Consider the following 72,089-nt stretch of genomic DNA (forward strand, 5'->3'; position numbering starts at 1 on the left):
TTCACGAACTCGCGTTCGTGTTCTGGTATTCTCATCTCTTGGAGATCTGCATGCGAGTACCATCTGTCTTCGTATCGAACTCATTTGTCGGACACGTAGGTGTGCCATCCCAGGGATTTCTTTACTCTGACGATCTCGTTGCCTTGGTGTTTTTTTACATTCAACCACATGATTGTGTGTGTGCAGGAGATCTTTTGGACTCAACCATCTATCGAAGTACCATACTTAGCCATGTCCGTTGACCCATTGTGTCTGCAATGCGAGATCTGAGTTGGTAACTAAATGAACTCGGTGTTCCTCTTGAAGAAAACAGGTTCTAAATATGGTCATACACATACTGGCAATCGTCACAGAGTCGAAGGCATCCATCTCATAGTTTGTCTGTGTCAATATTAACTCACGGAACTTTAAACAGGCCTTCCTCAGGATGGTAACGTCGACACGACAGCACGCCTCGATCTCTTTTGCAAAGTCAGATATGGCTCCTTTTGATTTCTTTTCCTTGTACCATTTCAAGAAGTCGTGTCTATCTTCAACGTTCATACTGTTCATGTCGTAGTCCTGCGGAGCTGGATATTCACCAATGTAGTTTTGGTTTTCAATTTTGTTGAAAAAATGAGGGAAGTAACCTTTCCTTCTGCTATCAGGGAGAACGTTTTCGGCAGTTTTTTCATCGACATTGGTTAAAAGTTCAGAGATTCTCCTTTGTTTCAGCATACTTAATTCTTTTCTGCTCTCACATATTTTAAAGGGGGATCTTTGTCAAATTCATCAAGATCATGCTTTACTTCATAACCTATAAAAAATCTATGAATCTAAATGAATAATAAATTGTGGTATATTTTTCCTTGAATGTTAAAACTATAATGATACTAGTAAAGAGTAACTAACTTTAATTAATAAGATTTATTGTATCCTTTCAAAGTAGTACCCCTGTCTAAATTACTGACGGGAGTATTTGTGAGTTTATAACATGTCATGTTTTATTTGTACTTGGATTTGTGTCCTCAATCCTGGTTTTAGATTACATGACTGTATGCCAATATCATCTGCTCTGGTCCTTGTAAAATTAAATTGACTAGATTCGTGAATTTAAATAGGCGTGACCCGACCTTAATAACTTTGACCCCGACTCAATGTGACTTAATATTTGACCCTAACTGTTTAACTGAGCAACTACTGTTCCTTTCGTTGGTTGTCTCTCAAATATCACTCCACACCCCAAGGGTGACTGGGGTATAGAATGATTGAACGTAAATTGACAAAGTATGTCTTACCAAAAGTGAGGAGGTATTAGTTGCCACATTGGGATTGATTGGAGCTGAGCAAAGCTTTCTTCATTGTCTGCCATTCTGTAAAATGAGGAAAAAATGCTAGTTTTAATACATATTTTATAAGTTTTAGAAATTCTTAAATGATTTCCATCCTACCTCCTACCAACATACAACCTACCTACTACCTATAAAGCCAATTAATACCTATATAATACACATTAAAGCCCTTACTAAATTTTGTAAATGTTCCTTAATAACTTATTTTGTTTCGTTAGCCTCAATATCAGTAGGTTTCTGAAACATAAACCTCAGTTGTAAAACAAATTTAAAATTGTATAAAATATTTCATTCCAAAATCATCTCCTGCATTGATAGGAATGTTTCATCTTAGTTTTTTATTTCCTCAATATGCATTATTAATTACATTTCTATTCGTTATGCATATTTGAACTCTTCTTAAATTACAAAAGAAAGAAAAGTAATAACTATAACAATGTTTATCAGATTATTAAAGGATGTTTTTTTTTTGTACTCTTTGAGTATTTTTGCAATGTTTTGTGTATCTTCTGGTTTCCGTCTTGTTGGGTTTATGAATTCTACGTCTACGTACTAATACATATCATCTTCGAACTCATTCGCCTCCTGTCATTTGCTACATTAACTATAACCTCCATTATCTGATGGCTAATACTGGTATTCATCCTTTTACATATGGTAAAAAGACTTTCCAAAAACTGGGGGCCTCTCTTAAACAGAATAAGAACCGCATGTGCCCCGGTGAATGAAGTATGCAGTGAAAAGTTTCCTCTAATGAGTCTACGAAAAGTCTTTGAATGACTAGTGGAACAAAGTCTATAAATTTATCCATTCTAAAAAAAATGAAATTATTTCAAAAGTAATGAAGTAAAAGTGAGTTGATATATATAGCTCGATAATTTCTGCTGAAGCATATTGTGTCAATCACTGTAATTTAAGGTAAACACCATGTTATGTAATGTAAATATTAGTAGTTGTCTTTTCATCTGAATTACTAAGTGGTCTATTGTGTGGGAATGTTGTAAAAGTCTAATTTTTTCACTTCTAGTCTCCTTCTAGTAGGAGCTTTTTTAATAGTGCTTTGAACACTTTCACTATAGGTTTTTAGACCAGGTGAGATATTAATCTTCCTTTTCTTATGACGCTGGGTTTGCCTATCATGGGCTGCTTCGTATTCAGACGAACTGACTTCACTGTCAGTACCTGACCGAACACTAATAGAATCAATATGAGTATCATGTAAATTATCCATGTACTCTTCAAGGGGATCTACCTCATATCCAGTCCCTGAAAATGTTGACTGTCCTCCATTGCAAAAGCAATGGTGACTTTCAAAATAACTTCTTTAATTAAACTAAACTAAATGTACTAGACTCGTGTAAAAGTAAATCCTAAGTAAATGTATATTAAGGTAGCACAATACAAAGATTTTTTTACTTCCAATCATTAACCTTTGAAATGCTGCAACTTTCTTATGAATGCATAGAAAATAATAAAAGAGGTATACATAGATAGATAAAAGATTAATCTTTTAAATAAATGCAATATTTTTATTATGCAATCATTATGTAATTAGTGGCAAAATCTGGGTAAGTTCACTTGAATGAATTTAGCTCTATCGTCTCTTTAACTATACAGAAAATTTTAACGAAATCTTAATCAACACATTTTGGGCTTCAAAAGGATGTCTCAGATTGTCTCTATGGTATTCCATTCTCACACAAATCTCTAATTAGTGTAAACATCCTAACCACATAAAAGAAGATAATGATTAATTAGGTGTAAAATTTGTTCTATACATTCTATCTAAAATCTGAGACACCCTTTTGTAGATAGTGGCCATAGGAACAACATATAATAAAATCAACCCTCTAGGGATACCTATGCAGAAGCTAATTTCATTTGAAAGTGGAAATTTGGTGAAAAATATTTTAGACACAGTTAACATTATAATTGGTTACATAATTAAAGCATAATACTAACATTGCATTTATTTGAAAGAGTAATCTGTTAGCTATCCAAAACTACCACTTTTATAAATTTTCAAGCTTTATTAAGAAAGTTACAGCATTTCAAAACTTACCACTTTTATAAATTTTCAAGCTTTATTAAGAAAGTTACAGCATTTCAAAACTTGGGAGTTGGAGTTATAAAATCTTTGTATTGTGCTACCTTAAAATACGAATATCAAATACAGTATAAACAATATAGACAAAGTGCGACGTGTGTGACACAATTGGACTCACTACCAATGACAAAGGCACAACTAGCAGTGCTTTTTGGATCTTTTTACCCGTAAGTGAATACTTTTAAAGGGTGTTTATATTGAGTTGCTATTATAATATTGGCTTCACTTTTAATTAGATGTGGAAAAGCCTTTTTAGAAATGTAATCTTTTAAATACATGTTTACTAAAGGTACTGTAAAATGCCATTGGGGAATTTGACTTTCTCTATATATAACTACGTTGTTTATTTTTCTGAGAAATTATTTCCTTTTATAGTCTCTTTTGCAATTATGATACCATTGATATCTGTTGTGCTAGACCCCCACATCGATGATCTTCTATTAAAATCTCCAAGTAGCACTATATTATCTGATAAGTTATGCAAAACTTGATATTCCTTAAATATAATATCTTGATTAGGAGGTCTATACGCATTAACTATATTTATCTTATTATTTTGACAGTTTACAGATACGCCTACTACTTCTATGTTATCAGTATTAAAATTAAGTTGTGAAAAATTAACTTGAATCGAAACATAAATTGCTACTCCTCCTATTTGAGGTTTATTTTTATTTTTACCTTTAGGTTGAATCGGTATCTTTCTATTTCGAATGATTGGTGTGTTGGTAATTTCTGTGTTATTGTGTGTCTAAGTAATGTTTGAGGTAATTTGCGTTCGCATACAGTACTCGTGCATTCCACTGTAAAATGTGTAACCCCATTACAGTTAATTAATTGTTTAAATTAATTGTTGCTTATAATATCTTTAAATGACCTGAACCGTTAATTCTTTTCTAAATTGCTCTCTGATAAAGTTTTGAAAGAGGCTCATGATGGGAACAGATATATCCCCTTGTTTATCCGCTATATTCCATATCTCTGTGATTAGGATTTCCCAGTTTTCTAGATCAGTTACGTCTTTACTTGGTGGTTCAATTATAGTTTTGCGTATCTCTGATATATTTTTTCTATCTTTATTAAGAATAATGGGCGTTTGATCTTTTATGTGAGTATTATTTGTTTCAATATTTAAATTTTTATCTACGCTTATTTCCGGATTATCTACCGGTGACATAGTGGCTTCATTATCGCTAATTATCCGTGTCATTGTTAATTACTTTTGATTTAACACTGTCAGCGTATGATTTACCAGGTGTGACATTTGATGTACTGATTATTTTAGGTATGGTTTCATCCTCTGACACTGGGGAGTTAATAATTTTAGGTATGGTTTCACATTTTTGTTGTGCATTTTGTTTAGCTTGGTCAAATGACATTTTATAACTATACATATTTTCCAACACCTGTTTTTTGAATATATATTTGGGGCATGATTTATCTATTGCCTGATGTTTACCACCACAGTTGTTACATTCTAGATTTTTCCTTTACAGTTTTTTGTTGCATTTGATGCACGTATTAATAGATTTTCTGCATTTTTTGGCATAATGCCCTAGACTTGCGCATTTAGTACAAAATTTAGGGTTAGGCTTATATGGCAGTAAATCATACTCTATGTTTTGTCCCTGACTGATTAAGGGAATAGATTTAAGAATTGAGTCTCTTTCAGATAGAGTTACTAAAAGATAACCAGCTTTACCCATTTGTTTTACAATTTTTATATTTGCCCCTGTTTGCCTTAGCATATTTTCCTGCTTTTTAACATTTAAGATTTCAGTATCAACAGGTTTAGATATAACTTTATAGACTCTATTTTTTTTGCCCTTATCATTGAGTGACACAGGGCTTTTAGTTTTAGTTTAGCTTAATCCTTGCCTTTTTGCATATTGGATTGCCGAATTGCATTCATTTTGTTTGTAAATTTTGGAATCGGGTGATTCCCTTTGTTGTGGACCTCTTGTGTCAATTTTCCTTTTATTGTTTGACATATTGCTCATATTTCAATTTATCTTAACTTTTAATTAAATTTATTAAAGCAAGAATAGATTAAATTTAGCTTATTTAAATATTTAATACTTATTTAGCACAAATATTTAATTATTTAAACTTATTTAGAAAAAAATAAAGTTTAAAACCTATAGATTAAAAATAAGATTTATAAATTTACAAAAAGAAATGAAAGTGAACTTAAGTCAAAAATAGAAATTATCTTTAAATGCTAACTAAACAAACACAACATACCGAAATCTTCTTCTGTGATTGCTTTGAAATCGACGCGTATGCGTTGACTCGACGATGGCAAGCTAAGGAGTGAAAAATGAGGATATCTTTTGCTCTGGTCCTTGTAAAATTAAATACACTAGATTTGTGAAGTCAAATATGCGTGACCCGACCTAAATATCTTGGAACCCGACTTAATGTGACTTAATACTTGACTGAAAGTTTGACCCTAACTGTTTAACTGATCAACCGGTTTACCGGTGCAACCCTGTTTCTTTCATAAAAAAAAGTTTGTGGAATATTATCTCCTCGACCAATATGAAGTCCTTTATAAAAAAATCTCATTCACAATTAGCCCATTTAAAAGAGGACCATTTAAAACGTATAAAAGTGTGAAAGCCTAAAAAATGTCTATTAAAAATACGTCAAGAGTGAAATATTACATGCATGTTCAGGACGATTTAACGCTTAAAAGAAGTACTTATGAAAAGTTCTGCATTAAAGTAAATTTGATATTCGGCGTTCAGTTTGCAAATGGATTAAAAACAATGTTTTTTACTAAAACTATTCAAAATATGATATTCAGGATTCCTTCGTTTTCTGAATTTAAAACTGACTTCGTGCAGGTATGTGATCAATCAAATTCCTTTGATTGATCACATACCTGCACGAAGTCATGAATTTGGAAATAGTTTCTCCAGTTGTTATGTTGTATAATATATTTGACCATTCTAAAAACTTTTTAACTAACAAAGCAATTTACACATATCGAATCTCTTTTTTCTTGATCAAGAGTACTGCGGTTTTTTTCATTCACCTTCTCCATGGATTCTCGGACAATACGCCATTGCTCAGTTGTTAACGCTATATATTTTCTTGTTGTTCGTGCATCTGTTTCTCCTTCAGGTCTCCAAAACTATCTACAGTGCTGAATCTGTGGTCTACGATAAGGTATATATGTTCCCTCCTAAATGAATCTTGACGTCAACTTCTTCCTTTTCGGACATTTTTTCCATGGTCTGGTCAATGTCCTCTGCAAAGTCATGTAGTCCTTTCCAACGCATAGCTGACAAACTTACCCCTCTTGTGGTGGCCTTGTGGTCGGATTCCCATTCTCGTATGTCGACTCGAATTTCTGTATTGAAGACATATTAGAATAAAAGTAACATTTTACAATGTTTTCTATGTATAGGAAAATGTAAGTTAATAAAAGCCTTTATCAAAGAATGAAAAGTTTTGCACATGTATTAAAATGTCCTGGTTTTCTCTCATTGCTCATATTTGTCTGCCCATCGTGTATTTACAAAAAACATCTCTTTCATCTGTCATGTAGTACATTTTCATATATTTATTTCAGTTTTGTTGGGTTTGTTGATGTGTTTGTGAAAAAAGACCAGATGTTTTTGCAAGAGGGGTGGTAGGGTCATAAAGTGGAAAGTGGCATCTTTCTTCCTATGAAGGAAGTCCCCAGTCATTTTAAAAATTGTTTAAAAAATGTAAATCTTCCTTTTTCTTTCTTACAGTTATAACAATCGTATTGTTGATATCTATATAGATTTGGAGAAAAAAAAGGAATGTTACAATTATAGATACAGATTATGATGTGGTATATATTCACACTTGGTAAAAATAAAAAAACTCCATTGAAATAACTGAATATTAAGAATTTAAATTTCAGACTATTTAGAAGTCGTCCTTTTAGTGCTGATTACAATTATATACAGTGGGCGACAACTTGTAGAAATTATTCAGAGAAACCCTTTAATGCCACTCCCTCCTGCACATCCTGTCTAACAACCGAACCCTCCTGCACAACATGTTCAACAACCGATCCATCCTGTATGACAACAAATACAAAGGAGAGCACTACAACCTTTACCTCAGATAAGAAAGAGGCAGCGTTTAAGAAGGCGTCCAGACAGATTTCAGATTTATGAATTGTAATTACAAAGGAAATTTTGAAAATTGTTCTTTTTTTATATATATATTTAATTGCTTACCTGTCATTTGCTACATTAACTATAACCTCCATTATCTGATGGCTAATACTGGTATCCATCCTTTTGCGTATGGTAAAGACTTTCCAAAAACTGGGGGCCTATCTTAAACAAGTGGAGGAACCACATGTGCCCCGGTGAATGAAGTATGCAGTGAAAAGTCTCAACTAATTGGTCAATGAAAAGTCTTTGAACGACTAGTGGAACACAGTCTATAAATTTCTGCATTTCCTCCTTAAAGATATTGTTTCAATGCATCCAAGGTACAGACATTCTCAAAAAAAAAAATTAGGATTAAGAAAAACCATCTGATTAGATAAATTTTAGATTTTTTTTTGTATTATCATGTAACAGAAAAAACAATAAAAAAAACCAGTTTGGAATGTCCTGAAACAAATATTATGTTACCTAGAAAAAAATACTGAGAAGAATCAAGATGTTATTATTTATTTAGATTTTCATTCATATTATGACGAGTCTACAAATTTTATACAATTCTTCTTTAATTTATTTGTCAAATTGTTCACCCCCCTCGAGGTTACTGGTCCTGTTACTTCTGCTGGTCAGTCTCTGAATATGGGGGGACAGTCTCATAGTATGGAGAAACAGTCTCAGAGTATGGAGGAGGTTGGATAATTCATCAATTCCGGAGACACATCCTGATTCAGTGGATCATTCACATGTTCCAGCTCAGGCATTTGATCCTGATCAGGTAATCCTTCTGCCATTAAATTTGTCACCCATGTCTGAGCAAGCATCGTATGTTGAGCTGTGTTTCTTCTGAAAGAAAGTAATAAAACATTAACATCATATTTGAAAAAATACTGAACAATATTTAATGTTTTGTAATTGTTATTGAGATTTATTTCTTTTCTCTGATTATTAATAATCATAATTGAATTAAACTATTGATTAATCCTTGTAAATAATTAACTTTCTTTACTTGTGTGGTTTACATTTAGTGTGTATATTATGAGTTTAAAAATGTTTAAACTATTTAGATTTATCTATTTAAGGTAACTGGTCTTTGGATCTTGACATCATTAGTAACCTTTATTGGTAAGAATAATTATCATTCATGAATTTAATATACAAGTAGAATATATAATAGAAAAATTAACTCTCACTCATTTAATAGAAAATAATATACAGAGTATGAATCCATGAGACAAAATGCAATGAAAGAAAAAAGTCACAAGTAAAGGAGTCGTATTGTTATAGTATTAAACAATGAAATATTGTTGTGTAGATGGTTTGTATGTTTTCAACCACTGTACTGGTACCTTTTTAAAAGTATTTAATGGTTAAATCTCTCTTTTCAGTTTTTGTGATGATAACAGTAGCCATTCATAAACAAGTTCTAAAGTATAGAGACAACAAAAGGCAACCAAATAATGTTGATAGTTGCGAAAGCTCTTTAACAGTTTATAATATGAGCGACTTTGTTAACCAAACAACACATGCCACCGCAATAGATGAACACGAACATGTTTTATTTGAAACGTTCAATGGCTCACATCAATCCTGCATTATCGACGGGAAACAATACCTCAACCCTGTGATTGTACGGCCTGAACCTTTTTTTTCTCATATGAAAAAAGTAGAGACGAGATGTATTTATTGTGTACCATACATGTTTAGTTTTTTTAGATGTACCATGATTAAAGAATTGAAAAACGAGGTGTTCATTTTGTATCATCGCACAAATAAATAAATAAATACACAGAGTTTATTCATAATCCGTACGGAAACATCGTCATGTCATCCTTGACGACTCTCTTCGTATATACCACTTGGTATTTCTTTGATTGTTCTCTGTTGTAGATAAGGTACATTGGCCGATTTCTGACAATCTTTGTCTTGTCCACGAGCTCGATCTTCCTTTCCTTTTTGGATGGTTCTTCGTCCTCGTTCGGAGAGAATAACAGTCCCTTGATGGCGTCGAAATAAGCGAGTCTTGATTCTCGTAATTCAACAAGAATCCACGGACCTTGCATACTTCCTGACCATCGGATCTTCTGTAGGCGTAATGTTTGGGGCCACCGCTAACGAATGCCTCGATGTAGTGTCCCTCCAATTCGTCGGTGAAATCTCCGAGGTAATCTCTCAGTGATAATGTCTGTGCATTCCACCTTTCGATAAAGATGACGGAATCCATGTCGTGGTACAACACTTTTTCTTTGAGCTGGTCGAGAACATCGTACATTTTCAGACGGGCCCAGGATGTCGTGAAAGTGTCCAAGAAGATATTCATCTTCGTCAACGAAGTCGTTATCGTGAATCCAAGATACCTGGACGATGTGGTCGTTGACGATTTCAAAATTTAAAACTTGTTTCGTTGGATCGGTAAGCATCTGACAAAAATCATCCATCTGGTTATCGTAAAAAAACATCATTTGTGTCAAGTTCAGTTTTGGCCGAATTTGCCCCAGAACGAATTGAGACAAAGCTTAGCCACAGTCCTGGTTTTTTTTCTCTATGGCATCCTAGTCCAGACGAACCCCCTCTTTCTCAAACAGTCCTCCGTCATTGGTCTCGTGGTCGTACATTGTAGTTTCCGGCGATTGATATATTTCATACATCTTCACCACTCTGTATGCCTTTTCCATCGCTTTCATGATTTTTGGTGAGGTCCATGTTCCAAGCAAACACCTCTGTTCGACTGTGTTTACAAGGTGATTTAAACTCCTGGTCGGCACACGTTTTACATAAAACTGATGTTCAAACTCATTAAAAAAACAATATTCTTTGATTTGTTTCATTGATTGTTGATTTGATATATTTACATAAAGTAAGTAAATAAAAAGTAACAATATATTTTATATTTGACAGATGTCTAGTGACTTTGCTAACTTCCAGAATCTGTACACACTACCATGATCATTGAGTTGTTCATTGTGCATCATTTTCTAGCCTCCAATGTTTAAGATATATATTCACATATCTGCATAGTTTAAAAAGTAGCTCAAGTTAAGAGTTTAAGATATTCATATCTGCATAGTTATGAAAAAAGAGTTTCAATTTAAGATAAAATAATTAGAACATGTATTATTACCACTAAAAATGTAGAACTTGTATCATGTGAGTCTGTTAAGAGATTATGAGTTAAAAAACAAGAATTTTAATGAAGTAAATATTGTTTCAGAATAAGAATGCAAAGATCACTATAGCATGGATTGCAACTACAGTTACCACTGTTACAGGTACAAAGCCTTTAAAATATAAAAAAATTTTCTTTCTCTGTTCATATAGGAAAATGTAAGTTAATAAAAGCCTTCATCAAAGAATAAAAAGTTTTACACATGTATTAAAATGTCCTGGTTTTCTCTCATTGCTCATATTTGTCTGCCCCTACATATATTTAAAAAAACGATCTCTTTCATCTTTCATGTAGTACATTTTCATATATTAACTGATGTTTAAACTCACTAAAAAAACAATATACTGTGATTTGCTTCATTGATTGTTGATTTGATATATTTACATAAAGTAAGTAAACAAAAAGTAACAATATATTTTATATTTGACAGATGTCTAATGACTTTGCTAACTTCCAGAATCTGTACACACGACCATGATCATTGTGTTGTTCATTGTGCATCATTTTCTAGCCTCCATTTTTTAAGAAATATATTCACATATCTGCATAGTTTAAAAAATAGCTCAAGTTAAAAGTTTAAGATATATGTACTCATATCTGCATAGTTATAAAAAAAGAGTTCAAGTTAAGATAAAATAATTAGAACATGTATATTACAACCAAAAATGTAGAACTTGTATCATGTGAGTCTGTAAAGAGCTTTGAGTTAAAAAAAAATAAGAATTCTAATGAAGTAAATATTGTTTCAGAATAAGAATACAAAGATCCCTATCGCATGGATTGCAACTACAGTTACCACTGTTACAGGTTCAATGACTTTAAAATACATAAATATTTTTCTCTGTTCATATTTATACTGATAATAGTGCTAAGTTTTATTTTACTAAGTTTGTCAATACATTACATATTTGGAGAAGATACTATGTATTCTAAGTCATCAGTCCGTGAAATTGAAGTCAAATCATAATCAAAGTAACATTTTACAATGTTTTCTATTTATAGGAAAATGTAAGTTAATAAAAGCCTTCATCAAAGAATGAAAAGTTTTATACATGTATTAAAATGTCCTAGTTTTCTCTCATTGCTCATATTTGTCTGCCCCTACATGTATTTAAAAATTCTCTTTCATCTTTTATGTAGTACATTTTCATATATTTATTTCAGTTTTGTTGGAATTTTTGGTGTGTTTGTGTAAAAAGACTAGATGTTTTTTTGCAAGAGGGGTGGTAGGGGTCATAATGTGAAAAGTGGCATCTTTCTTCCTATGCAGGAAGTCCCCAGTCATTTTAAAAAATATTAATTTTTTTTTTCAACTGATTTAGGTCTTCCTTTTTTCTTTCTTACAGTTAAAACAATCATATTGTTGATATCTATATGGATTTGGAGAAGAAAACAAAAAGAATGTTACAACTATAGATACATATTCTGATGTGGTATATATTCAGACTTGGCAAAAATTAAAAAACTCCATTGAAATAACTGAATTTTAAGAATTTAAATTTCAGACTATATAGAAGTCGTCCTTATAGTGCTGATTACAATTATATACAGTGGGCAACAACTGTTAGAAATTATTTAGAGAAACCCTATAATTCCACCCCTGCCACTCCCTCCTGCACAGCCAGTTCTACAACCAAAACCCTCTTGTACAACCTGTTCAACAACCGAACCCTCCTGCACAACCTGTTCAACAACCTAACCCTCCTGCACAACAACCAAACCATCTGGCACAACCCGTTTAACAACCGAACCCATCTGCACAACCCGTTTAACAACCGAACCCTCCTGCACAACCCGTTTAACAACCGAACCCTCCTACACAACCCGTTCAACAACCGAACCATCCTGTACAACCCGTTCAACAACCGAACCCTCCTGCACAACCCGTTCAACAACCGAACACTCCTACACAACCCGTTCAACAACCGAACCCTCCTCCACAACCCGTTCAACAACCGAAAACTCCTACACAACCCGTTCAACAACCGAACCATCCTGTACGACCCGTTCAACAACCGAACCATCCTGTACGATCCGTTCAACAACCGAACCATCCTGTACGACCCGTTCAACAACCGAACCCTCCTGCACAACCTGTCCAACAACCGAACCCTCCTGCACAACCCGTTCAAAAACCGAACCCTCCTGCACAACCTGTTCAACAACCGAACACTCCTACACAACCCGTTCAACAACCAAACCCTCCTGTACAACCCGTTCAACAACCGAACCCTCCTGTACGACAACATAGACAGAGGAGAGTACTACAACCTATACATCAGATAAGAAGGGGGCAGCGTGTAAGAAGGCGTCCAGACAGATTTCAAAATTATGAATTGTAATTACAAAAGGAAATTTGGAAAATTGTTGTTTTTTTCATATATTTTTAATTGCTTACCTGTCATTTGCTACATTAACTATAATCTCCATGATTTGATGGCTAATACTGGTATCCATCCTTTTGCATATGGTATAAAGACTTTCCAAAAACTGGGGGCCTCTCTTAAATAGGTGGAAGAACCACATGTGCCCCGGTGAATGAATTATGCAGTGAAAAGTCTCATCTAATGAGTCTATGAAAAGTCTTTAAATGACTAGTGGAACACAGTCTATAAATTTCTGCATTTCCTCCTTAAAGATATTGTTTCAATGCATCCAAGGTACAGACATTCTCAAAAAAAAAAATTAGGATTAAGAAAAACCATCTGATTAGATAAATTTTAGATTTTTTTTTGTATTATCATGTAACAGAAAAAACAATAAAAAAAACCAGTTTGGAATGTCCTGAAACAAATATTATGTTACCTATATATATTTCTCCAATTCCTCCTCAAAGATATTACAGGAATTACATAGTTTTCTTTTGGTGACATGTCTGCTTTTGGCAGCACTTTGAGACCTCCACTTAAAGTTTGGATTCAGAAAAAAATATTTCCAATTTGCAGTAAAATAAAAATAAAAGATGACTTCCTAAAAACAAAAACAAAACAAAAATACTCATGTATGTTTGAAGGAAAAGATAATTCTGTAGCTGTTAAAAAAATAATAGTTTTGTGATGATTAGAAAAAAAAGTTAAATAGTAGGTGTCTAAAACATTAAAGGATTGTTAATATTTGTTTTCTGTTGTTTTAAAAGCGTAGAAAGCAGGTTTTTAAACTGGTTTGTTTCTTTATCCTTAAAAGAAGTTTTTTTAAACTGTTTCTCTTGTATTGCTATTTGTTTTGTATGTTGTAGATTTAAAATGGTTATTTATGTTTGTTTCAAAGTAAAATTAAAATTTGTCAAGTTATGACATCTTGTTTCCCATGGAACATTTTTCTATATTAAATAAGATTTGTAAAGTAACAATCACCAAGGTTAACATCACTGTTATCTTAGAGTTAGATAAACAGAAAGGATTCTACAAATATTCCAGTCTCAAAAATGAAATAAACAATTTGAATTGGTTTTATTAACTAAAGATTTTAATCTTTGTTTTTCTTTCTAATACTACCAATATCTCATAGAAAACTTGTCATTTTAGAAGTGTGTAAGTGTGAAATTGGTGATTATCTATCTAAAAATAACAGACCTGGAAGTAAGATTGTTTCTGAAATAACATTGCTGGCAGGTATATTGTCATGATTAAGTAATATGTACTGTTTAAACCATACATGGAAAATGTTGTTTTCGTGGCAGTTTTAATGTGAAATATAACATATTGGTTTTTTTTTTTAAGGTTTATGTTAAAATCTTTTAGTGTAATGAATATATATTTTGATAAAATATCAATTGTGGTTTTTTTTAACTTACTTTCAGGTGAAAATCTGTTAGTGCTATTTTTATATGTTATGATAGTATTAAACTGTGGTTTCTTTTTTCAATTTACATTCAAGTGGTATATCATAAATGCATTTACAAATAAGAATGATTTAATACTCAGGTTTAGACACTTTGTCGAAGTATGAACATTTTTAGTGCCATGTATATATCTTATAAAACCTGTGATATTTATAGTTTTATACAAACCCTTTTTGTGAATGGTGTTAGAATTTTTAACTTTCACTCAGGGTTTTAATATATAAGGTTTTATTATTGCTTTCCCAATGTTTGGATTTGCAAAACATCTCGAAAAGATCGAAACAGGATGAAATAGTGACAATTAAGTGAAGCTGTTCTCGTAGACTTTCCTTTCTGGAAAACATTCTGCAATATGTGAACAACTGTCATATTATAGTGATGACTCCCAACACACATAATGTGAGACATCTTGACACTATCTGCCGCATCCATCATTATATCATCGAAAACTATAATTTTATGACCCTCCTGTTCACCCCAATTGATTAGCAGATCCATTGAAGGGAGACCTTTATGAAATTGAATTTGGAGATTTCATTTAACATTTTATCATACAAGTCCTGCCAAACTCTAAAACAAAAATATATGTTAGATGATGGAATTTTGAACATTTCCGGAGCCATCATCAATAACTGTTTAGTGAAATAACTCTTTCCAGAATTACTTGGACCGACAATGAAAAACGATGTAGGAGATTCAAACTTTATTAGATTTTCTTTTTGCCACCAACGGCTTTCCATATCAACGTTTTAAAATAAAATGAGAGATCTACACCATACATTCAACATATATAAAAGAAGAAAAAGATATAAGATGTGTAATACGCTAATTTATTTATAATAAAGTAAATGAGAATATTAAATGTCCATCCATGAATAGAGAAATGATTGTTCACATGAGGTATTCATTCAACAGTTCCGGTGGAATGTTTCCAAAATCCCTCTATATCATCACTATAACGCACTTTTTTAAAAGGTATTTCTGAATCGTCAACATTTGTGGTTTTTTTTGCCCCACTATGACAGGAATTGATGCTCCTACGGGTTGTTCGGTACTCTGTTTAGCCATCATCTGCTGCATATTGCTATAATTGAGCATCTGTGATGGATACTATTTATCACAATCTGGAAATTGGTAGGTTGCTGGTTTTGACGAATGTTGATAATATTTTGCAGGACTTATAGGTTCTGTCATCGTCATATATACTGGCTGAAACGATCAATGTATAAAAATATTAATTTTACATAGGTATCGAGTAATATCAATCACGAATAATTGTGAAATATTTGTCACTGTACGTAAAACAATCCGACGTATATGCATTGCGGTCCTATGTGTATATAAATGAATTATTATCTTAACTAGTTATGAAATATTTGTAACTATGTCAAAAACAAACGAAGTTAAAAAGATATATGACTGAACTCTGAAATAATGTTAGGACATATTTTAATACTTTTGTAAAATTGAAAATGAAGATGCATATATGTTGAACATCATCTTACCTTCTTGAATTCTCCTCTCATAGTCTCCATCGCCTTCTTAATCTGACAAAGTTCATTTAACTCATCAAAACCAAGAAACATTTTGTTTTCCTTATATCTCTGTCTGTTGTCGTATAGATTCATTTAGAAGTACTCGCCTCCCTTCGTCATTACAGCAGTTTTTTTTCCTCCCGAAATTTGTTCTCAGCTCAAGAGCGCCATTCTTCTTGTGAATTTTCAACAAATTTATCTGATCCATGTTTTTTTTTTCTATACGCTTCTGTCTAGTGGAACTTTCTGGTAAGATGTAAGTGTGAAGTTGATTAGTTTGGGCTCTCATTTTTATATTAGCATGGTAGAAAATACAATCAAAACCATTAATACTCATTGGGTAGAAAAGAATAAAAGAGGGTGACGCTTTTTCCCTAATGATACTCCTTTCATTGTAAAGTATTCATTATGATTGTTTGTCGCGTCCCTTTCTTTTATTCAAATTTTACTCTACTCCCCCTCAATTCTGTTTGAAAATAAAACCACTTATTTTCATTGGATAGTTAAGAATAACAGAGGGTGACGCCTTTTCTCTGATTCGATTCAAGAGAGTGACGCCTTTTCTCTGATTCGGTTTAATAACACTCCCTTTTATTATAAGGGATTCATTATGATTGTTTGTCGCGTCCCTATTTTTTTATTTGTTTTGTTTTCCTGTTCAAACATTATACCCTCCAATTTCTATGTTTTAGTAAACTTTGATATTTGACTTAGACTATGTAGGTTCCTCCCACATATTCATTATATAATGTTTAAAAGATTCGAGTTGATAAACCTAATTCATTTGAACATGATCAATGTTACGTATTTCTGACATACATATTACAACCACATAAATGTCCTGACGGAAAAATCGATGAAGGTTTTGTGTGTGATTTGAGTATAGTTGTCAAAGAATCAGTAACTCCAGACATTGGAGAGATTAAACATGATAGTAGTTTTTTCCCCGACTGATTGACTTTGAATAGTAGCTAAGAGATCTATATACTCGTGAAATTACTTCATGTTGAAAGACTTTACCCTTGTAGAAATGGTTTCCATTTATATTTAATGCATCTCATACAGGTAGTTCTGAAAGTGTTAGTTCAGATGACTTGTTTTCTTCTTTGTAGATTGGATTATATATATAATTGTCACATTTATAGCTGTTTCGGAAGTGTTTTTAAGAGAAAATAAAAATTTAAGAAGAAGATTGGAAACTATTCTACAAGTTATTAATTATCTGAAAAATTTACAAAACAACAATTTACCTCAACGACATCTGGAAATTCGTCAATTACCCCAACAGCAAATAGAACCTGTACAACAACCCAACTTAAGAAGATCACAACGCGACGTTTTCCGGTTGCAAGACTTAATTTGTAAAAACTTACCTTTCAAATAATAGATCTGAAATAGTATCATGTACTTTTTCTCCCAATCCAAACTGGAACTCATCTTTTTCAATAATCCTTTTGGCTAAATATTGAACACTGCACAGTATGCCAGTTTCTACATGCTAAAACATTGTTTTGAATTCACTAATTGTTAAATGTAGCATTTGATGGTACATTTCTTTCAAACTGCCATTAACCCAATTATCCTCCATTGGCAGTTTGATTAACATATCTCTTTCCAACCTCATTTCATGAGATGCATTGCTAATGCTACAAGGAAAAGTTTCCTGGTTAGTTATTAACGAATAAGGATAATACTCCCAATTCTTCAAAAACAAATTATATCATTGCCTCTGTAAATTCCATATTAATAATTGTTTTGAAGTGAATGAGGATTGTACTTAAAAGTTATCCCTTTATACATGATATACTCCGTCCCCTGTACATCTGTTCAATAATATTCAAATTTATTTATACATTACCTATAAATTTTGTGTAGCAAATGAAACAATCCTAATGAATCGACTTTTATTACATTATTGAGCCGATTGTATTCTTTATCGTGAATTATATTCAAAGTGAACAATTGGAATTGACGTTGACATGCAGACTGATGAATTCAACCATGCTGTATGTTAACTGCTAGGCCAACATGCATTTTATCTTCAAATTATTTATACTTCCGGGTTAAAATACTATTTAGTCAGCTGATTGATTACAGGTGATTAATTTCATGTTGATATACTGGTGAGATAAGGTTAGTTTTAGTAACTAGATGAAGAAATGTGCTACGAAACAAGATAATTGTAACAAGAAAATATTTAAGCCGGTCTGGTATGATATAAGTTGTTCAGTAGATAGGGGTTGAATTCAACTCCCGATGACGACACATGCGGACCTTATACGATCTAAAGCCCAGATTAACTCTTTCAAGTAAAAACGGAGTATTAAAATACAATTTTAAAGTGGCAGAACGTACCTTCTGTTACTTTACTTTATCGTAGTAGAACATTTCTTCTACCTTGATAACATTATATGCCTCTATGGCTTCTTTAGCCTGATAAATACTTATATCTGATGAGGTTCTATAAATACACCCCACAGAAGTGGACATCATTTTGGGAATGTTAACTCTGAATTCCATTCACCTAATATGTTGAGCTTTTTTAACTCATTAAATTGGTTTACATCAAAACACTCTACAAATAGATTGCCTGTTCTAGTTTTATTTAAATTTGTAATTATACCAACTGTTTTATTAAACAGTTTTTGTATTAAAATAGGATTCTTAAGACCAAGTCTGGTTTCTGTATCAACACGTGTAACAACAGCAAAAACCTCTTCGCCTTGCTAACATTTTTTTTCTTCACTTCTAGTCTCCTTTTAGTAGGAGCTTTCTTAATAGTGCTTTGAACACTTTCACTATAGGTTTTTAGACCAGGTGATATATTAATCTTTCTTTTCTTATGACGCTGGGTTTGCCTATCATGGGCTGCTTCGTATTCAGACGAACTGACTTCACTTTCAGTACCTGACCGAACACTAATAGACAAAGGCACAACTAGCAGTGCTATTTGGATCTTTTGATCCGTAAGTGAATACTTTTAAAGGGTGTTTATATTGAGTTTCTATTATAATATTGGCTTCACTTTTAATTAGATGTGGAAAATCCTTTTTAGAAATGTAATCTTTTAAATACATGTTTACTATAGGTACTGTAAAATGCCATGGGTGAATTTGACTTTCTCTATATATAACTACGTTGTTTATTTTATGAGAAAATATTTTCTCTTAGAGTCTCTTTTGCAATTAATGTAAATGTTTTACGTTTAATAGTTGTACCATATAATTCAAAAGTAGCTGCATCTTGAATTGATTTTTTAGCTGGATAGTTTTTTTTTCGAATGTAGAAATATTGAAATATGATTTTGCGACTTACGCTGTTCTTCTGATTTCGTAAGGAGGGTTTCCATAATGATACTAGTAAAGAGTAACTGACTTCGATTAATAAGATGTATTTTTATCCTTTCAATGTAGTACCCCTGTCATATAAGTTACTGATATATTCAGGAGTATTTGTGATTATATAACATGTAGAAGGACTTTTTGTCTAATTTTTAAAATATGCTTTATATTGTGAAAATATTCGAAATAGCTATCGCCGCGATATAGCCTTTTCGTGCTAATGCGGCGTAAAGCAACCATCAACCAATCAATCAATGAATCTGACTCTTTTCTGTTGGGAATATGCTCATGACAAAAAACGATTTGAATTTGCAGATTATCCAAATTAGATTTACCGGCCTAGTTTCTCTAAACCATCTATCAGTAAAATCACTAATAAACCCTACAGACGTTTGATAACATGCCATTTTAGAAATATTAGATTTAAATCAGTAATCATTGCGTATTTTACTATAGATCGACAATGGAAATGACACCATTTGCAGCTATTTGTTAGATAGACCTTCAAGTGTTTGTGATAATTAATTTCATATAAACATATGACATTCAGGATTTTTTTTTTATTTGAAATTAAAAACAGCCTCAAGAAGATTGATTTTATATATAAATCTTCGACGTCATGATTTTGTTTATATTATTCATATCGTCGTTATTGTCGGTTTACCCATTCGAGCATCCGAAATATGATATTCAGGATTCCTCTGTTTTCTGAAATAAAAACTGCCGGAAGGAAGTTGATTGTTCACATACCTGTCATAAATTTATAAATTGTTTCCCCAGTCGTTCATGTTGGATGATATATTTGACCGTTCTAAGAAACTTTTCATTTACGGATCTAATTACTAGGGATATCAAAATGTCTGAAATCTAATACTCGGATACTCGGTCAAGATACTCGAGTACTCGGATGAATCTTAAACGTCTACTGAAAAGTATAAATTTTCGGTGTGATGCAGTATTTTTTTTTTTGTCATTACCTTCCATAGACGTATTAACGAAAGACAAACGTACTACTAAAATAGCTTGATCCTCTGTTTTTTTGTCAATTAAACAATGAATTACCGACCGTCGTTTCTACAAATACTAGTAACCTATCAAAATAGCTAATTTTTTTTATGTACGTGTTCATGAACCAAATTCCAATAAAATCATAAATATTTGCATATCAAGTACGAGAAAGTAGACAATATATTAAATATAGATTAAAGATTATCAAGTTTTAAATAAACATGTACTACATCGAGTCTCTGTCTTGGCGCATTTAAAACCTCACCAGTTGAGAGTCTGTATGTAGAGGCTGATGAGCACTCACTCACTGACAGACGTTTGAAGCTTGGACTTCAATATGCTGTCAAACTAAAAGCCCATTCAGATAATCCTGCCTACAGCTGTGTTTTTAATCCGATTTATGAAGATATTTTTGCAAAACATGAAAATAAAATTCCTCCGTTAGGTTTACGTTTAAAACCACATTTAGCTTCTTTTGATTTAAAATCTGTTGCTCAAGTTCAAACTTGCAAATGTCCTCCATGGGAACTTCCCAAACCAAAAATGATATTTGATCTCCGTGAACACAATAAAAATAAAACAAATCCTCTTTTAATTCAGCAACACTATGCTGAAATTAAAGCCGATTATCTAGATTTTTCAACTGTCTATACTGATGGATCAAAAGATGGTGATAGAGTTGCATCTGCTGCTGTCTTCAGGGACAGAGCTGCAACCCTCCGTTTGCCATCTGATGCATCCATCTTAAATGATGAAGCAGAAGCAATAATTTTGGCTTTGAAATTTATTGCTGCTTCAGATAAATCCAAATTTATTATATGTTCAGATTCACTTTCATGTTTACAAGCTATACGAAATACTAAAATAAAAAACCCAACAATCCTGAAAATTTTATATGTAATGAGGAATTTAAAAATTCTTCTGAAAGAAATAATATTTCTATGGGTTCCAAGTCATGTTGGAATCCTTGGAAACACAGCTGTAGACCTTGAGGCAAAGAATGCCCTGGGTGACCCTCTATCGACCTGTGATATACCATATACTGATTTTAAATCTAATATTAGGGAGTATGTTTTTAATATATTGAAAAATAAATGGAGTAAAAAAGATGATAATAAATTGCATGAAATTAAACCTAATTTAGGCAAACCTTTTAATAATATTATGTGCAGAAAAGATCAGTGTGTTATTACTAGATGCCGTATTGGTCATACTAGAATAACACACGAGTATCTTTTAAAAAATGAAGATGAACCACAATGTGTTCCTTGCAACTGCAAGTATACTATTAAACATGTTTTAATTAATTGTATTGACTTTGCTGATATTCGTAAGAAGCATTTCAATGTCAATAATATGTATGATTTATTTAATAATGTTCCATTTACAAATATTGTTGCTTTTTTAAAAGAAATTGGAATTTATTATAGAATATAAAATTGTTATTATATTTAAATCGATTTTAATTTTTATCACGTTATTTTACTGTTGATTTTCATTTGTATATACTCAATTTGCTTTAGTCAAGAATTTTAGTATATTGAAGGACCTTTTGTCTTATTTTAAAAATATGCTTTAAATTGTAAAAATAGTCGAATTAGCTCTCGCCGCGATATAGCCTTTTTGTGCTAATGCGGCGTAAAGCAACCAACAATCAATCAATGTACTACATCGAATGTACATATAATACCAATCATGTTTACAAATAACTATTGATTAACAATTAAAGGTGAGAAAATTCGAGGATCAAAGGTAAGTTTACGGCTTGTTATTACAAGTTATTGAACCGTGTTTTTACACCGTTAAATGTCACTAATCAGATGTTTGGGGTTCAATGCAGGTGACTTTAATCTTGTTATTGTTTAAAAAAAATTATCTGATCGACAACTTCAGCTGAAAGTCTGTTTCTGAGTTAAGTAACCACAAGTCCGGCACATGAAAATATCCTCTCAGAAGGAACGGACGTTGCTGGTACTGCTAACACACGTTTTGCAATTATAGATAAACGTGGGTATTTCGTCTTGTTTTCTGACCACCAGTCAATTGGAGATTTATTGAAATCAGATTTATCTAGTGAATAACTTGGTAGTTCTAACTCGTCTTAAGACTCCGGTTTGACAGGCGATTTACTAAGCAAAAAGTCAATTCCACTTGGTCGTCGTTGTCTCTTTGGTGGCGGATTATCGTGGCCGCTTGTGTCTGTCAACCGTTTTAGATTCATTTCATCGATAAGACCCTCTAAAAATTCCTCTGCCGTTTTTCTTTGTTCAGAAGATAAGAAAGTTAAGTGTTTGTATCGGGTGTCCATGAGTGATGCAATTACAGGTGTGGAACAGGCAGTCTTCATGTCATTTGGTTGATAACGTCGATTCAACTCTTCACTGATGACATGTTTGGTCTTAAGAATTATAACTCCATCAGAATCTTGTACCTTTAAACTTCTTCTCATTAATCCACATACAATCGGATAGACCTCATACAAAGATACGCTGTTTTCTGAACACATGTATGTCGTTACATTAGATAAGTCCATAAGAACTGTGGACAGATCGTTCATCAATTCCCACTCATAGTTTTAGGAAGAAATACAGCGGAATCTGTTTTTTTCCACGTTCTCGTCTTACAATATATCCATGAGAGTACGATGTTGTTCCACCAGACGTGAAAGCATTGCCTGTGTTGAATTCCACCTTGTTACAACATCCTGAGCTAACTCATGTTCAGGAACCCCAAGAAGTGTTTGTCCATTGCGCATTTCTGCTGTAATAGTTGTTGAATATTTGAAATGACCAACAAGTTTTTCTACATTTTTGAATCAGTTTTGCCACAGACCCTAATTCAAACACGGGTTTGATACACAACTGCAACGTATGACCGAAACATCCGAAATCGACCAACTCTAAGCATTTGTTACCATCACACTCCATGTTTCGGGCATTTTATTAAGAAACATTTCAAAAGGATCCAAATCTACGACAAAAGTGATAAGCCAATTGGGCCTTGTGGTTGATATTTCCTTAATTTTCTGGAACATGACAATGAATTGGCTGGTTAAGCCAAAAAGAACAAGTGAGAACCACCACCACTTCATCACCGATTCTTTCTAAAAATAAGGATACAGATATAGATTATCATAATATATTTTATTTATATTGTCTTTATTAATTTTGAAATTCATATGCTAGTCCTGAATAAAGTACAGGTTGGTTTTTCTTTACAGTCTCAAATTTAATGATCAGATCGAAAATGCGTATCCGGTGCATTTTCCTTGCTTTGTTCAGAATCACTTCTTGATGGTAAACCCCAAAGCGATTCGATCAATGGCTTTGAAGTTTTCCACCGATAGGATAAATTATGTATTTCGGCGAATTGTTTTCGGCGTCCAATTATTTCTGCGAATTGTGTGGGTAAACCACAATAATTGTCGATTATAATTGGATCTGACAGGTTAATAAGTTTCTGTATAGCGTGGAATGCCTTAATTAGAGGTTCCCTTCTCTTTTGATCTAGTATTTTCAGGACAAAATTGATCTTAAATTTTACAAATATGTCCCACCATAAATTATCAGGTAATGGTTTCCACAAATAGAGTGATTCTAGCTGGGCAAAGCTTTCTTCATTGTCTGCCATTATGTAAAATGAGAATAAATACTAGTTTTATTACATATTTTATAAGTTTTAGAAATTCTTAAATGATTTGCATCCTTCCTACTACCTATAAAGCCAATGGATACCTATATAATACCTATTAAAGCCCTCACTAAATTTTGTACATGTTCCTTAGATACTAATTTTGTTTCGTTAGCACCAATATCAGTAGGTTTCTGAACATTTATTTTAACCCTATCCACAGACATGTTATCTTCAATGTCGTACATTTCAGATGTTACAAAGAATGAGTGCTAGACATGTTATCATCAATGTCAGAAACGTCATAATCGGAAAGCGAATTTTCTACTTCTTCTTTTATGACTTGATCATCATTTTCTGTTCTCCCCAAGGGTGACTGGGGAATAGAAATATGGTCACTTGGTCTTCTTCCGACCGGCAGTAAAACGCTTGCCGAAGTGGGGGCGTCCGTTTGGCTGTGCGGGATGTATCAAGTTCGCAGTCACGTCCGGTCAGATTGGGGACGTTAAATCCGTTAAATTTTCTTCCCCCATTATTTTTTTTATATAATTCTATTAATGGTATATCATCTTCTTCATCAGAATTGTTCCTCGTCACGGCACCAAATTAACGACTTGTAACGAAGTCAGTATTGAATAAATATATTTTATTATGTAATTACAAAGTCAAGAAAGATTCTAAAGTTCAAATGTTCGAATGTTCACAAACTGTCTTTAAGTTGAATTGTTCGACTGTTCAATATCTCACACGTACACGTGATCGTATAGTGGCATAACTGTGCAGTCCTGATGGAGTACGTTCGGACAATTAGCGCATGAGTACCAGCCTATCCAAAAGGGGATAACAAAAATATGACTGACTACATTAAAATTGACCAAAACTTCAACCAGTCATTGTGCTCTTTTATTAAACATTAAAGTCTACCTAGTAAATTTGTGTTACTACTATAGGGGGTTCTATGCCCCCCATGATAAATAAGTATAACCCCCACTATATACATTCTTATCGCAACACCATCTATCATTACATAATATATATCACCACTTTTTGAACTTTAATAAAATCCTATTACATAAGATATTAAAACAAACTTTTCAACATTAATTGGAGAGAGAGAGAGAGAGAGAGAGAGAGAGCAAGCAACCATAACTGACAAATAAGAGTAGTTGTTATTTATTTACAAGTTTATTTACATTGATGACTTGAAAGAGAAAGGTTGTCATAATATTTTAACCATGTCACATACAAGGATTAATTCTACATCTTCATCATCAAGAAAAAGCATTGCATCTAGTTTGTCAGATATGTACTATCATTATGAAATGCATATAAATATGTTGAAATGGACAGGAGTAATTGTGATATTAATATTATCAGCAACAACTTTGTGGATAACTTGTGGTGTATATGAATCTTCAAAACAAAACACAAACATGACTGACTACATTAAAATTGACCAAAACTTCAACCAGTCATTGTGCTCTTTTATTAAACATTTTAGTCTACCTAGTGAATTTGTGTTAACTATATGTGAATACAACAAGAGAACAGTTATAGACATCAGACAATTTTTAAACCATAAACCTACCATTAAAGGCATTTCATTAACATTGATACAGTGGAACTACTTAACAGGCATCACACAGTATATTAATAAAGCTTTGAATCAGAAACATTTAGGATGATATGGTTTAATACATGTAGAAAAACTGTAAAAGTATAAATGATATTTTCTCTCAGATATTGTACAGTGTAATTTATTTGTGAATATTTGTGAAATAAATTAGGTATGCATATATTATTAGTGTTGTTTTTTTTAAACTATATCTAGTTTTTTACTAATAAACCCCTTTACATGTTATAAAGTTAAATGAAATCAGATATTATATACAGGTATAACATTTAATAAAAACTCTCTACAAGATAACTTTATTTATATAAAGACATCAAATAAAAGAATCTATAAATTTCATTACACAAATGTATAATACAAAATTAATTCAACAACAAATGTCTTTAGATATTTAAAAAACTATATATATGGTTTGTCCTTCTTCTAAGGTTAACTGTTTAATTCTTCAGACATTAAATCCCTTTTGCTGGATTTTAATTGTTTTTTAAATACAATGTCACTATTCAGTTTCATTTTATTCCGTTCCATCAATTCAGCCTGATACATAATTTTAACAGCCATATCGTCGATTTTCTTTTTTAGGAGGTCTTCCAAATGAGTAATCACAGCTATTTCTGAATACCTAAAAAAATACATTTAAATTATAAATATTCAGTGAATTATTATTATCATTATCAAATATTGAACTGAATTCAAAATAAGAATAGTTAGTTGTTATATTGTAAAAATATCATATAGTATGCTAATCAATTTTCTTGTTTGAATTGTTTTACATTGTCATGGTGGGACCTTTTATAGCTGACCATGTGATAGGGGCTTTGCTCATTCTTGAAGATCATATGGCTACCTATAATTGTTAATTTCTGTGTTATTTGGTCTTTTGTGGAGAGTTGTCTCATGGGCAATCATACTGCATCTTCTTTTTTATAATCAAAAATGTAAGAGATTCAGTCTATTCAGTTTCATTATTTATATTGTAATGATTAAGAACAATTATAATAACAGTAATGAAAAATTATTAAATACCTTGTCTGAACATCATTTGCTTGAGGCTCTTGTTTCATCATTGCTGCTCCTTCCATAATAAATTTAATCTGATTATACCTGAAAAAAAAAACCTCCAGTAATTACTATAATTAAAAATACAATAATGTCAACAGGAAAAAAAAATACACACACACTATAATTTAAATTAAGAAACCAATCTCTTAAATAATAAGATAAACAGGAGCAAATGTTGCAAAATTCAAATGAAACAAGTATAACATGTACAAGGATGACATAAAGCTCAAGGATGTTCAAAATGAAAATGGAGGTACACAGTACTAACACTGTTACAATCAATGCTTTTACTACAATCATTGAAGACTTTTTAGATAAAATATTTTATATTTATAAAAGTAACATTTTTGAAAAATCTAAGTGTAAAAAGAATAGTTTTAGTACTTACAATATCTTCTATCTGTTGACCTGTGCTGTTAAAAAGAAAGTAATGTATATTTTATACAAAAATGTTGCATAATTAATAAGTAACTGTAAAATCTAAGATTTACAGATCTTCTAATTGACCCTTTTAAACAATAGATATGAATCTTTACATAACAAATAATTATGTAAACTACATAATAGTTTGAAACTTCCCATTAAATTATTGTTTTATCATTTTTACATCTTTTGAGGTTTATCAATTTACACATATTTTACATAGACTGTTATGAAAAACAAAGACCATATATTAAAATAGTGTTACTATTACAAATTGTTATGTTAAATGATAAAAAAAAAAGAATGAAGAATTGTATGAAATGAGCAATCCAAAATATGAAGTGATGGTAGGTTTTATAAAATGTATATGGGGGAAAAAACACTGTATTAATACTCTAGTACATAGGACTTAGGATTCAACTAAATGTACACAGGAGAAATTATGTGGATAAAACAAAGGCTTAAAATGATATATCTGGAACATTTATTTTTTTTTATTATATAAAATTTACTCCTCTCAATGTGGAGTACTGCAATTGTTAACAGTATTACAATAATGGATGACATTTAAAAAAAAAATATTCAATGTTATATCAGGTTATTGATATATTTTCATTTACAGATTTTAATCAAAATTGTATGAATAACCTTAGTATTTACCTATATGTATACGAATGAAAATCATGTCCTTAACCGTAACCTTTTGGTACTTAGTGTTTTTAGAGAACAGTAAGTTTTTCTATATCGAATCTTCTAACGTAAGAAGGTAGCTCGAGTGTCATGGAGTTGAATTTATTTTCTTTTATAATATATATATAATCCGAAATTGAATTAATATTTTATTTACAACAAATAAGAATAATTACAACGGGTTTTTTCTTCTTGTTAACTGAAACAATTAGCGACATTCGATATTATCCCAACAGGTTCTCCATTCATCCCCGACCTCTTTTCCGTTCTCTTCAAAACAAAAATGGCGTGGTTTCAAATTGTATCAGTTCTATTCATCTTTATTACAACTATAAATGGTCAATGTCAGTATGACACAGCTTCGGCCGTTTGCTTTTGCAACAAGGAAGTTTATGTCAGGGAAGTGAGGATTGTAGAAGTGATGTCAGAAAGTTGTGACTGTATTATACATCTGGTAGACTTCAATGAGCCCCCTACTGTAACAAACATGTTTGACAGAGAGTGTAGCTGGACATGCACAAATGAGACATGTGGTAGGTTTTTACATTAACACAGTTTCTTATATGAAGTAAAAAAAATAATACTGTCTGTGATTAAACTTTGTCCAAGAAAATATTACACATCAACCTACCAAAAGATATGTAAATGTTCAATTTCAAAGTTTTAAAGAAAATCCACCTAAGACCATTCCTTATGGATTAAGCACAGCATAAGTTAAATACAGATCTTAATCAAACCTATTGTAGCTTATTTACACCTCAAAAACCCCTTGATTGATTATAACATGTATTTCATAAATTTAGCAGCTGTACTTTTGGTGGGAAAATGGACATTATGTTGTGGTTAACAAAATAATGAAAACTGTGTTTATTTTCAAAAGTCTCATGGGAGAATATATTATTTATTTTTGAACCACAAGTTTAAAGACAGACAATGCATTATACGATTACGTCCAATATGTGCCACCAAAGAAAATAACAAAATATAAAGTTCACATGAAAATATCTGCTTTGACAGTACTATGTAATAACAAATTTATTGCACTGGCCAGTAGTAAGTCACTTGATCAAATAATGAATTACCTGCAAGACTGTCTCCTTACTCAAGGGATAATAACTTTTGTAATGTAACACAGAAGATGTGGTATGATTGTCAAGGAGACAACTTTCCATAAATGACCAAAATGACACAGAAACTAACAATTACAGGTCACCATACAACCTTCAACCATGAGCAAAGCTCATACAACATAGTCAGCTATAAAAGACCCTGAAATGACAATGTAAAACAAATCAAATGAGAAAATTAACCACCTTATATATTATATACATAAATTATATATTAAAAAGTTTATAAAATTTATATATATATTCCCAAAGTGTCAAATCTTTTATAATACTTTAAATGAATTAAAATCCAAAAATGGCCCCCCATACAATGTTTTTTCTAACAGACAATTGGTAAGACAACCTTTTGTATATTTTTATAAAGATATATTTGTGTTAAAATGTTTGTTTTTTTTCAGTACCTGACAACATATTAGAAGTGACAAGGAAGGAAAAAACACCCACCAAGCCTAGAAGTGTAACAACAACAACAGACCACACAGAAGCATGGCCCACCACTAGGGATTCAACAACCAGTGATCTCAAAGAAGCATGGCCTACCACAACAGTTAGGGTGACCACAGACAGCAAAGAACCACATTCAGGTAATGATACAAAAAAGGTGATATGTAAAAATAGAAAATGATTGTTTATCTAAAATATAAAATTATAAGATCTTTCAAAAATAAAGCATATGGATTGAACCTTATCCAGTTACGAATAATTAAATAATACATCAAACAAAATATGTGATGTCCATGTATCTTAAATAGCGGTCAGTTGGATGTTTCCAACAACAAAAATGTGAGGAGAAAAGAAGAAAATTTATCAAGAAATTATTATAAGCTTTTAGCAAAAGTATTAAACAAATACCTTAAATGGGCCTCAGTTCATTGCTAACGAAAGTACTATATAAACCTGTTACGCCCAACGCTAGGCACTTCGGTGTTGCGGCATATTAAAATATTAAAAACTTCCTTTATATTATTCACAGGTTAGTTGGACTATTTTATTTAAGTTTTAAGTAGTAAACTGAGTACTCGATAAAGATGAAGTATTTTTATATTATTATTTATTCAAAAGCAAAGTTAAATTACCTGGTTTAAATGTTTATGCAAAGTTGTGTCAGTATCAGATAAATAATTAATGCAATATTTAATTAAATAAACTAGAACATAATTTCTCTTTCTATTATCAAGTTTAAATGGACAAATTATTTTGATAATTTAAGATGAAACCTCATATGGTCAACCGCTTATTTATATACATATTATGGAAACTTCTTCGATTATTCTTTATCTATATTTGTTATGTTTATATAAATATATTATTATGTATTGTTAATTGTAATACAAGACTTCGGTGTTGCGGCATATCAAAATATTAGAAACTTCCTTTCTATTATTCACAGCCAAAACGTCCCCCCCAAAGCCAAACTACGGCAGAGTTACAGGTCCGTCGTAACCAATACGAGACGGTTAAAATAGTCCTGATAGTTTTGGTGGAGGCCCGAAAGTCCCGAAATTTAAAAAAAAAAACAGATAAAGATGTCAACTCCTATTAATTACAAAACAAAGATACAATGAATGACTATCTTCTCAGGAGTAAGAGAACTGAAAAAGATTTGTCAAAAATCCCAGTAACACCGGTGAAAGGTTATAACAGCCGTTGGCACAGCCACCAAGCCAGTCTACGCCTGAACAAGTGCCTATGCGGCAGCAACAAGAGGACCCGGAAAAGCAGCAGTTAAAGTTGCATGTTCAAAACTTGCAATTTCAGCTAAACCATTTGCAGCCGTAAGTACCACAGGCGTCCCAACCTGAATCTCGGGGACCGAAACATATGGGAAACGTGACCCTGCAGAGGTTCGAGGGAAGAGGCGAGAATCCCATCAAGTTTTGGAGTCTATTCATACAATATTGCACTTTGTTAAAATTCACGGAGAGCGACACAGTTGGCGTGTTCCCACTGTATGTATCCAGCACTATGCAAGACTGGTTCTATTCGCTGGAGGAAGGCGTTCGTAGGAACCTGCAGCGTCGGAAGGATGCGTTTTTGGAGCGATTCCAGAGACGAAACCTCGAATACAGCCTCCAGCACATAAAACAAAACCAGTCTGAATCGGTCGATGACTACATAAACAGAATTCTGGCACAGACTTCCGACAGCAACGTTCCAGAAGCCATCCTGGTGAGCATGCTAGTTGGAGGACTGAGGCCAGATCTCGCAGCAATAGTAATGCCTCGGGTACCAAAGACCCATCAACAGTTTTTGGCTGCAGCCTCGATTACAGAGAAAACAGTCCAGATGACGACGGCAAAACCTATCGAAAATCTGACTTTACAGGTAGCCAACATAGCCAGTATGGAGGACAGATTGTCGGACATGTTGACGGACAAACTTAGCACTTATTATGTATTGTTAATTGTAATACAAGACTTCGGTGTTGCGGCATATTAAAATATTAGAAACTTCCTTTCTATTATTCACAGCCAAAACGTCCCCCCCCCAAAGCCAAACTACGGCAGAGTTACAGGTCCGTCTAAACAACTACGAGACAATTAAAATAGTCTTGATAGATGTATGTTGTTGGCCTGCGTGATGAATGTATCTAAATACTCGTCAATTATATACCATTTTATATCCACATCGTCTAAATCAGGAAAGCGGTTCGGAGGAAGATTCAAGAAGTTGTTTTTCTTATTTGCCCATAAATATGTTGGCACATGATGGAGCCATTTTGTTGCTCATAGCAGTTCCATTAACTTGCAGATACTGATCTCTATGAAAATATAAGATGTTGTTCTTGAGTATCAGCGTGCACATTTTGATCAGGTGTGTGGATCAGAATGTGGATATTTTACTGGTCCAGATATTCAAACTTCGCTTCATGCATCATTGCCATCTGCATGTGGAATATTCGTGTAGAGGGAAGTGACGTCCATTGAGACTAGTGTTGTGTGGACTGCATTTTTTTAAGATAATCGGTTGTATGTATAATGTTAGATGATAAGTCTTCAACATGTAAACAAAGATGGATTCCAACGAATTCCGATATATTTCCTTCGGATGACCGTTTGCTGAATTATAGGTGTTACTTGGTTATTGGCCTTATGCATTTTAGGTAAAAAATCAAATCTGCCCGGATTTGGATTTTCTGGTTTCAAATATTCGAGATGTTTTCATCGATGAAACCATCGTTTTGAATTTCTACCAAACTAGCAGTTATTTCTCTGCTACAATAACTATCAATACCAAGGAGTAAACAAAGACTCACAAAACCAAAGGACATTTACATCAACAGTTATAAATAATAATTAAGAACCTTTCATCGCCAGGTGTCGTTCAGACTCTAGAATATAGGCAAATTTATCCATTACAACCACTGCACTGCCATTGTCTGCAGGTTTAATAACAATATTGTTGTTAGATCGTAAGATTTTCAGTGCAGTTCTTTCTACTTTGGTAAGATTGTAAAACAGTTTATTGTATTCTCCAAAATATTTAATAATAGCCGACTAATAATTGGCAATAAATGATTCCAAGGTGGCATGTTTTTGCTCGGTGAAGGTATCCAAGTATATTTTTTTTATAAATTTGTAGTTGTTCTCGTCTTCTGGAATTTCTGAGATTCGAGCTGTCCGTATCCAATATACCCTCATTTTCCAGTGGCAGTCGAAATTTCCCCGACCATCATCCCTTATGGCCTTTATTATGACAAGACCTACCTATTTTATTTATTGTGAACTTGTTCTCGTCCTGAATATGCATGAAATATTTGCCACTGGACGTTAAGCAACCAACAATCAATCAATTTTCACAATTACTCTGGTTTTCTTCTCTATGTTTCATGATAATTGTCTTTTTAAAAGGATGATGTTGACTTGAATATTTCAGGAATTTTTTTCAATGATAATTTGTGAAATTATTTCTCATTATAATACATTTTTTTTTTAACAATTTCGCTTTATTTCAAATACACTATTATTATTTCATAGTATTTTTAAAGGATAAGTTTTTTTCTAATAACTTTTCAAAAAGTTAACTACCCAGATAGAATTTCACGGCAAAGGAAAAAATATCCCAGGGAAATCTTTTCCTCCGGATAAAAACATAACAACTACTGTGACATTTTTTCCTCCGGATCAAATTTCACCCGGATATAATTTTGCTTTACACTATCAGCTTTCAAAAACTGTTTAATGTATCACTTAGCATTAAACCTAATATTAGAGAAATATGACTTGGAAACGTTTCAATTTGACACTTCCGGGTTTTTAGAATCAAGCTTGAATTGAAAACCTTTAATGTTGACAAATTTTGATTTATTTTAAATCATTATCATTTATATAATTCATCTGTGAATTAGACAGACAGATTTAGACACATTGCAAGTGACCACTACTTGATAAATATTTGTCCAAATTGTTCCTCTCACCATTAACAATCGATTAATAATCGAAATTTAAGTGTAAATACTAACAACGGCAAAGCTTTCTTCTACCTGTATAATTTTGCTTAGCGTGTTCTATTGTAGATATTAACTTGATGATTGGTTGAAAAACATACTGTACTTAAAACGACAAAGTTGTGTTTTTAGTTACCTGTCTGACGTAACACATCATATTTAAATTGAGAACAATACTAAATATTTAATTTCCGACCGTGCAAGGGCTGTATAGCCGGTCAATGTCGTTAAAAACTTCTATTTGATTGAATATATAATTTGTAGTTCCAATGATATAGCCAGTCAAGGTCGTTTAAAACTTCCATTTGTTGTAATGTTTATTTGAGCTAATCAAACATTTCCTACTTAATTAAAGTATGTGCTTTAATAAAAAAAATCAATAATACCTGTATATGAAAACTTATCGTACTAATCACAACAAAGTTATTTTCCTGAAACCTGTGTGACGTGATCTATGAAACTTTATTTCAGACCTCGTTCAAATGTAAATACCCTAGAATGAAAGTATTATGTCAAAATTATTTGAGCTTTTCAACTCTTATAATAATCATTGTATGATATTTAAAATCCTCAAGGGTCCATAATGGGATTAATAAAGTATTCATATTCTTGTAATACCTAGATGCAAATACTGCTGAATCAGGTGTACATAGACAATAACTGTTAAGCGTCTTTAAATATCAGCTGTATTTGTACGAGGCTAGGAAACAAGGTGTATGCGAGCTTGTAGCGAGCTACTACACACGTTTCGAGCCGAGTACAAATACAGCTGATATTTAAAGACACTAAACAGTTATTGTCTTTTTCCTGCAATTATTTCTGTATTCTAACATGACGTCCTTCAAACGCTTTGAGAACACACCCGTGGTAAAATGAGAATATATTGTGTCACCTGATTTGCAACGTCACACGGTTTGTTTACGCTATTCTAATTTACTCCCCATGTCGTATGTAGTTAAAAATAAACACGGAAGCATAAACAAACGATGATACAAATTTGTTGAGAGCACGATTTAATAAATAAAAATAAAATAAAAAAAATCTATTCAGTAAAAGGTAAGTATTAAAACAGATAAAAAAAGATATAGATCTAAATAATCAATTTGTCGTCTGCATGTAAACAAACACTCGTTGGAAAATGACGGCAGTACACGCTCAATTCCAAATTGGAACAGTAGTAGACCTAGAAGGAGAGAGTTACAAGATTATTAATTATGAAAAACCTTACAAACATTTTGCCGGACACTATACTATACAATCTGTCCAAACTAGCCGTGTTGTCAAAGTTTTCAAGCATCAGTTATGTCAGTCTGAGCCTGTAAATGTAGAGCAGTTTCAAGAAGAATCCCAATCAGATGAGGAACTTTTTAATTTAAATGATGATGACTTGAATATAGAGAGTACTGATCCACCACAAAATGCTGTTGATGAACAAGATGAAGAAAATATTGTGACTGTCCCTGCATAGAAGAGATTCAAATCGTGTTCAGAGATTGAACTTGACAAGATTTACCAAGCAAGAAATGAGAAAAACACAGACAAACAGACACAATGGGGTGTAAAATTATTTAGAGGTATTCGTCATTTAAAAAAAATCATATTGGGTTGAATTTTGAATAATAAAAAACTTTAAGGTCATTTATTTTGTCCTAATTATGGTTAAAAACAAATTTATAGCGATTTTGGTTTTATCATTTTTATAATTACAGTTTGTATTGTTACAAAGTTACCCAATTCTTAATGCACAAATGAAATGCACAAAATGTGTCCTAGTGAGGAGTCGAACCTCAATCTTCCATTGTTAATGGGTGTATTTGCCATGATTATACTACCAGAACTTTATAAGCATTCATTTGTACAAGATATTACCTGGTTGTCCATTACAATTAACAAATGATTTACTGCATGCTTATAAATGTAAACAATACAGTTGAATCATGCAAAAATACCTTTCACAGGGGCATGAATTATATAATTAAACCATGGCATTAAACGGGTGACGTGCATTGTATATATATTTATAAATTCATTCAATAGTTGAATCATGCAAAAAATATCATTCACAGGGGCATGAAATATATGAATTTTACAACAGCATTACACGGGAAACATGGATTGTATATACATGTATATTTATAAATTCATACATACCGGTAGTTGAATCATGCAAAAAATACCATTCACATGGGCATGATATTTATGAATTTTACCACGGCATTATACGGGTAACGTGCATTGTATATACATGTATTTATAAATGTATACAATACAGTTCAATCATGCAAAAAATACCATTTACAGTTGATCATGTAAAAAATAACATTTAAAGGGGCGTGAATTATACAACCACATTAAACGGGTTCTCGTTTGAATTGTTTTACATTGTCTTATCAGGGCCTTTTATAGCTTACTATATCCGGTATGGGCTTTGCTCATTGTTGAAGGCCGTACGGTGACCTATAATTGTTAATGTTTGTGTCATTTTGGTCTTTTGTGGATAGTTGTCTCATTGGCAATCATACCACATCTTCTTTTTTATATGTGCATTACAATTTACAAGTACAAATGTACATACAATACAGTTGAAACATGTAAAAATCACATTTATAGAGGCATGAATTATATGAACTTTACCACGGCGGCACGGCCTTTAACAGACATGAGTTTATAGTAATTTTACCACATGTACAGGTTAACCATTTATAAATTATTCTGATATTTTCTGTTTGAAATCACAAAATATTCATCATGTTCATAGGGCAATTGTAACTTCAGGTTGGTTACAGGAAAATGACCACAACTTACAATTTGAAAATCTAGAAGAGTCAACACTGAATGAACGCCTTAGGTTTTTTTTTATGGAAGCCTCAGAACAAAACAAGGACTAGAATATTCAAAGTCTGCACTCGTAGGAATCAGGGCTGCAATTTCAAGGCATTTAAATAGTTCACCGCACAATAGAGAATTTAAGATCATGACAGATCGCGCGTTCATGACTTCTAACCATGTGTTGTTAGGTTTGATAAAACTCCTTAAACGTGATGGTAAAGATACCACAGTTCATAAAAAGGCAATATCACAGGGGGATATAGAAAAGCTATATTCTTGTGGCGTGTTCAATGTTGATTCACCAGACACATTACAAAACAAAGTGTTCTGGGATGTTATGCTTAACTTTGGACGTCGCGGTCAAGAGGGTTTACCAGAACTGAAGTCAAGCTCTTATCATAAACTCACCGATGATAAAGGAATGAAATATTATACCATGGCATACAACGAACGTGATAAAACACACCATGGGGTGGACGGAAAGGAAAACATAAAGGAAACTCGTATGTATGAACGTCCAAATGATCTTAACTGCCCAGTACATAGCTTAGATCTGTACCTTAGTAAGCTAAGCCCAAAATGCTCTGCTTTTTTTCAACAGACACTGGTAAACCCCAGACCAGATTGCTGGTATGCAGCACAGCCTATTGGGAAAAATAAGCTGGCATCATGGATGTCTAGAATATCAAAAAGTGCAGATCTGTCAAAAATCTACACAAACCACTGCATTAAGGCTACCGTTGCAACAGTTTTAAGTAGACAAGGGGTAGATTTACTGAAAATTATGTCAGTTACTGGTCATCGGAATGTAACGAGTCTTGAGAGCTACATAAATGAGCCAACAGATAATGAAAGAAGAACACTATCTTCAGCTTTACAAGCAGGAACTATCCCTTTAAATGTTACAACACTCACCTCAAATTCTAGAAATTCTGTATGTTCCTCTTCAGACGCAGGTCGGGATATTGAGGTCAGAATGTCCAAGGAGCAAATGTCTAATTCCGCACTCAATATTATGAACAATGCCTCAATAACTGGCGGCACTTTCACATTTAACATTGTACAGAAAGAAGAAAACCATTGACCTGTTGACTGTTAAGTTATGATCATCAGTTACTCACGAGCAATCTTTAGTTCTGTAATATCTCTTTAGTCTGCCAAAACTCCATGTTGTAATAAAGTTGTGAAAATATTATAAAGTTTAATCCACACTTGTGTTAATCTGTTGATTTCGTTTCTTCTCGATAATTTACATGTGTACACATCAAAGTAAACTGTAAACAATGCGACATGGATTTGGTCTCTCCATGTAATTTCACAAAACAATTACATATAGTATCCACTGCTCTTTACTTTTGTTAAAAAAAAAGAGGAAAAGTTGTATTATTTTCCTCATGTGACTGGAAACAAACCACTGTTTACACATCGGCGTTACAGTACACACTCAACTAACCTCATTGACCTGTTGACAGCGCCATTTTCGAATGCGATTAGCCTGTAAATCAAAATAAATGACCACTTCAATCTTTTCTGACAGTTAAACTCACATAATTTCACATACATGACATTAAAATTGCATCCGGAAACGACTGTAATTGAAAAATCATTTTAAAATATACTCATATTTAGTTTACACCACATCTTTAACGTCAACACTCGTAGTGTGCTCAATAACGGGAACAGCCAGAATTTGCCTTGACCTAGACCGCTTCAATTCAAAATTTATACCGTAGTTGTCCTATTAGAATCGAAATAGTTCATGGGGGATGGAATATATCGTGATTTTACCACGGGTTTGCCCTTTATGCCAAATATTTTAGAATGAAAAGACCCTAGCTGATGCAGAAAACAAATCAAGCGTAACATTCATTAAAACAAGCAATCTAGAACCAAACAAACCACTCATGGTTGCAATGTTAAACAACTCCCACGATTCGAACTACGAAAGGCAATTATAAAAGCAAGATTAATGACTGGGACATATATACTGCAAGCGGATAAACGCAAATTAACTCATAATGCATAAGCAACTTGTCAATTTTTTTTACAGTGGTAATGAGGATGTGATACATTTCCTAACAACCTGTCCAATACTAAGAACAAGAGAAAAGTACTTCGCAGAAATAAGAGAAATAATCACCTATGAGATTACTGCAGAAAACTGGAACAATGTCTTTAAAAACAAGACAGCAATTTCTCGGTTGATAGTAGGCTGTATAAAATATAAAGAAGTGCTCAACGACTCTAATAAATTAGTGAACATTATTGAAAACAAAACAAGAAACTTGATTTTTCAACTTAATATGGACAGATTGAAAATTCTGGAAAAAAATAATGAATAAGGATAGACAGAATGATATGTACAAACAGTATTCATAGCTCATGATGAATATTTCAGTCAACAGAATATAGTGCCTTAATATAAAAAATAAAGACATTAGGGTACATAGCCGGACACCGAATCTGAAATTCGCCTACGGCATTTAACAGGACACCCCTGTAGGATTAGTTTAACTAATAAAACGGAGAAAATTTCTATCATGTCAATAACAAAAATCGGGGGGGAACATACTGACAGCCAACGCTTAGTGTTGTATGACGATGAGACACACCAGTTGATTGACGTATAACTTTTTATATCTTTATACAGAGTTTTAACCCATTTTATTTAAGGGTTTGGAAGTGAAAATTTCTTAGGAAGATCAATGCTCCTTCAATATTTAAGTACTCGGCATGATTTATTATGTTTTGAATCTGACGAATGATAAAACCTATATACCTATTTTTCATGTAACCATTTTGAGAATTTTCACAAACTTTAACCAAGTGTGACTGGGGTATAGAAATATGGTCACTTGGTCTTCTCCCGACCGGCAGTAAAACGCTTGCCGAAGTGGGGCGTCCGTTTGGCTGTGCGGGATGTATCAAGTTTGCAGTCACGTCCGGTCAGAAGGGGGACGTTAGGGAGCTACCATTTGATTTTTATGGGGGGGCTAGGATGAAATTTGAAAAAAATAGGCAGGACAGGAGTTCTGAGTAAAAAAAAAAGGCAGGATGAGACACTTTGCAAAAAAAAAAAGGCAGGATGACAATTTATGAAAAAAAGTCAGGACAAACTAATAAAAAAAAAGGCAGGACAGAATAGAGTGAAAAATAAAAAGGCAGGACAGAGATTACAATTAAAAAAAAATGCAGGACAAAATTTTTCATCCTAGCCCCCCCATAAAAATCAAATGGTAGCTCTCTTAAATCCGATGTCTCGTGTAAAGAGAGTGCCACGCTCTTTGCACGTTAAGAACCTTGCAACAACTCTTTGAGGGGTCCGTAGGTGGCCTGTTGCAAGGCAAAATTTCTGTCCCTATCCAATATACCCTCATTTTCCAGTGGCAGTTCAAATTTCCCCGGCCATAATACCCGATGGCCTCTATTGTATCAGCCTACCTATTGAATTTATTGTGAACTTGTTCTCGTCCTGAATATGCATGAAATATTTGCCACTGGACGTTAAGCAACCAACAATCAATCCATTTCCTTTTCCATTGCAATTTCCCTAATAAAGTTCCCACTTGTTTGTATGTTCTTAAAGTGAAAAGATAAAATGTTCAATTTCATGCTATTGCTGTATTGTGGTTGGCTGCGTCCTAGATGATGAACGTTAAATTGTGGACGTTTCTGTTGTTGACTCTCTTATTTGTGTTTTCGAAAAATACGACGTATCTTTTTCGGTTCAGTATACTAGTTCAGTGATAATGAACGCCATACTAAATTCCAAATTATACACAATAAACTAAAATTAAAAACACTACAAGACTAACAAAGGCAAGAGGCCTCTGATTTGGGACAGGCGCAAAATGCGGCGGGTTAATAGTTATCAAAGGTACCAGGATTATAATTTAGTACGCCAGACGCGCGTTTCGTCTATATAAGACTCATCAGTGACGCTCATATCAAATATTATAAAGCCAAACAAGTACAAAGTTGAAGAGCATTGGGAATCCAAAATTCCAAAAAGTTGTGCCAAATACAGCTAAGGTTACATGTATCTATTCCTGGCATAAGAAAATCCTTAGTTTTTCGAAAAATTCAAAGTTTTGTAAACAGGAAATTTATAAAAATGACCACATTATTGATATTCATGTCATCACCGAAGTGTTGACTACTGGGCTGGTGGTACCCTCGGGGACGAAACGTCCATCAGCAGTGGCATCGACCACGTGGTGTAAATAGTTACCAAAGGTACCAGGATTATAATTTAGTACCACAGACGCGCGTTTCGTCTACATAAGACTCATCAGTGACGCTCATATCAAAATATTATAAAGCCAAGCAACTACAAAGTTGAAGCGCATTGGGAATCCAAAATTCCAAAAAGTTGGGCCAAATACGGCTAAGTTTATCTATTCCTGGCATAAAAAAATCCTTAGTTTTTCGAAAAATTCAAAGTTTTGTAAACAGGAAATTTATAAAAATGACCACATTATTGATATTCATGTCATGGGATCCCGACAAATGTTTCATGTTCGTTTGAGTTTACGAATTATAATTCAACTTGTGTTATTTTTCTGTAATCATTTTTTGCATTCTTCATATTAAATGGAATCAAGTATATGTTTGGACAATACTGTTCTTCTGACTATTGTGTAAAGTCAGATGTATGCCCATTACAGTTTATACTAAGTATTTTTTACCGGATTCAAAAATAATATCGAGTAGATTTTCGAACATTGCTATTTCAATAAGATACTGATTTCCTTGCTCTTGTGCTTCGTCAGATATATGTTTATATGCCCGTAACGAAAATTCAATGTATTTTTAAATTATCCCAAGTATTTTTACCGGACTATCTAGCAATAAAACCAATTACAGGTGGCAATATCCTGTTTTAGTCCCAGGTGGGACTAAAACAGGATTAGAAAAAAAAATACCCAAATAGAATACAGTTATATATTAATCCTGTTTTAGTCCCACCTTCCATGCTAAAGCAACACATTTTCCATAAGGGTGGGACTAAAACAGGATTAATAATTAAAAGACGTTTCCCCCCAAAAAAAAAATAATGAAATACACTAACATACAACAGTTTTTGAAAAAAATAACCAAAATGAAATAGTTATATATTAATCCTCTTTTAGTCCCACCTTGTTTGTTAAAACACTTAATTTTCCAAAGGGGTAGGACTAAAACAGGATTAATATATATGTGTCTTATATTCTAAAGACAAGTAATATAAAGTGCCGCTTGAATATAATATATTAATCCTGTTTAAGTCCCTACTTGCATGTTAAAACATTAAAGTTTCCATAGGGGTGGGACTTTAAGTGGATGTCTTGTATGTACTTTCACACAAAAGAGTAAAAACACATTAACAAATTTAAAAAAAAATACCTTGAACTTTGACTTTGAAGTACAGTACACCCCAAGGGTGACTGGGGTATAGAAATATGGTCACTTGGTCTTCTCCCGACCGGCAGTAAAACGCTTGCCTAAGTGGGGCGTCCGTTTGGCTGTGCGGGATGTATCAAGTTCGCAGTCACGTCCGTCAGAAGGGGACGTTAAATCCGATGCCTCGTGTAAAGAGAGTGCCAGACTCTTTGAACGTTAAGAACCCTTGCAACAACTCTTTGAGGGGTCCGTAGGTGGCCTGTTGCAAGGCAAAATTTCTGTCCCTATCCAATATACCCTCATTTTCCAGTGGCAGTCCAAATTTCCCCGACCATCATCCTAGATGGCCTCTATTACAACAACCTACCTATTGTATTTATTGTGAACTTGTTCTCGTCCTGAATATGCATGAAATATTTGCCACTGGACGTTAAGCAACCAACAATCAATCAATTGAGGTACAGTAGCATTCACAATTTAAAAAAAGATAGAAACATAAACTTGAAACTTGATAAAAAAAAATAGAATGGAATCAAGACCTCTGACAGTCACACCTATAACATATAAGTGGGAATCGAATCGGCCCCACCTTTAAAACAATACCAATACATTCTTAATCTACATATTTTAATTAACAATTAACAAGGATTATAGCATAGGTCATGATTAGATCCCTACTTATGTTCAAGAAGTAGGACTGTAGGAGGATACTATACTCCTGATTTGATCCTTACATTTAGCTTCTTTATAAATGTACAGTTCCACCTATTAAATAATAGAATATAAAAACAAGAGTGCACACGCTGAAATGTCTCGCCTTCTATACTAATCATTGATATTATGTTGATAGTCCTAAGTATAAAGTTAAGCTTTATAACAACTGTCACATAAACTTACCATTAACCAAGATAACTAAACAAAGACCAATGAACCTTGAAAAAGAGGTCAAGGTCAGATGAACCATGCCATGCAGACATGTACAGCTAGCAATGCTTCTATACAACATATATAGTTGAACTATTACTTATAGTTTAAGAAAAATAGACCAAAACACAAAAACTTAACACAGTGCAATGAACCGTGAAAATGAGGTCACGGTCAAATAAAACCTGCGCGACTGACTTAAAGATCATAAAATATTTCCATACACCAAATATAGTTGACCTAAAGCATATAGTATTAGATAAAAGACCAAAACTCAAAAACTTAACATTGACCACTGAACCATGAAAATGAGGTCAAGGTCACATGACATCTACCCGCTAGACATGTACACCTTACAATCATTCCATACAACAAATATAGTAGACCTATTGCATATAGTATGAAAAAAACAGACCAAAACACAAAAATTTAACTATAACCACTGAACCATGAAAATGAGGTCAAGATCAGATGACACCTGCCAGTTGGACATGTACACCTTACAGTCCTTCCATACACCGAATATACTAGCCCTATTGCTTATAGTATCTGAGATATGGACTTGACCACCAAAACTTAACCTTGTTCACTGATCCATGAAATGAGGTCGAGGTCAAGTGAAAACTGTCTGACAGACATGAGGACCTTGCAAGGTACGCACATATAAAATATAGTTATCCTATTACTTATAATAAGAGAGAATTCAACATTACAAAAAAATAACTTTTTTTTCAAGTGGTCACTGAACCATGAAAATGAGGTCAAGGACATTGGACATGTGACTGACGGAAACTTCGTAACATGAGGCATCTATATACAAAGTATGAAGCATCCAGGTCTTCCACCTTCTAAAATATAAAGCTTTTAAGAAGTTAGCTAACACCGCCGCCGCCGGATCACTATCCCTATGTCGAGCTTTCTGCAACAAAAGTTGCAGGCTCGACAAAAACCATAAGTAGAAATTAACTGAATTTTGTTATTTCTAATCATGATAGAAGAAAAGGACATACATATTTGCTTTATTCTGTTTATATGTTTTAATAGATCCCTACTGCTGTTTCATATATAGAACTGTAGTAGGATACCATGGGTTCTGATTAGATCCCTTCTTAAGTTTAATAGGTGGGACTGTTGGAGGATACTAAAGGTCCTGATTCGTTGCCTATTTGTGTTAAATACGTTGGACTGTATACAGATTTTAAAAGTATTCTCTTAAAGTCATACCTATTGTATATGTATATTAGTAGGAATCGATTCATGACCTATGGTAGTGCTATGGATAATATCAAATTTACATTTTTGCTTTATTCCGTTTATGATTTTGATTAGATCCCTACTACTGTTTGATAGATTGAACTGTATAAGGATGCTAAAGGTCCTGATTCTTTCCTTCTTATATGTAATAGGTGGAACTGTAGGAGGATTTCATAGATTATCTACTTATGTTGAGTAGGAGGGATTGTATCAGGTTACATTAGGTCCTGTACGATCCTTACTTATCTATCATAGGAGGGACTATATCCCTAAAGGTATGGATCAAATCAGGACCTAAAGCATCCTCCTTCAGTCCTACCTATTAAACATCAGTAGGGATTGAATCAAAACATTTCGTCTCCTCCTAGAGTCACAACTATTAAACAAAACTAAAGGTTGGATCAGGACCTATGGTATTTTCCTACAGTCCCACTTGTTAAATTCTTCAGAGATCAAATCAGGGCCAATGGTAGCACCCGACAAACTAACCTTAAAAAACACCAGTAGGATTCGAACCAGGACATTTGGTTATCTCCTGCCATCCTACTGAACACCAAAGGAGATTGCACAGTAATCAATATTCAGTATATCTTCCTAACAAAATAAATTGTATAGAATATTTGTTCTAACAGGAATAGGTATAATGACAATTTTAAAGTAGGCATCGACAAATTGTATCTTCCTTCAGTCCTAAAATTTAATCAAAGTTAGCAATCGAATCAGGATGAATGGTATCCTCCTACAGTAAACATAAGTAGGGATCAAAGCAGGACCTTAAGTGTCTTTATACAGTACCAACTATTTAACATCAGCAGGGATCCAATCAGGACATATGATATGCTCCCGCAGTCCCACCTATCAAGCATGAGAAGGATTGAAACATGACATTTGAACCCCTTTTCAGTCCAACCTATTAAATATAAGTAGGCATCGAATATGGACCTATAGAACCCCTTTTCAGTCCCAACTATTAAACATAGGTAGGGATCGAATCAGGACCCATAGGTTCCTTACACAGTCCAACCTATTACACATAAGTAGGGATCGAATCAGGACCTATAGGTTCCTTACACAGTCCCACCTATTAAACATAAGTATAGGGATCGAATCAGGACCTATAGGTTCCTTACACAGTCCCACCTATTAAACATAAATAGGGATCGAATCAGAACCTTTAGGATCCTTATACAGTCCCCCCTATCAACCATGAGTAGGATCAAATCAGGAACTATCTTATCACCCAACAGTTCCAATTTTAAACCTCAGTTGATAGTTGTCTCGTATGCAATGGTACCACCATTGTCTATTTTCATACTTATAAATATCAAATGACAATATGTTAAAGAAAACATAATAGAATATGTCTCAAATTTTCTTATTTCTAATCATGATTCAAAAAGATATACTAGTAATCATTTGCTATATTCCGTTTATAAAATGACACAAGAATGTGTCCATTGTACACAGATGCCCCACTCGCACTATCATTTTCTATGTTTTGTGGACCGTGAAATTAGTGTTAAAACTCTAATTTGGCATTTACATTAGAAAATAGATTTTAAGTTGATTAAACTTCAACTTAATGAAAAATTACCTTGACCAATAACTTTAACCTGAAGCGGGGGGAACGGATGAACAGACGAACGAACGGACGCACAGACCAGAAAACATAATGCTCCTGTACTATCGTAGGTGGGCCATAAAAAAATCACAAAATAAATGACGTTCATTTATTGGCTTTTATTTTCTATGGATCTGTCGTTTACTGTTTCTTTTTTTCTGCCATCAAGCTCGATCGGGAACTGAAATAAAAAATAAACATCATAAAATGCAGAATATTGATCTTCTTTCCCTTGTAACCGGAAAACTCATACAACTGAATATTTAAAAAAAACACAAAACAATTTCTTTCATTTCACTTTAAAAATATGTCATTTACTTTTATCTTATTTAAGAAAACTTTATAATACGTAATATGTGTGAATATAATATATATGTAAAACTACATTTCAATAGTTTAAAATCACACATGCACCTATTTATCATGGGGTTGTTATTATATGAAACAATATGTATTAAGATTTCTTTGTTGACGGACAAAGGAATATTACACTTTCGGCAAATTATCGCACATCCATTTCTTCTTCTTCTTTCAAGGAACATAATTCATACTGAATGCGTATGGTCCCGGGAAAACTTTGCGCAGTGCTGTGCAAGTCAGCAAGTCTTTCCAAAGTTATAATAAAATTATAGAAAGTGACCCCCCTTTTTTCCCTTTCCCCTTACCCTTCGTAAATAGTGTAAGTTCTTGAATTTGTTAAAAAATTTACTCACTTTTTAAATATTTTGCACATTCCCATCCACATTTTGGTATTGCTGTTGTTTCACATTGAATGCAAACAAATGCCATTGGTGCGTGTTAGTACACAGTATAACGCTCTTATGTGATTTACAGCTTCAACAGTAGGGCATGTTCCAATGAAGAATGTCCACCTAATCAAAATACCAATTGGTACGTTGTTCACAAAACAAAAAAGCACATGTCTCTTTCTGTCTTTACTGTTTAAGTTTGGTGTCCAGAATAGCTGTCTGTACCGAATAGGCCATTGGGACGCTGGTCCAATTATTTTTTGTATATTACTCCACTGAACGAATTGCTTTTTATTCCGTGAAATAGCCATATTGATTTGCTAAATAAGTGGTCAAAATCCTTGTATATATATAATATATATATATCAATACGTATGAAATGTGATCACTGAAAATTATTCAAAAGTGAATACAACGCAGTTGACACTGTATTAATGGTTATTCATTAAATTCTTAAAATAGATTGCTATTATTGAATGATATATTTATGCAATAGTATACTGACCATTCACATTAACACCACATAAGCTGTATAATCATATCAGATATACATTATATGTCCCCATTAAGTGCCAGTCTTTGTAAGAATCAGGCAATTTTGAAGAAAAATCAAAACATGGCTGAAAAAAAAACACTTACCCAGCCATCCTATTTTGAAGTAACACTCATCCTGAGTTAGAAATGGTAAGTCTTTAGGTAGACTAGCACTTAAGTAGTGTAAAAATATGTACAAAAAAATGTTAGAAATATATATAAACTACTACTATACAAAAAAGAAGGGAAAACCAGCAAGCGGTTGCGCTAATAAATATAAGTATACATAATAACGAAATAAACTGTATATGTTTCTATAAAGGTACTTAAACGTGGTGGATTTGATCATTGGCAATGGTTTCTTGCATAGAACTATAAATTATATAAAACGCTACGGGATAAATGATAAATTGTGCTCCCGCATTATGGCCATTCAGTATAAATACGAAAGTATAGAAATAAGAGTTAGTTCTTTTTAAGGTGAGTATTAATTATGTGGTGTATATAAATTAAGATCGTTTGCCTAAATATTCATAACTGTTTAGAAATGTCGTTAGAAGGACGAAAAAAAGGGGAAAAAAGTGCTGGTAACTATCGCTGCCGTAAAACTAAAGGGGAAATAAGGGTGTTCGATTTTAGTAATCCTTGGAATTTTCATTCCTTGTTTATGAAAACTGATATTGAGTTAAATGAGTGGCTCCGAGAAGAGAACTTTCTGTTATCTTCCTATGATTGTTCAAAATGTGAAAAGATATGTCGGATAGGGGTCAGTAAAGACAAACTAGGAGGTCAAACTTTCCGATGCACGGCAAATAAAAATCACGAATATTCCATATATACAAATTCATTTTTTGCCGGATGCCATGCTGACATAAGGGATGTATTCCAATTTATAAGAAGTTATTTACAGAAGAACACTTTACGTCTGTGCTCCATAAGTTCCGGAATAGCATGTAAAAGTACCGCCGTCTACTGGGCCCAGGATGTAAGAGAAGTTTTTGTTCAGTTCGTGTGGGACAATATGATTTCTTTAAAGTTCACAGGGGAGGTGGAATTAGACGAGTCCCTGTTCGGAAGAAAATACAAGTACCATAAGGGGAAAGACAGTGGGACAAAAGTTTGGGTGTTTGGGATAATAGAGAAATCTTCCAACAGAATAGTGCTATACCCGGTGGACAAGAGGTCGAGGGAGGTGTTGCTACCCTTGATTAAAAGACATGTAGAAGCTGGCAGCACCATCTTTTCGGATGGTTAGGCGGCTTACCTGACCCTGAACCAGGAAGGATACAGGCATTTTGCTGTTTCACATGCCTCAACATTCAAAAAGGTATGTCATATTAACATTCTTCTTTTGTAATATTTGAATATTAATGCAATGTCCCACTTAAAGTTGATACACATAAAAAAAGAAGATGTGGTATAAGTGACAACTCTCTCTCTAAGTTACAAAAAATAAAGGTTGAAGAACAACGTGGTATCTTGGCTCATATTGAACATCAGTTCGCCTTCATTAAAAAAATATGCATTTCATTCAAGAGCTCTTAGATATTTTACTTACATTATAGTAAATAATAGTAAAATAGTTTCGCTAATAAATATAAGTATACATAATAACGAAATAAACTGTATGTGTTTCTATAAAGAGGCTTAAACGTGACAGATGTACTCATTGGCAATGAAAGGTTTGTTTCTTGCATAGAACTATAAATTATATAAAACGCTACGGACAATAGATAAAAATACATTATTATACAACACTGCATAAATGATAAATTGTGCTGCCGCATTATGGCCATTCAGTATAAATACGAAAAGTATAGAAATAAGAGTTAGTTCTTTTTAAGGTGAGTATTAATTGTGTGTTGTATATAAATTAAGACCGTTTGCCTTAATATTCATAAATGTTTAGAAATGTCGTTAGAATTAATAACATTTTATTATGTTTCAGACTTATGAGAATCCAGAATCCGGGGAGCGGATTGATGTTGACACAAACACAATTGAAGGAGCATGGAAGCATTGCAAAGACCATTTTAAGGTTAGTTATAACTGTTACATTATATACACTATGTATGCTAACAAATAATATAGCCTTTATTCCGTTATGAACAAATTTTGTAATATCTTATTGAATTCCTTCCATTTGTAACTTATTCTATGATGGAACTTCTATTCCATGATGAATTAACATCACGATAAACAAATTTTGTATTTAATTCCATAGCAATGTCGTATATAATTGTTATTTCGTTTTATCCCCAATTTTCTTACTTTATACAATTTATACGTATCACATTCAATGTAATACATGTTTGTTATCAATGCTTTTCATTAAATGTAGAAAATCAATGGAGTGAAGTTATCCACATTTGAGAGTCATCTGTGTGAAATTGTGTGGCGAAACCACATATCAGCACAGAATGTGTACTCAGCCTTCTTTGAACAATTTAGGAGGATTTACAATTTGCACTGTGAGCCAGCCTTAACGTGAGCACTTCCTTGTCTTACTTTATTAAATATCATATTTCACAGAAAACAAATTGTGTGAATGTTTTTTCAATATGTAGAACTTAGAATTATACAGTTGCTGATAAGGAGATCACAGCATTCCTAATTTAATTATTTCATTTGTTCATCGTTCTTCATTGACAAGATTGAATTAATCAGAGTAATACGATAACACCTAATTAGACATGGTTTTAATACATCTTTCTTTTAAAGCCATTTGTTTAAATTAAAATTAAACATTAATATCTATTGTAAATATCTTTATAATTTGATTGCTAAAACAATAGAGTTAAAGCGTTTCGATGGTTGTTCAGTATATTATGTTTTACAGCTATAAACATCCTATCTTCAAAGATACATTTAATATGGATGATGACGAAAAAGTATTAAGAATGTCAGATGTTTGCGATGATGACAATAATGAAAATCTAGACCCAATGACAGTGGAGGAAGTTGCAGAGGATGCAGGAGAAAAAGAAGAAGACAGGGACAGAGTTAAAATTTCAGCCTTTGCATACGTGAATGGATTAGCCCCCTGGACCTTCAAGGAATGGGTCAATTTTAAGGACTTTGGTCGTAATGATGCCGCATATAGGCATTTTGACAATCTTTTAAAACTCTGAATCACGTCATTATAAATTGTATGCTTATCATGTTGGAAATAACCGATATGAATATATTGATGGTACTGTGCACTTCTATACACACAAAAGCAAACGCTGGTATGTAAGTTTTATTTAAGTTGGTGCATTTTTACCTTATCAGTATGAATACTATATTCAAATAAATATTTATATTTCTTTTTATTTCTAGCCTGAAACTAAAATATCTACAAAATAAGCATATCCTTTCGTTCGTTTATCCGTCCGGTACAATAGAATTTCATACATTACCAATGGAAGATAAAAATAACCATAGTTGTTCCTTACACAACAATGATTATCAATAAATAAAAATCAATTCATTGTATGATGTTGATGCTTAACAAAAAATACAAGTACAGTTAAAAGCTTTGTTAATGGAAATTGTATTTTAAATATTATTATTCTGTATTTTTATAAAGATATTTTTTCTTCAGTTGATGACAATGAAAGAAGACCGACAGAGAAGAGACTTAGATGAAGCGTATATAATAAATTTATGTGATTTGAAATGTTCTTCTTTATCAATTTCATTTACGGAATAAAGCAAATGATTATACCCTTTTTTGAATAATAAGAAATAACAATATGTTGGCTATAGTTAATTCCTATATATTTTGGCTTGATGGAGACATAACATGTATGCTGTTTCCGGCTTTGGCGACAGCGGCGGCATCAACAATGTATTAGTTTGTGATTCAGTTAGTTTATGGTGAACCACAAGTGGCAGGTTATTCATATTTGGTATGCAGTTGTCTAAGCATTGTCACATCTGATTGCTATAGAGATTATTTGGTCCTGTCCCCTCATTCATGGTCTGTTGACTCTGGAACTTATGTTATTATACATGTATTAGTTTGTAATTACGTCACTTTATTGGGAAATGTCAATGTTTAATCGAAATAGGTATAGAATAAGCGAGTGTTGGTAAAATTGCCAATGAGTCAACTATAGACCAGAGACTATACTTTAAATGAAAGGAACTAGATTAAAACGTATGTTTTATTGGTGGAACTGTAGGAGGATACCAAACGTCCTGGTTCGATCACTACTTATGTTTTATTGATGGGACTGTAGGATGATACCTTAGGTCCTGCTTTAATCCCTACTTATGTGTAATTGATTGGACTATATGAGGATAATTAAGGTCCATGTTCAATCCCTACTTATGTTTTATTGGTGGGACTGCATGAGGATACCGTAGGTCCTGCTTCGATCCCTACTTATGTTTTATTGGTGGGACTGTAGGAGGATATCTTAGGTCCTGCTTCAATCCCTACATATGTTTAAATGATGGGACTATATGATGATACGTTAGGTCCTAGTTCAATCCCTACTTATGTTTAATAAGTGGGACTGTATGAGGATACATTAGGTCCTGGTTCAATCCCTACTTATGTTTTATTGGTGGGACTGCAGGAGGATACATTAAGTCCTGGTTCAATCCCTACATTGTACTTATGTTTAATTAATGGGACTGTATGAGGATAATTAAGATCCATGTTCAATACCTACTTATGTTTTATTGGTGGGACTGCATGAGGATATCGTAGGTCCTGCTTCGATCCCTATGTATGTTTAATGGATGAGACTGTAGGAGGATACCTTAGGTTCTTCTTCAATACCTACTTATGTTTTATTGGTGGGAATGTAGAATGAAACCTTAGGTCCTGATTCGATCCCTACTTATGTTTTATTGGTGGGCCTATATGAGGATACTCTAGGTCCTGGTTCAATGCCTACTTATGTTTTATTGGTGGGACTGTAGAAGGATACCTTAGGTCCTGATTCGATCCCCACTTTTGTTTAATTGGTGGGACTATAGATGGATATTTAAGGGCTTAAGGTATCGAACTCTATTTATGTTTAATGGGTGGGACTGTAGGAGGATACCTTAGGTCCTTGTTCAATACCTACTTATGTTTTATTGGTGGGACTGTAAAAGGGTACATTAAGCCCTGATTCGATCCCTACGTATGTTTAATAGGTGGGACTGTAGGAGGATACCTTAGGTCCTGGTTCAATCCCTACTTATGTTTTATTCATAGGACTGTATGAGGATACTTAAGGTCTTGCTTCAATCCCTACTTATGTTTAATTGATGGGACTGTATGAAAATACGTAAGGTCCTGGTTCAATCCCTACTCATGTTTTATTGGTGGGAATGTAGAATGATACCTTAGGTCCTGATTCGATCCCTACTTATGTTTTATTGGTGGGACTATATGAAGATACTACACCCCAAGGGTGACTGGGGTATAGAAATATGGTCGCTTGGTCTTCTCCCGACCGGCAGTAAAACGCTTGCTGAAGTGGGGCGTCCGTTTGGCTGTGCGGGATGTATCAAGTTCGCAGTCACGTCCGTCAGAAGGGGACGTTAAATCCGATGCCTCGTGTAAAGAGAATGCCACGCTCTTTGCACGTTAAGAACCCTTGCAACAACTCTTTGAGGGGTCCGTAGGTGGCCTGTTGCAAGGCAAAATTTCTGTCCCTATCCAATATATCCTCATTTTCCAGTGGCAGTCCAAATTTCCCCAACCATCATCCTAGATGGCCTCTATTACAACAACCTACCTATTGTATTTATTGTGAACTTGTTCTCGTCCTGAATATGCATGAAATATTTGCCACTGGACGTTAAGCAACCAACAATCAATCAATATGAAGATACTTTAGGTCCTGGTCCAATCCCTACTTATGTTTTATTGGTGAGACTGTAGAAGGATACCTTGGGTCCTGATTCGATCCCTACTTATGTTCAATTGGTGGGACGGTAGGAGGATATTTAAGGTATCGAACCCTATTTATGTTAAATGGATGGGACTGTAGGAGGATACCTTAGGTCCTTCTTCAATACCTACTTATGTTTTATTGGTTGGAATGTAGAAGGATACCTCAGGTACTGATTCGATCCCTACGTATGTTTAATAAGTGGGACTGTATGAGGATACTTAAGGTCCTGGTTCAATCCCTACTTATCTTTTATTGGTGGGACTGTAAAATGATACCTTAGGTCCTGATTCGATCCCTACGTATGTTTAATAAGTGGGACTGTATAAGGATACCTTAGGTCCTGGTTCGATCCTTATTTCTGTTTTATTGATGGGACTGTATGAGGATACTTAAGGTCTTGCTACGATACCTACTTATGTTTAATTGGTGGGACTGTAGGAGGATACCTTAGGTCCTGGTTCAATCTCTACTTATGTTTAATTAATGGGACTGTTTGAGGATACCTTAGGTCCTGGTTCAATCCCTACTTTTGTTTAATTGGTGGGACTGTAGGAGGATACCTTAGGTCCTGGTTCAATCCCTACTTATGTTTAATTGATGAGACTGTATGAGGATACTTCAGGTCCTGTTTTACTGACGGGACTGTAGGATACCTTAAGTCATGATTTGATCTCTACTTGTGTTTAATTGGTAGGACTGTAGGAGGATACTTTATGTATCGAACCCTATTGATGTTAAATTGGTGGTGTCACGGAATATACGTGTTCCTTTAAAATATAAGTTCAAAAAAATATTCTAGAATATACTTTCTCAACAAGAATTAATATTACAGTAAATGTTCCTAACGAAATAAATGGTATAGAATATTTGTTCCAGCAGAAACAGATATTATGACAACGCTTTTCACAAACTTTCCAATGGAACTTCTGTTAGGAGGGGAAAATATACGTTGACAGTGGGACTGTAGGGGGATACTTTAGGTCCTGATTCAATCTCTACTTATGTTTAATTGGTGGAATTTAGGAGGATACTTTATGTCCTTGTTAGATCACTACGTATGTTTACTTGTTGGAACTGTAGGAGGTACCCTTAGGTCCTTGTTGGATCCCTACTTATCCTTAAAAATCGAAAGTTCAAGATAATTCTTTTTAATTGTATTTGTGTTTTTCTGGGGTTTTTTTATCAGGGATGCATCTGTCCTTCAAGGTCAGAAGTCAAGGTTATACCAAAGTTCAAGGTCATTGTTTTTAATTGTGTATGAGTATTAATTAAAAACGAAAGTTCAAGATCATTCTTTTTAATTATATTTGTGTATTTCTCTTTTTAAATTATGTGTTCATTTGTTCTTTGAGGTAAGAGTTGAGGGTCAGAGTTCAAGATAAGAGTTTAAGGTCATACCAAAGATCAAGGTCATTCTTTCTAATTGTATTTGTTTATTTCTCATTTTTAAATAATGGATGCATCTATTTTACAAGGTCAGAGTTTAAGGTCATACCTAAGTTCAATGTCATTCTTTTTAATTGTATTTGTGTATTTCTCTTTTGTAATCATGGATGCATCTGTTTTTCAAGGTCAGAGTTCAAGGTCATTCTTTTTAATTGTGTATACGCATTCCTCAGTTCAAGGTCATTCTTTTTAATTGTATTTGTGTATTTCTCTTTTTTAACCATGGATGCATCTGTTCTTCAAGGTCAGAGTTCAAGGTCATTCTTTTAATTCTGTATACGCATTTTTCCCATAAAAAATTCCTTGCCCCTTTTTTATATAACCCCCCCAAAAAAAACTTTTAGAATGCAATTTTAATGTGTTTTGTGTATAAGTAATTCCTTCATATACATTTCTTTGAAAATGATTGATTGATTGTTGGTTGCTTAACGTCCAGTGGCAAATATTGCATGCATATTCAGGACGAGAACAAGTTAACAATAAATACAATAGGTAGGTCTTGTCATAATAGAGGCCGTTCGGGATTATAGTTGGGGGAAGATTTGAACTGCCACTGGAAAAGGAGGGTATATTGGATAGGGACAGAAATTTTGCCTTGTAACAGATCACCTACGGACCCCTCAAAGAGTCGTTACAAGGGTTCGTAACGTGCAAAGAGCGTGGCACTCTCTTTACACGAGGCATCGGATTAAACGTCCCCAATCTGACCGGACGTGACTGCGAACTTGATACATCCCGCACAGCCAACGGACGCCCCACTTCGGCAAGCGTTTTACTGCCGGTCGGAAGAAGACCAAGTGACCATATTTCTATTCCCCAGTCACCCTTGGGGGTCTTTGAAAATGAATAAATAAACATATATATATGTACGGTATAAGACACACATATATAATAATCCTATTTTAGTCCCACCCCTTTGGAAAAATTAGTGTTTTAACATATAGCATGTATAGGGTGGGACTAAAACAGAATTAATATATAACACTTTTTTTCTGATAATAATATATATTTTTTAATTTTTATTTATAATATTTGTGTAAATATACTAATGATTATAATAAATGAAACATTAAGGTCGTCTTCATTTCAATAGTCAAATGATATTATAATTTAATTAAAAACATAAAATCGATTACATTCGAGGCAATTAAAAATGTTAAATCCCACGTGGGACTTAAGTAGGATTATGCCTTACAGGTCATAGAAAAGTTAGATATCATATCAGTATAAAATCATTTGGCTTTAAAGTGGTAATCATTTTGTATTTGCCTATAGATCGACAATTGAATTGACACCGTTTGCAGTTAAAATCGAGTGAAACGTGGAACATGTGATGATTAATTTCATACAAATATATGACAATCAGGATTTCATTTTAATTTTAAAAATGCCGGTAGGAGTATAATTTTCATATTCATGTACCAACTTGCGAATTTGTCAATTGTTCATTCTCATGGGTTTAAATATTCAAACTTTTGAAGATTCTTGGGTATTAAACAATGTACTACCAAATATTTAGGAACGTGTGGCAGTATAAAAACAATATTAATTTTCAACCAATTCTTCGGAATTTGTGTCTGTGTGAGAAAAAAATATATGACGTTCAGGATTCCTATTTTGTTTAGATTTAAAACTGCCTGAAGGAATACAATTATTACTATACCTGTACAGTCATGGTATATTCTTCTGCTTGTCATAATAAATATATTTGTCATAACATTGTGTCTTAATTATATTGAATCGCTTTATTCACTAAATAATTCTAAATTTGGTGACTATGTCGAATGTCTATCCCATTGATCTAGAGATAAAGGATACAACAGATACAGTTAAGGTTTATGTACCCTTCTGTAGCCATTTTTGTACGAATTTTTCAAACCTCAATTGTATCAAAACTAAAGATATAATAAATAATAGAGATAGGCCATTTAGTACATGTTCCAAGGGGAAACTTGAAGCAAAGCATTGTTTTTTACTGTTTCATTGCATTTGATAGAAAAAGAGGACTTTGTGGCAAATAAATCAAGATTTTTATAGAAAATCCACAGCCTTTAATACAGAGATTTTTGTTATAAAATTTGAAACATAAATTACTCACTTGATTTTCTATGATGTGCTAGTGTTTATTTTATTACAAAAAGTTCTAAGTAACCTGTAAATTCCAAAACACCTCGTGATGAGTCACTGAAGTCGAGCGCACCCTAAAAGATGTACTTGATTTTGGCCATATTTATACTTGTCTTAACCAATAACTACATTTATAAACTTGTTTTAAGGAAATCAATGCTAGCACTGCATGTAATAATCCTATATCTATCAGTCATCAAATTGCCAAATATGAGAGTACAAGGATAAAGGCTGTGGATTTTCTATAAAAATCTTGATTTATTTGCCACAAAGTCCTCTTTTTCTTTTAAATGCAATGGAACAGTAAAAAATAATGCTTTGCATCAAGTTTCCCCTTGGAATATGTACAAAATGGCCTATCTCTATTATTCGTTATATCTGTAGTTTTGATACAATTGAAGTTTGAAAAGTTCGTACTAAAATGGCTACAGAAGGGTACATAAACCTTAAGTCGGCCTCATATCTAAGTCGTTTAGTAGCAACATTCCAACAGCACCTGCATACGGTATATATATCTCCTAATTGATACGATATTCCCGTGCTTGCATTTCCTTGAGGGTTGTTGCTCACAAGGAAGCTATTAAATCAAGAGTTCCAAATAGGGAATATGAAATCATCTCTTCGTTAATTTTACGGACGCCATCACGAGTTGGTTGACCGTTATAGAATGACAGTTTCACAAATGATATCGGATATGTTCCTTACGTCGTAACTACAATCCCCTTCCCTTTCATGAATGTGACATACCGAATTAGACTATGTACCGGATTTGTTATTACATAAGCAACACGACGGGTGCCACGTGTGGATCTGCTTACCCTTTCGGAGCACCTGAGATCAGCCTTAGTTTTTGGTGGGGTTCGTGTTGTTTATTCCTTAGTTTCTATGTTGTGTCATATGTACTATTGTTTGTCTGTTTGTCCTTTTCATTTTTAGCCATAGCGTTGTCAGTTTATGTTCGATTTATGAGTTTGACTGCCGCTCTGGTATCTTTCATCCGTTTTTATAATCATTTGTGTATAATTAATGTTGATTGTTCTGGTCCTTGTTGGCGCTTTGATTAGCAATAAAATGGATTTGATTTGATTTGATTTGTTTATCGTTTCCCCGAGTTGTTCATGTTGGTTAATATATCCGAGCGTTGGTAAAGAACCTCTTCCTGAATACTAGTATTCAAAACCAATTTCCAAATTACTTATTAATTTCGTGAAGCAAATTTAACAACCACAATGTATCTAGTTTTATTACACTATTGAGCGGATTGTATTCATTTTCGTGAATTAATTTAAAGTGAACATATGGGAATGACGTTGACATACAGACTGACAAATTCAACCCGTCTGCATGTTAACTGCTAGGCAGACATGCATTTTAATTCACTTCGAGTTAAAATACTACATCAAATGTATTTAGTGGGCTGATTGATCACAGGACATACATTTCGTGTTGATTTGCTGATGAAATAGTATATTTGAAATAAGGCTAGTTTTTAAACAGATGCACAGATTAAGTTGACTTTCACTGACACATTTTTGACCAAGCGGGACAATATCTCGACTGCGTTAGTGATCGTTCGCGTAGTTTGCAACCACAAACACAAAATCGTGGAGGGGTTTTAAAAACTGATTCAATTCAATATTTTATTTTACATTTACGTCTCACCATATGTATACAATTACACAAAACATTTATAAAAGATACATTTTGTATCCATAAGCCAAGCTGTACAGATTTAAGTAAGACGATAATCAACTAAAACTATATATATATGTACATAATAGATATTAAACCTGAATGGTAAAATTTTACAACAAAAATATTCAATTATTATTTACAATATAAAACTTGTCGGCGTCTTTTGAGAATAAAATTACAAGTTTTGGCATACAATCTTATAATATATTGATCACGTCACTTTAGGTTGAAATTAGATTTAAACTCACCTACACAGTACATGTAACTACAAACGCGAAATCATGGAGTTTTTTTTAATTTATCGCGTCATTGTTAGCAACAAAAAATTAAAAAAGACTTACCTTTATCATATAAAGTTTCAGGTCATCCAGGATAACCTTCATGGATATACGTTCCTGCAACTCCGTGTAACTGACGGAACATCTTTCTGGATTAACCTTTGAATTGTATATAGGTGTAGGGAAAAGATTTCTTTACACAAGTAAACACAAAAACATTATAGAAAAAAAAATCGAAGTTAAACAAGTGTTCTGATCCTGCTTTCGACACACCTTTTGGGAAAAAAAACAATTACTTACCGATTTCCAATATGTCCCGCTTTACTTCTGTCTTCAATACGAGAACCGATCTTGCCTTTTCTATGTTTTCTCCTCTTTTTTTAGAATAATCTTTTATACAATCGTCCAACAGAGAGAGAGAATGAACCCACGAGAGGACATGAGAAACAATGCAATAAATAAGAAAGCCTCACACATGTCATGTAAAGGGACAGTACTGTTATAGTTTTGAACAAAGAAATGATGCTGTTTTGCATATTTTCAACTGTCCTGGTGCTTTTTTAAAATTATTTCATTTTTTAAATCTCGTTTTCAGTTTGTGATGATAGCAGCAATCTTTTACATACTAAATATAAAGCAAAAAGACAAGGTATCTCAGTCTCCATCAAGTCTTGGAAGCTTTGGTTTGCAGTAGCTGTCATGATCCTGGTACTGTAAGGCAGGATGTGGTTTTAGTTGACCTTTGTAGTAATAATCATGCTTTTTCTTCATTACTCTCCATGCCTTCTGCTCTACAAGCTTTTCTGCACTCTGCTTTTATCTCCTTTCCCGAACTGCTAAGGTTAACATGTAATCTTGGTTGTATTTAAAGTCAGTGTTCAATTTTTTTTTTTTGTGAAGTTTACCTCGTTTTGAAAGTTCTACTCCTATATGCGTACGTTTAAGTTGTGTCGAGGTGCCAGGTATGTTGTCATTTCTATGTACTCCCTGAAGCAAGTCGTCCATCCATATGTTTGGAGTAAACTTCATTTTTGGGCAAATTAACACTCAGTGCTCTATGAACTCCTTCTTTTTTGTTGATATTGTCATATAGTTTCAAAATAGCTGCTAAGGTTAATTTAATTTTCAAGATTTCTTGAAGTAAAACTTTGTCTGGTTATCCAATTTTAGGGCAGAGATCTGGAATGTGGACAAGTACGATGAACGACTCCACCAGTTAAGTACAGTAGCACCTTTGCAGACAATGGAATATTCCCGACACAGGGTGAACCTCACCACTTCGAATGGTCTCGCTAATTAGCGACAAAGGAATAATTTACCGACAAGAATTTTTGTATTATTTTGATAACTTATATTCCAAATAAATATGTGCATTTTTAACCGGATTTTTGTGACAAAAATGTCGGTTATTGATTTGGGGATGTACGGCGGGCGGGCGGGCGGCAAGCAAATGTTGTCCGTGCATTAACTCATGAACCGTTCAAGTAAAGCTTTTAAAATTTTAATATGTTATTCCTGACAACTATACGAAGGTCAAGTTCAATAATGGCGATTTTGACCTTTACCGTTCAGGAGTTATGGTTCTTGAAAGATTGAAAAATGGAGTTGTCTGTGCATTTACGCATGAACTGTTCTACCAAAGCTTCCCAAATTTTAATATGTTGTTACTAATGAAAGAATGGAGGTCAAGTTTAATAATGACGAATTTGACTTTTACCGTTCAGGAGTTATGGTTCTTGAAAGATTGAAAAATGGAGTTTCCAGTCGTGTCCTTGCATTTATGCATGAACTGTTCTACCAAAGCTTCCGAAATTTTAATATGCTGTTACTGATGACAAAATGGAGGTCAAGTTCAATAATGACGATTTTGACTTTTACCGTTTAGGAGTTATGGTTCTTGAAAGATTGAAAAAATGGTTTTTCCCGTCGTGTCCGTGCATTTTCTCATGAACCATTCAACCAAAGCTTTTGAAATTTTAATATGTTGTTACTGATGACAAAATAGAGGTCAAGTTCAATAATGACGATTTTGACTTTTATCGTGCAGGAGTTATGGTTCTTGAAAGATCGTAAAATAGCGTTTCCATTCAGGTTGCATTTACTCATGAACCATTCAATCTAAGCTTTTCAAATTTTAATATGTTGATACTGATGACAAAATGGAGGTCAAATTTGATATTGACGATTTTCACTTTCACCATTCATCAGTAATGGTTCTTGTGATATTGCCAGGACACAAATAAATGTTAATAAATCCGGTTTGCTGTCGTTGTGACAGCCTCTTGTTTTATTTATATGGGCAGAAATAAATTGATATTTTTTTTATTGTATATAAAGACGAAGAAATTAAACATTTCAGAGGGAGAAAGGGATTGTGTCGTTTTTTATATTGTATGTTTAGATGAAGAAATTAAATATATGAAAGGAAGGAAGGAAGGGATTGTATAACGAATATGTTAAAGAAGATATTGTACTTTTTTTTTTTAGTAAAGTCAGAGTAAGAATAAACGAGTAGAGATAGATATAGAGTCGGCATTATCGAATATAATTTCTTGATGCATTGATTTATGATATTTTCTAACTGTACTCTTGTTATATCAATGCAATGCTTCATGTTTAGAACGCTAAGATTGCTTTGTTATAGTGTATGCGTGTTACTGTTCATATCTAACACAATCGTTAACTCTAGGTACATGGTGGTTTGCCAATTTTGGAAGATGCTTTATTTGTTAAACTTTCAGTAACGCTTTGCCATCTTTATTATTTAAGGATGTTTTCAGACCCCACGACAAGGACGTGGTTCTACCTTGGGGGCAATACTTTTTTTGTTATTATCGTAATATTTCCATTCATAACTGACATAATCTTCACACATTTTGTACATGGTGGTCCAATTTTGATTAGCAGTACATTTTTTGGACAGGTAAGGTTCACTGTATTTTAGCCCATTTTCAAGATGTATTTTTTTCACTTTTCGTACATTTACTTTGACAAGGTTTTCGTATACATGTACTTTGTTTTGGTGAAGGTCAGTCCACCATCTGATGAAGTGGTGGACCCGGGGTTTGAGTAACTTTCTCCCATAAGTGAAGATTTTTTGTAATGCAAATGCCTTTTTTTTTCTCTCCGCTTTAATCTGCCAGAGAGTTTGTGCATTGAAAATGGCTTACTGAAGAGCTTTTATTTCCATACCTAGCGCCATTGACATGACTTTCGTGCATCTTTATTTCTGTGTGTTTTTGAATCAACTCTGGATGTTTTTCAGGCTTCCAATCTTGATTTAACAAGTGATTAATTAACTCAAATTATTGTTTACCCTTCGCAATGGAATTCTTGACTCTGTTTTGCGTGCATTGTACACGTAATTCCTAAAAGAAGGAATAACTTTTCGTGTAGGGTATAGACCGACGGGGTCTTTATATGTTCTTTCTATCTCAGTTATGTTAGCGTTAATATCTACCGTAGTATCTGCTTCTATCAGACGATTATCCCCAAACAAAATTTGTTTTGCGTTTTTGTCATTTACGCCAACCTTTGTTCGCAAATGCCTAGTAACATTTTCACTCAAATGTCTTGTGCACAATTTTAGTTCAGATGTTGGAAAACTGTCTTTGATAGCTTTAACTAATGCCTTTTTCTCATCTGATCTAATCACACAAGATTGCTATAACTAAGCAATGTATCTATAATTGTGGTATCAAGCACTGAGGCAATATCCTTAACAAAACGTTGGTATGTGTGCATCCCAATGCGAATAAATTGTTTCCATTATATTTTGGTTTGTGTTTTCCCTGTACGTTTAAGTTTGTTTTTCTGGTAGACAATTGTCGTAACAAAGTAGGCTCCCAAAAAGAAATGATCTGTCAACACCAATTATTGATGATCTACCGGCACTAGCAAAATGTTTCATTTGGAAATCTGTATAGCCGATAACACTTGCTGATAGGTTTTCTGTGGTCTGAACAATTTCTTTAAAAAAGATGATGCTTGGCAGAATACATAGTATTGACAGTTTGCATATCAGCAGCAATGTTTTGTTTGTTGAAAGGTTTTTTGTCGTTATTTAATTGATTCTTAACGTTTTGAACATATATTGAGTTACGTGGCTGATGCTCAGTCAAATTTATCAGTGAAAGTCTGTTTGACTGATTTACCAGCTTCTATATTTGATCTTATTTCGATTAAGTCTCAGTTGAAGTTCTGCTATATTCTTGACTTTTTCATGTAAACGTTACCATGCTTATTAACTATTTCAATAGGATACATTCCTATGTATTCTGCTATGGCTTTATTCATAGTTTCAAGTGAAAGACCAGGCATTTTTTCCAACAGACTACCCCCCAAGAGTGACTGGGGAATAGAAACATGTTCACTTGGTCTTCTTCCGACCGGCAGTAAAACGCTTGCCGAAGTGGGGCGTCCGTTTGGCTGTGCGGGATGTATCAAGTTCGCAGTCACGTCCGGTCAGATTGGGGACGTTAAATCCGATGCCTCGTGTAAAGAGAGTGCCACGCCCCTTTGCACGTTAAGAACCCTTGCAACAACTCTTTGAGGTGGCCTGTTGCAAGGCAAAATTTCTGTCCCTATACAATATACCCTCATTTTCCAGTGGCAGTGCAAATTTCCCCGACCATCATCCTAGATGGCCTCTATTATAACAACCTACCTATTGTATTTATTGTGAACTTGTTCTCGTCCTGAATATGCATGAAATATTTGCCACTGGACGTTAAGCAACCAACAATCAATCAATCAATCTTTTATAATAGGATCATTATCTACATTTGAGATGTAATAAAGTATGTCATATAGATCTATTATGATGTACTTGTTTTGCACTGCCTCGGGTACCTTATCGCCTACAAATTGTTCCTTTAACTCGCGTAATGTTTTGTCTTTCATTTGTTCAATTGACATATCAAATTCTTTAAACTGAAAATTTTCTTTTTCTGGAATATCTTCAACTAATTTGTCATTATTTGCATAGTCAGTAAAATGAAATCTATTTGAATTAATCACATTAATTTCGAACGTATTATCACTAATATCCGGATAAGGATCTGGATTTTCGTTTGGTTTTTCGTCTGAAGGTAATCTAGACATAAAATCTGCACACACGTTTTACAAATGTTTTAGGGCCCTGGAATATACTGAATAGTACAGTTATAACCCGTTATATTCAAAGCCCATAGTTGGATTTTCTTATTTTGCATGGGAGATTCTAAGATGTATTTCAAAGGTTTGTGATCTGTTTTTATCACAATTTCAGCATTATACAAATAATGATTCAATTTTTGTACCGCATAATGAATAGCAAATGCTTCTTTTTCAATGGTTGACCAACGTGTTTGCAAATCACTCAATTTATGAGATGAGAAGTAAATTGGTCTTTCCACTTCATTTTCGCCCTCGAATGGACTTTTTGTAATTGCGTTAAACAAGCACCTACACAACTATCACTAGCGTCCGTGTAAAGCACATAGGGTTTATTCAAATCTGGGTATGCCAATAATGGTACTTTCACTAGTTCATCCCTTAACTTTTCAAAAGCTTCCTGACAAGTTGTGGTCCAATTAAAAACCTTGTTTTTCCTAGTTAAAGCAACTATAGGCTCTGCAATTTTTGAAAATGAAGGTACAAATCTGCGATAATAACTCAAACAACCTATTAATCCTCTTACTTCCCTGACTTTCGAGGGAGCTTTTATGCCTTGAATGGCCTTCACCTTTTCGAGATCTGGTTTTAATCCAGTTTTACTTATTATAAAGCCTAAATAATTGGTTTCATTTTGCAAAAAAATAAATTTTTTCAATTTTAATTTCAGTTTGTGCTGTCGTAATCTATCAAAAACTTGTTGAATTGTGCCTAAATGTTCTTCCTCTGTTTCGGAAAATATCAAAATATCATCAATGTAAGCAGTTGAAAAATGATCTTACCCTTGTAGTACTTCTGTAACTAATTCACTAAATAAACTGGGCCCTGAGGCTAGACCAAATGGTAAGACATTGAACTCAAATTATCCCTTGTGACATACAAAAGCAGTCTTTTCCTTATCCGACTCTTTGACCTTGACCTGATAATATCCTGACTTTAAAACAGGCGAGGTCATTACTTTGGCTTTACCTACTGAAGCAAGCAAGTCATCAACCAGGGGCAACGGAAAGGAATAAATTTTACTAGCTGCGTTTAGGCTTCGATAATCTACACACATCCTTGAGGTTTTATCCTTTTTTTAAACAATAATGAAAGACCTAGATTTCCTAATGATATTAGCCTCTAATAGTTCCTCAATGGTCTTATCTATTATTTTTCTCTGATTGAGAGGGGCCCTATAAGGTTTTAATCTGATAGGTGAGTGATCCCCGGTATCAATAGTCATTTGTACTGTATCAGTGCACCCCAAATCTTTGTCTGAAGTTGCAAAAACATCTTCATTGTCCCTTATCATTCTAAGTATATCCTTTTCAAATTCTTGCGGTACACTTATTTCAGACTCGTCTAACTTTTTGAGTCCCGAAGTTCCTTGTGATTGATTCACATTGACTAAATTTATTTCTTCTAAATGAGAAGCCTTACCTATATATAGCTACTACACAACCCCTTTTTAACCTAATTGATTTGTTTGTGTTATTTACAATCATCAAAGGAAACTTCATATTTTTATTAAAATTAACCACCGTATTACTTATCATTAAGCCTGGTTCTGTACTACCATACCCTCAAGCTACAGGTGAGATTTCTAACAATTTAGTACTTCCAAAACTTGGATTGTTCTTAAGGCCTACGGGACAAACATTAATTGTTTGTGGTTTTAATACTGCATTTACGGTTAATCTTACAATTGAAGACACATTAATGTCTTCTTCTAATGGAACATAATTTTTTTTAATTCTCAAACATCCTAAATCAAAATATAACCTAACTCCATTTTGTACTAACCAATCTTTTCCTAAAATAATATTTCTGTTCATGTCTCTAACAACATAAAGTAATTGAGTAACTTGTGTACTACCTATTTTAAAAGTAAGGTTTGCACAACCTTCTACATGTAAAGACCCCCCATTTACGGACTGTAAATTAGCCGTTTTCTTTAGTAATTTTGGTTTATCCCTCAAAGTTTCAAAAATTCTTTTGTGTATCAAAGAAACACTAACGCCTGAATCTACGAGAGCTCTATATCTTTTTGAATTTTAATTAAAGTTGAATTTGGAGCTCCTGCAACATTTATAGAATACGTAGGTAATTTATTTTTAATTGTACTCTTATCACTGGCTTCAACGTGACAAGAGCGCTTTAGTTTTCCGGATATACACCCCAGTTTTCTACCATGTTAACAGTCCTAGTTTTTCTATTTGGGCAATTTGGCCTAATATGTCCCCGTTGATTACACTGATAACAAACTATCTCATTATTTCTTCCCGAATTCCCCTGATATTGTTGCGTTTCAACAGCATTTACTTGTCTATAGGTTCCCTTAGAACGACAATCTCGTGCTATATGTCCTACCCTACCACAAGAATAACAATCAATTTCCTTGTTTCTACCCGAGTTTCCGTGATATGTTTGCATTTCTGCGGCATTAATTGTCTCAAATTACCCCCAGAACGACAATCACGTGATACATGACTAACTTTACCACAAGAATAACAACGTTTTGCATCACGATAATGATTAATTTCCATTGGTTCATGAGAGTTCAAAGGTTCTGTCAGTCTTGGTCAAGTTAATGTCATTGGTCTTATCGTTTTATACCTAGGTTCGTCTACCCTTTCCGTCCTTAAAGTCAATCTTTTTATTAAATTTTGTTCAGTCATTGCACTTTTAACTGCCAAAGAAAGGTTTGCTGGGTTTTCTCTCAATAATTTCATTTTTAAATAAGAATGAGCTAAACCATCTATAAAAATGCCTACGAGTTCCCTTTCTATAGCTTCATTATATTCATCTAAGTCTGAGTATGCCTCATTTGCCAAATTCAATAAATGTTCTGCATAAATTTGGACAGACTCGTCCCCTTTGTGTTTTAATTGTCTCAGAAGAGTTGACGCATGTTGAGGGTCAGTAAATTCTCAAAACCTTGAAGTTAATTCTTTTTTTAATTGTTCTCAAGTTGTCTCCCGATGATCTCTTAAATACCTTTGTATGCAATCTGAACAAGCCCCTTTACATGTTTGAAAAGCTATTTCCTTAATTCGATCCCTATCATTAAAAAGTAAAGTATATTTTTCAATTGACTTAATCCAGGCTTTAAAATCTTTCGTATTACCTACAAAAGGTGTTATTCCTTGAACTACGTTTTGATAACAAATGGCTGATTTTAACCCTTTTAATTCTGCGGCTACATCGCCTTGAATAGTAACTAAGTCTCTTAACCCATGTAATTCATTGGCGACACCATTGAAAGCTAATTCTACTTTTTGTGCTGACATAGAATAGAAGCATCTTGGTTATCCATTAAAATGAATGAAAGCTATGGTATTTGCAACTTACGTTGTTCCCTGGTAAGAATCCCTGGCTGATCCTGGTCACGGCACCAATTTGACCTATGTAATATAGTCAATAACTAAACAAAACTTGGCAATTAGAATTTATTACTTAATTTACAAGTTTTCAAAGATAGTTCAAAAAGTTCGAATAATGTTTTTCACTGAGACACTGGCCGAGATCTGACGAATTCTGGTGTAATCGAATTATGACCTTGAAGTCCATTGAGGGATCTTATATAGTCCAGTGGGCCATAAACAATGGCCCATAGCTGTTGGCAGGTTACGTAGTAGTCTTGATGTAGAATAATACTAGTCTGAGGTTAATTGTCGAACAATGCAATTAACCTCTGAAAGATACATATTATTTAACAGTGGACATTGTCATTTATTGGCTGCAGGGTATATGTCTATAATATTCGTTATCATTGTTATTAAGTGTATAATGGGTAAATGTAGTTATTTCGGTACTGTGGCAGTGTATTGTTTCACCTTCTTTCAAGTTAGATATTCTGACCGGTATGTCGTCACCATGGTTGAGTGGTGGTATTGTTGTAGATTCTACCGTCCTAACAAGACCCGCATTTCAGTCAATAGTGTATTTGGTTTCATTCACGTGGAATATATCAATTTGTCGTAATCTGCTGACATACTGATGTACCTGGTGGATGCTCGACATATTACGGGAATTAAACGTCCCGACGCATTCTATCCTAGATGATTGAGCAAATGATCTGTGAAATGGTCTTGTCACGAGTTTGCTGCATAGAATTCTCACGAACTACAAGTAATTATATACAATCAAGCAGGATATGATGAAAACTAATGCTTTCTGGGTTGTCGCTTGGGATATGACTTCTCATGGGTAACACTTTTTCCTTCGTACACTTTTTGTCATAATTTGGATCAGCCATACCTTTGCGATAAAATACAGGCTGCGAATAATGTATTGAAGCATGTAAACGAAACTTTATGTTTCGACTGATTGCACGTTTCAACTTTCCAACTTGACTCCGACGATATTTGTACATGTATAATTCATTTATATCTCTCGGTTTCAGTTTCACGAGTACTTTCTGTGCAGTGATTTTAACACCAAGCTCTGCAGTGAGCAGAAGAAGAGAATTTGCAAATCTATGATTTCCCATGTGAACTGCAGCATGTGCACGACCAGGGAAATTTCGTGAAAAAGTTACATTCTTAGGACTGCACGATTGAATGCTTCACTTTTTTGTGTCGAGTTAAGAAACCGTACAATATTTAAACTATTGGGACCAAGTAAAATTTGTATACAGTTTTCAACTTTAACTTCAATCATCATCACATGTCATTGTACATGTGCTTCCGTTTGGAATAAAATTCCTTATCCAATAATTTGAAGGCAAGCCAGCACACACATATGAGTTAACCTTACAAGAGGCTCCACAATAACCCTTGTAACACATTACTATAGTCTTAATTACTTCAGGCATGTGCTGCTTAACTTTATACAAATCACCCTGATGCACTTTAAATTTTTGATTTAATTCTGCAACACACCTGGCTTTAATATCAAGTGCAAATATATTCTTGAGATTGGCCTTCTTTGCACCAAAAAAAGAACAGAACTTCAATACTCCATTTGAACTTCGTCTTATTCTACGACCAAAGACACTTTGAAAATGCCGATAAAACTGATTTTTCTTAGATATTTCAATGAATTCAAGTTTTTTACCTTTATTCCAAGGGACATAACCCTTTTTGAAACCATGAGTTTTTGACAACTTACTTCTTTTGCGAGTCATTTGTCCCCTTAAAACTGCTTGAACTGACTTCTTCTGCTTGTCAAATTATAGTCAAACTGTTATTATCCAATACAATTCATTAGAATATGTACAATATTTTATTTTTTATCAATTATAGCCTAAGATTAGACCCCTACCTCTGTTCTGATACATGGTTTAGAATTTATACCTGCTGAGGCAAATACATCCTGAGAGCTGATTATTAATTGGATTTAAAGTGACATATGGTATTCTAATCTCAAGATAAATTATTCTTTCCATTTACTTTTTATTTAAACAAAATTAGTTGATTAGCAATAAAATTGGCATACATTCTGCAAATTCAACATTTTTTAACCAAAATTTCAAATTGAAATCAATTCAATTCAAATTTAAATGAAATACCTTTAGAAATGTATTGGCTTGTTAGATTAGTTAAGGTATACAGTGAGGAAAAAACAAGAGAACAATACACTTTGAACCTTTTTAGTTGTGAATCATTGTAGAACCTTTGTTGAATGATTATATTAAATAAGAAAAAAGTTGTATGAAATTGAAACATGAGGCCATTATTGCCTGATTCCCAGATCTGAAGTACCTGTTTTAGTACTTTCGAACTTCGGGGAACCAGTGTGTCCTTATATGCAGTTAAAGGTATGATGATTTTTCCATAATGGGTAACCAGAAGGTAATGTTATGACATGGAATGAGTGTCACCTTATTTGAACTTAAAACGAAAGAGCTATGAAAGCTTGAAATCAAGGAATTTAACATAGAAAGCAAAGGGACAATTAATTAGTGGTTATGTATTTCTAAATTATTATTTTTATCATATGCCTATACAAAGGTTTGAGTTTGTTAATATTATTTTTCAAGTCATTCATGTTGATTGATATATTCGAGCTTTACAAGATCTTTTTCAATGAGCAATACAATTTACATATAACTAAGCAATTATGTATCAAAAATTAAACAACCCGATTGTATCGACTATTATCACATGTTCGTTTTTCGGAATAAGCTTCTTTTTCTTTGCCAAACACTGATACCAGAATATAGTTTAGATGATGGAATTTTGAATATTCCCGGTGTGGCTGTCAATAGGATAGTTTTGTAATCAGGCAGACTATTTTCCGACTCTGCCAGGTATCCTGCTTGTGGACTAATGGCCCTGGTTTTTAAAATAGCTACTTTCATGCAAAGTAATATTTGCCATACCAAAGTCTGTAAAATGGATTCCATCACGCCAGAACAGGTCTTCAGTCGTAATCCACAGCGGAAATTCGTATATGAAGGCGATTATTAATCAGATCTCGTCTTTGGTTATAGGATTCCGCTGATGTTATGTTTGAGACCTTTCTCGGCAGGATGTTGCAGATAACACGTCTTTTTACACCTGCTTCATTTAACTTGTCAAGAATGCGCTTAAGCAGTGTCATGTAGCCAGTTTCGTCAAAATATGTTGAATCGATATCGTTGTCACCTATCGATAGAACAACGCCAAATGACACTATACATTTGTCGTCATCTGCTGACATACTGATGTACCTGCTGGATGCTCGACATATTACGGGAATTAAACGTTCCGACGCATTCTATCCTAGATGATTGAGCAAATGATCTGTGAAATGGTCTTGTCACGAAATTTCTGCAAAGAATTCTCACGAATGAGTATCTATTCCTGAACATGTTTTTGTTTTACTAAATCATCTGATAATTCTGCATACTGTATGCTAAATGGAATGTTTAAGATTTTGTGGGGAAATACAAAAATGGTAACAGTTTGCCTTTAACTACTTCTTCTAGATATTTGTTAATTCAGCTGTTTCATTTATATGTTTCAGTGAAACAATTGACAATTTGATAGTTATTTTTCTCAAATTGTGGGATAAATTTTGCAGTTTCTTTAGTGACATTATGAATATCCTCGCCATTGTTTTGTATACCAACTATAATATTATCAAATCTCTTATTTGTTTTCGACATGTATGATAATAATAATTTATCGTGATTTGTAATACTTTTGCAAAATCATTGGTTCTTCTAATTAAAATGTTTAAATGTTTTCCCGATCTATTTACATTATCAGAGTTGCATTGTCACAGCAATTTCGAAATTGAGCAAATAAAATAAAATAATCCACGCTTTAGTCTAGATTCTGTATTGGGTTTGTCTTTAATATCAATATGTGGAATAAGTTGATGAATCACCTCAACTGTGTTATTGACATCTGATGACACTTGTGTTCTGATAGCAGATAATTGTGACAAGACATGGTTTAGAATATAACAATGCTGATGTGTAATATCACATTATTTAAAATTTCCATCAGGTTAATTGCTAGGAAGGGGAATCTTTAAAGTATGATTGTCTCTCAAACAGCACACCATAAATGACACCCTGTATATGGTGCAACTTGTCAGCTGACACACATATCATAATTCACAACCATACAAAAATCCTGGTCGTTTATTTCAAACTTTGTCAAATCTGTACGTTTGTCATAATTTGTTTTCTGCTTTGGTTGAGCACGGGTTAAGTTTTCTGTAGCTATTGCCTTAGCTATTTTCAAGTTGTCCAGTATATTATCAATATGTGTTTTCAGGGTTTTCGTTAAGATCTTCCCTTGGGATTAGATTGAAATCAAAATGAGGATTCATATCATTGCCAAAAACAAGATAAAATGGAAAGTACTCTGAAAAACCAGATGGAGTCGTGCGAAAAGCAATTTCAATTCTTTGTATACTGTGTATTTGGGTCTCTTTTTTTTGCAGTGCACAATACCCCGAATCAGGTCTGTATGCTGTCAGAAGTTTTCGGTACGTCGCCCTTAGAAACTCAACTTGAACTGAACTGAATTGATTACTGGAAAAGAACAAGCTTGTGTAAAATTAGTTGTTTATTGTTTTCTGGTCACCAATGCATTATCAAAACCTAAATATCCTATAACGTTCATGTTTTGGCTAGTATCAGCAAAAGAAGGTCACATGCTGATCGTACATTAATCAATGACATAATAAAAATAGACATTGAACCAATCAACACCCAGCTATTGGGTTGGCTTATAAGACAAATGATTCATTATGTTAATTGCATAAAGCAAAATTATTCACTGATGTGTCCAAAAGACATCGGTGACGAGCCTTAACACTTGGACACCTTGAAGCTTCGTTGACCTTGTGGGCAATAAGCGGAAGTTCCTCTTTCCTGCACTCGAGTTAAAGTACACCACGTACTGCCTTACGGTTAACTTTGCTCGTGGGCCAATTCATTTTTGGCATTTATTCCGCCCCCGTTCCAGTTGTACATGTTGCGTAAATTATCTTGTCCGAAAAGATGGGGCTTTAACTCCTTCAACAGCAGTGAGGCAACGTTCCCGGCTAAATGGACTCTCTCCTTAAGAATACACAGTATGTCTGCTGAAATAATCATGTCTTCTGGGGTAGAGTTTTCGTCATCAGTGTTGTCGTAGACCTCCTAGTGTTGTTAACATCTGTTCTAACTTATCTTGTTCGGCGTGTAGCTTGTCATGTTTTGTTTCCATTGTCCGGAGTCTCTTTTCAAAGTTTGACATCATGTTGAACAGTCTTGATTGGCCTGATATCATTACATAAAACAATCTGTAGATAC

At 33.6% G+C, this 72,089-nt stretch overlaps 1 pseudogene; it reads right to left on the reverse strand.

Annotated features, from left to right (window-relative positions):
• Window positions 1-22,218: 22,218 nt before the first annotated feature.
• On the reverse strand, window positions 22,219-23,416 carry LOC139494376 (E3 SUMO-protein ligase ZBED1-like; annotated as a pseudogene).
• Window positions 23,417-72,089: the final 48,673 nt, after the last annotated feature.

The sequence above is a fragment of the Mytilus edulis genome, chromosome 11 (genome assembly GCF_963676685.1).
Source record: "Mytilus edulis chromosome 11, xbMytEdul2.2, whole genome shotgun sequence".
In the NCBI taxonomy this organism is placed as follows: Eukaryota; Metazoa; Mollusca; class Bivalvia; order Mytilida; family Mytilidae; genus Mytilus; species Mytilus edulis.